The 58,850-nt window shown below is 39.7% G+C and overlaps 1 protein-coding gene and 1 pseudogene across 1 annotated transcript; both read left to right on the top strand.

Moving 5' to 3' along the window:
• The first annotated feature begins 15,367 nt into the window (after window positions 1–15,367).
• Window positions 15,368–28,914, top strand: LOC110342283 (zinc finger protein 120). The gene is made up of 3 exons (XM_021231435.2): window positions 15,368–15,470; window positions 28,542–28,668; window positions 28,850–28,914. Exons 1-3 carry the CDS (start codon window positions 15,468–15,470, stop codon window positions 28,912–28,914), a joined length of 195 nt encoding a protein of 64 aa, XP_021087094.1. The 5' UTR covers window positions 15,368–15,467.
• LOC121135094 lies at window positions 28,528–50,358 on the top strand (annotated as a pseudogene).
• The last annotated feature ends 8,492 nt before the right edge of the window (window positions 50,359–58,850 follow it).

Below are 58,850 nucleotides of genomic sequence, written 5' to 3'. Positions count from 1 at the left end.
ATATAATTGTGTGGTATTGTATTAGTTTATAGATAATTAAGCATGGTGTATAATAAAGAGCTAAACACTAGAGAAAATGCAAGAAGTGTCACATTGGACCTGGTGCAACAAATGGTTGTGAGCATAAAAAGATAGATGCTGGAAAACTGTACTTGGGTCCCCTGGAATAGCCAAAGTGATTTTTAACTGCTAATTCATCTCTTTGATCCTCATTTCTTGTGAATTTTACGTTAGGTAGCCACACTGCTGTGGTTAAAGAAATGGTCAGAAGGAAAAGTGGGCTCAGGATTGAGGACCTATCAGGAAATGGAGATATTTTAGTAAAATGTTGCAAAATTTCAGCCCAATGGAAAAGTAAGCTTGAGACCTATTTTATAACATGCTTACTATAGTTAGTACTAGTGTACTCTATACTTGAAAACCTCTAAGAAAATAGATCTTAAATGTTCTTGATGCGCCAGGCGGTGGTGGCACACACTTTTAATCCCAGCACTCGGGAGCCAGAGGCAGGCGGATCTCTGTGAGTTTGAAGCTGGGCTGGACCGACAGCCTCCAAAACAATACAGAGAAACCCTGTCTCGTAAAAACCAAAACAAAAAGGAAGAAGAAATGTTCTTGCTGCAATAATTTATGTGTGGTAGTGAATATAATGACTGTCAGGAATAAATTGTTTTATGGCATACCCATATGCAAATATAGCCATCCAAAATTCATATAATTATGTTGACTATACCAAAAGTGTGGGAAAATTTAAGGAGTGATGGTGACATATTACATGTTTCAGATCATAAGGTTTGGACAGTACATAATTATTCAAAGATATTTAAGATGGTTTTAATTTAATATTCTTGCTATATTTGGCATAAGGTGCTGATACTAGATCAACGATAAAGAACGCTGTTTTGGAACATACTGTATAACTCTGATCAAACTCTACAAAGAAGAGTCAATTACAAACAGGACAAGGTAGTTTAACAGAAAGTCTTAGTGTAAATGGCATAGATGCAAAATGAGGAACAAATCAAGCAGGAGAGTATTTCTTGTATTCATTGAAATAAGAATGAAACAAATTTTCTAGCTTCTAAGTCATTTCCATTCTAGGATTAGCAGGGCGAATAGGCTTGGAGACAAATTAGACTGTTTGGTAGTGGATCTGTTTCATTAGAAATATAAACTCAGATGTATGAGAGCTTTCCAAAGATATTTTAGATATTCATATCTAAAGACTCAGATTTAACAACCATAAATAAGAGGAAATGTCTGACATTTTCTTTCTGAGTCTCTGTTACGTCACTCAGAATGACTGTTTCCAGCTCCATCATTTTATCTGCAAAATTTTTTAAAAAGTATTTTTCTTAACAGCTTAATAATTTTCCATTATGTTCATGTATAACATTTTTATTATCCATCCATCAGTCCCTTGATGGTCATCTATGATGTTTCCATTTCCTGGCTATTCTGAATATAATGCCGATGAACATGGATGAGTGTATTCCAAGATCATGTATATGGCCTTTTGAGGATTGTCTACAGTGATTTCCATAGTGGCTACACCAGTTTGCATTATTACCAACAGTTAATAAATGTTCCCCTTCCTCCATACCTATGCAATATTTGTCATCATGTTTTACCTTAACCATTTTGACTGGGGTAATATAAAAGTCACAAAGTCATTTCAATCTAGATTTCGTTGGTGGCTCATGGTGTTAAACATTTTAAAAACAAGTTCTTAGAGAATTTTTACAATGTATTTGGATCATATTCACCCCCCATACAATATCTTCTTCTTTCTTGCCTACCCAACATTCTCTCTTGTTTTATAAAGACCTAACACGTGCAGTTTGAGATACTCAATCACTGAATCTGTAAATGAGCCACCCAATTAATTGTTTTCTTTATAAGTGTTATGGTGGTCATGCTGTTTGTCCACAGCAATAAAAATCCTAATGAAGACAGGCAGATTCAGTGATTTTTTCTTAAATTCCCAGGACATATTAATTCATGTCATGTGAATGAAGACAGACCAGATTTATGGGTTCACATTTTGGGAAGGGTATATTGAGCTCAGGCATGCCCCCAGGCTATGTGTTTGAGAATTGCTTTGAACACAACTAATCCTGTCTCTGCTACCCAGTACTAGGAAGATACTACTGCAATTCCTTCAAGACAGGGCTTTGACTGGTCATTGGAAATGAAATATAGACCATCTCATGAGTGTTTTCCAATCCCTCCAACTTGTATCAGGGACTACAAATGAAGAGAGGCCTATGAGAGAATTGAGTTCATTTACCAACTTTGAAGCTGGTCTAGGCACAGTGCAGAAATGGGTGGGAGAAGGAAGGAACATGAGCAAATTCCTGCTCTTCAGCAGTGGAAATTATCAGTATGGAGTCTTGTAATCTATTTTAGATGAAGGATAAAATGCCTGACTGGCCATTTCTTGCGGTCCCACAGACAAGGAAAATCAAGAATCTGGATAAAGGACTGATGTTATCATGAAACCAAACTGCTGTAGTTATACTAGTTCAACCAAAATAGAAGATCAGAGTAAAATGGTGTAACCCTGCCTAATGGGACTGTTATTTTACTGGTTTAAGATGGAAAGCTTGAGAAAAGATATGGGTGATCCTTGGTGATCTCTCATTCAAATCCCTAGTCTCTGGAGCAGATGGCCATAAAGCCTGTTTCAGCTTTGCAAAAGAATTCTTCAGATTATAACTACTTCATATCCATGATATCTATAATCTTTTTGCTGCCTCCAAGTCCTACCATGACCCCTCACTGTTTTCTAGTTCATGGTCTATTTTTACTTAATATCAGTTACACAGTAACAATACTGTGTGACCTATGAACGTTTGAATGTAACCTGTATATGACTGTGGTTTTTCCCAGAATTAAACAAAGGGCTGGCTACCCTAGATAGATACTGAGTGTGTAATGGTATGTGCACATAAAAGACCCTGTGCCTTGGAAGAGAACAGGAAGTGCTCTGGAAGACTGGGAGAATGTCTACTAAAACACAGACTTTCCAGAATATAGACAGCCCTGTCTGCTGGGATAGAAGGGTAGAGCTAGGATTGCCTATACTGTCTGAGTTATTTGATCTCTACATACCCAAGTGGGGAGCTGCTGATGCTCTGTGGTCCAACTGTGTGGCCTCAGCTATTGAGGAACTCTAGGAAGGCTTAGCACTCAGGAGGACCAGTTGGAGGTAGCTAATAAGTTCACTCCAGGATTCTCTGCTGGCTCTTGTAGGAGCTATAATAAAGACCATGGTCACAGTATGGTGAGTATGGGGGCATCAGAGCAGAAGCAGCAGGTCTGCCTAGCTGTCATTGCTGCTGGGACTGGGAGGGACCATGAGCTAAGTGCTCTTCTGGGCAGGGGTCCTTTTCCTCTGAGTCTCCCTGAGTCTAGGTTCCCTGGAGAGAGAGAGAGAGAGAGAGAGAGAGAGAGAGAGAGAGAGAGAGAGAGAGAGAGAGAGAGAGAGAGAGAGGGAAGGAGGGAGGGAGGGAGGGAGGGAGGAAGGGAGGGAGGGAGAGAGGGAGGGAGGGAGATTTTGCAACCCTGACTGTGGGAAGCTGTGATACTTATAATATCAGTATCCAGTGTGCATCACAGGGATGCTTTGGTGTGTGGTAGGATCATACATTGGAAAACTGAAAGTTGGGCTTCTGGAATTTATGAAAATTGCATTCCACTCTCAGGTTTGTCTCTACAGTGTTGCCCACAGTTTAGAAACTGTTAGAAAGAGGTGATGGGGATCATCCTTCAGCAATACATGATTAGAATGCTTTTAACTTTCTGCTACCTCCAGCTACAATGGCGTGATTCAGGAACGTTGAGTTACAGGGTAAAAAAGGAATTTCTGATCCGCAGAAGTTTCTCAGGTGTGCATGGTGTTGGGTAGGTGGATAGGGCAGATCCCATATGTTGTGTCATGATGCATGTGCCAGGAAGCAAATGTTAAGTTATTCTTCTACTTTATTTACTGTGTGGGCATCAGTGGGGCTGGGTTTGCCTCAAACCATAAGGGAACATGGGAGTTTGCAGAACCATAGCAAGAGATTACCCCCGTTTGTGAAGAGACCTCTAGACCATTGGGCCTCTCTGTTTGGAAGAAATATTGACAGCTGGAGGGTCATGGATAGCTGGGTAACATTGGTCAAGATCAGTTTACCTGACTGAGTTTCCTTTGGTCTTTTTTTAAGATTTATTTGTTATATATACAGTGTTCTGCCTCCAGGCCCAAACAGGGCACAAGATCTCATTACAGATAGCTGTGAGCCACCATGTAGTTACTGGAAATTGAACTCAGGACCTCTGAAGAGCAGCCAGTGCTCTTAACCTCTAAGCCATCTCTCCAGCCCCCTCCTTTGGTCTTTTGATGAAAAATTTATTATATTTTCTTGGCTTTTTCTCTTCATCCCCTTCATTCTTTCCCAAATATTGTACACCTCAATTGCTGTAGATTTGTTCTAAGTATAGAAGACACTGTGTCAATGTGTATACTATTTTTTGTAATACTCTTGAAAATACTGTTTCCAATGTACATATAGCTTTGGAATCAGATACCCTGTTATATGGTGTTGAAAATTTTCTTTGGATTGTGTTCAATTCATGTTGAGAATTTACCTTATATGGAATCTTCATTTTGAGGCATGAAGTTCCCAATGATTATTTATTAACTTCTTTATTTAGGTAGGCTCTGTTATTCTTGTTGATTTTAATCTGTGAAAGACTTTTACTGTTTTGCCTAAAAAAGACTATAGGGCTTGGATGGTGGCTCAGCACATATTCTTCTAGGGGATGACCTGAGTTCAGATCCCAACACCCAAATTTAGAGAACTGCTACTCCATATCTTGGGTATCTGACTCCCTCTTCTCTGGTATGTCACATGTACACACATTGAAAACTTCTCTCACATACAAACTATATATACAAAAAAAAGGATAACCCTGTTTTTCAAAATTCTTGTTATTTATAGAGAAATGAGAGCAAAACCGGTCACTTTAGGTGCATAATACAAATCATACACTGTTTCTTTTTAAATTTATTTTAAAAATTTAGTTTTCATTTTCCATACCAACCACAGTTCACCTCACTCCCCATCTTCTGCTCCCTGCATCTCCCCCTTCCCATCTGCCTCCACTCCTCAGATGGGCTAAGTCCTTCTTGGAGGAGGCAACAAAGTCTGGCATACCAAGTTGAGGAAGGACCAAGCCTGTATCAAGACTAAACAAGTTATCCCACCATAGGGAGTGGACTCCAAAAATAAATTTCACCACCTGGGATGGGTCCTAGTTTCACTTCCAGGGGCTCCCAACAGATCAAGTCACATAACTGTCACCCACATTCAGAGGGTCTAGTTTGGTCCCATGAAGGTTCCCTAGTTGTCAATCTATAGTCTGTGAGCTCCCACTAGTGACTATAGTAGGAGGAGTGGCCTTGTTGGAGTGGCTTTTCTTTGTTAGAGGAATTATGTATGTCACTGTGGGGTCCGGCATTGAGGTTTCTTATACTCGGGATTCTGCCCAGTGTGTCAGTCAACATCTGCTGCCTCTGAGTAACGATGCAAGGACCCTAACCATCAGCACCACATCTGCCTGAAGGCTTCCATGCCCGCTACAAATGTTGATGATTAACTGAACCTATGAATTTTTAAGTGAACGCCTCAATTAAATGTTTTCTTTGTAAGAGTTGCCATGGTTCCAAAGAAATATACTTTTACAATGTACCACACTTCCTGTTTTACACATGTGTGGCTTATTTTAGAATGTGGTGACCCATGATGATGTGCCCATCAACTTCACTCAGAAAGAGTGGGCTTTGCTGAATCCTTCCCAGAAGAGTCTCTACAAAGATGTGATGCTTGGCACCTACGGGAACCTTACTGCTTTAGGTGAGACTGAGTTTTCCTTCATGATTTAAAATAAGGGAACAACTACTTCCTGCTTACTGATACTCTTCTGTAATTTTGATTGAGAAAAGGGAAAATTAGGTGAATAAGGCATAGTTCTAATGTTTTTGAAGATATTAACTTAAATTTTGTAACAATTTGAATTAATATACCATATATTTTCTGGTAAGGTATTTTAGGCTACAGTTGGGAAGACCATAATATTGAAGAACAGTGTCAAAGTTCTAGGAGGCATAGAAGGTAATTTTCATGTGCAAGTTTATACAAATTTGCTTCTGAATAAATTTTAATATGCCCTGGAAGGGCTAAAGAAAATTAACAGTGTAAATAAGCACAGCTTAGAGTATATTAATGATTATTAATTTCTCACATAAACATGTACCTCAGTGGCAGGCAGCCATTCTGTGTTTGCAAGGCATTTGTGTGAAAAAGAAGACAAGGAAGTAATGCCTTAACAGATACCACCATTTGCAATATAGCCCCATGAGAACTATGCTGTAGAAATGTCAATCTGTTTAGTTTCATACCAGTCAGATGTTTTAAATGGTATACATGTTGAATAGGTGATATGTATATGCCCAAGACCTTCTAAGAAAAAAGAGTCTATAGTGAACCTGTCATTACTCATATATTTGGAACTTTGCTAAGTATATTGAAAGGGTCAGTTTATGAGAGTCAAGAAGGTTGTTGTGGAGAAACCTTAATCCCTTCACCACATTTCTTTTAGGAAAAGAAAGTCAAACTGTGTGAATGCAATGTGGAAACATTTTATTTGTCATTCTTCCTCTAATAAGAATATCATGTAGACCCGGATGGTGGTGGCACACACCTTTAATTGCAGCATTTGGGAGGCAGAGGCTGGTGGATCTTTGTTAGTTTGGAAGCCAGCTTGGTCTATAGAGTGAGGGCCAGGACAGGCTCCAAAGATACACAGAGAAACTTGTCTCAAAAAAACGAAGAAAAAAGGAATATTATATGTCACTCTAAATACAAGCCATGTGAGCATAGAAAATAGAAAGAAACAATGTTATCCCCCCTCTGGGGCAATTAAAAGATATGAAAGATATTTAGTAGTCCCTACTTTGGGTAGATTTGTTGAATGTGATATAAGTTTACAATTAATTGATTTTCCAACCTTATTGGAAATATAGCAGCACATTCACACTGCAGAAAAACTATATGAGCATTGGAATGTATGGATACTTCTATTTTCCTGGTACATTTTGTCAATGTAGTATGACTCACAGTATAGGAAAACTTGTGAATGCAATAATTATGGTAAAGCTCTGAGTTCCTGCAGTTCTTTTCAAGTATGTGAAAACTCTCATATAAAAAAGATGCTGGCCGGACATTAGCAGTGCACACTTTTAATCCCAGCACTCGGGAGGCAGAGGCAGGTGGATCTCTGTGAGTTCGAGGCCATCCTGGTCTACAGACCAAGTTTCAGGACAGCATCCAAAAACAATACAGAGAAACCCTGCCCCCCCCCCCAAAAAAAAGGTGTCATAAATGTGGGCCATGAAATAAAGGCTCTTACTATCACAGGTATCCTCAAAAGCCACAAAACGACCCCACATGAAGGGAAGCATCATGAATATAAAACTTAAGATCTGATTCCTGTTTACAATTAGGCCATATTATCAAATTAACTTACATAGATACTAAGCTTCATCAGTATAATATATGTGGTAAAGCTTTTACATGTTCCAGTTATCTTTGCAGGAATGAAAGAAGCCATACAGGAGAGAAACCCTGTTAATATACTCAATGTGTTAAAAATCTTTGTGTGTTGCAGGCATTTTCAAAGGCATGAAAAAAAATTCATACTGGAGGGAAGCCATATGAAAGTCCTCAATATGGTGAAGTCTTTGCATGTCACAGTTGTCTCCGACTCCATAAAAGAACAGATACTGGAGAGAAATCCTATAAATGCAATCAATGTGGAAAAGCTTTTACAAGTCATGGTTAGCTTCAAGGACATAAAAGCACACATACTGGAGAGAAAACCCTATGTATGTAATCAATGTGGTAAAGCTTTTTCATGTGTTAGTAGTCCTGGAGTTAGAAGCAGTTCAAGCTTGAGCTACCAGACACCACTGATGGCCAAGCTTTTAAACTAAGTGTCACAGAGGATGTGACAGATGCCCTATTAACAGTTATTCTGCAGATTATTATTATTAATAATATCATTATTAGTTAGTACTACCTTTCCTGTGTAATATTATTTCCTTTGTTATTTACAAAATATTTGAGTTTTAAAAAGTTATAAAGGACACTAACTCTGAATGTGGTGGCACAGGCCTTTAGTCCCAGCACTCGGGAGGTAGAGGCAGTTCTGAGTTTGAGGCCAGTATATGTTCTTTTATGTGTTAGGAGACTACTGTCCTGTGAAAAGGTTTTACCACATTGGTACATTTATATAGTTTCTCTCCAATGTGGGTTCTATTATGAATTTGGAGAAGACTGTTGTGAAAACACTTTACCACACTGATTACTCCTATATGGGTTATTTTGTGCATTAGAAGACTTATAGTATATGCATAGGCTTTGCCACATTGATTACATTCATTGGGTTTCCCTCTAGTATGTGTTCTTTCATGTGTTTGGAGACTACTGTCCTGTGGAAAGACTTTACCACATTGATTATGTTCATAGGGTTTCTCTCCTGGATAGGTAATTTTATGCATTAGAAGACTTAGATTATATGCATAGACTTTCGCACATTGATTATGTTCATTGGGTTTCTCTCCAGTATGGATTCTTTCATGCCTTTAAAGATGATTATGAGATGCATAGGCTTTAACACTTTGAGAATATTCAGAAGGTTTATCTCCAGTATGATGTTTTTCATGCCTGCCTTGATATCTGACACAGTTAAAAAATATATTAACACATGCATTACACTGTTGAATATATCTGTATGAATTAATTTTACAATTTACTCTAATTGTAAATAGGAATCAGGTCTTAAGATTTTATCACTGTTCACACTCATGTTGTTCCCCTTCGTTAAGGGTGGTTTGGGATCTTTGAATATACCTGTGGTGGTTCACAATTACAGCATCTTTTTTCTATATGAGATTTTTCATGTATTTGAAGAGAACTGGAAAAACTCATACATTTTCCTGTAGCGTGACTCATACTACATTTTTAAATTGAACCATGAACAAACAGAAGTGCATACACATTCCTAGTATACATAGGGCTTTTCTGAAGTGTAATTTTGTTGCTATAATTCCAATGAATCTGGAAAAGCAATTACTTGTAAACTTGCATCACATTCAACAAATCTATTCAAAGTAGGGGCTGCTACATATCTTCTAATTGTTCTGAGAGGGGGGGTTGTTGCTTCTTTCAAAATCCCTATGTTCATATGGCTTGTATCAAGAGTAACATATGATATACCTAATAAAGGAAGAATAACAAATAAAAGGTGTCCACATTGCATTCACACCAATGAACTTTCTATTAGTCATAGACATATGGTATAGAGAATAAGGTTTCTCCACAACAGTTGCCCTTGCCTCTTGACTCTAATTACCTCTCCTCTCACAAAACTTAGCAAAGTCACAAGCATATGAACAACACAAGCTTTACTGTGAACTATTTGCTTATTAGAAAGATTTGGGCATGTATTTATCACATACACAATATGCACGCATTATGTAATATAAGTGGTATGAAATTAAATGGACTGGCAGTTCTACAGTAGAGCTATCATGAGGCTATGATTGAAATGGTGGTATCTACTAAGGCATGGTTTCCTTGTCTGCTCTCTTAAAATTATGCCTTGCAAACACCTACTAGACACTGAGGTATACGGTCTTGTGAGAATTTACTAATCATCAGTGCACTTTAAGCTGTGCTTATTATTATTATTACTATTATTGGGTTTTTTCGAGACAGGGTTTCTCTGTGGCTTTGGAGGCTGTCCTGAAACTAGCTATTGTAGACCAGGCTGGTCTCGAACTCACAGAGATCCGCCTGCCTCTGCCTCCCGAGTGCTAGGATTAAAGGCGTGCACCACCAATGCCTGGATGTTGTGCTTAATTATCCTGTTGCATTATTTAAAACTTCCAGATACCTTAAATTTCTTCTGAGGCATATGTGTATTAGCTTGTACGTTAAAATTGCCTAATGTAGCCTAAAATATAGTACCAGAAAATGTCTGATATACTATTGGAAATTGTGCAACATTTAAGTTATTACCTTCAGTGAACCTTAGAACCATGCCTGATTCATTCACACCATCCTTCCTCAGTTTCAATTGTAATTACAGAAGAGCATCAATAACCAAGAAACAGTTGCTCCTTTATTTTGAAATGTGAAGGAAAATTCATAGTCTTATCTGTAGCTGTGAGTTTCGTATAGATCTCCATCATCACATCTTTGCAGAGATTCTTCTGAGAAGGATCCAGCAAAGCCCCCTTCTTCCTGAATGAAGTCAGCATATACATCATCATAGGTCACTACATTCTAAACGTATAAAAGAAAGTGAGCCTGACAACACTGTAAATGTATACTTCTTTGAAGATACAGTAATATAATTCTTATGCTTCCCACACTTATTCCACGAAGAAGTTCTAATGTAATCAAAATCACTTAAAAAGAAAGCTGAATAGGAGGGTCACCTCTGTCATTTCAGCACCCTTTGAATGGGATATCGTCGTGTTAAAGAAATGCCTATTAACAACTATAGAGAGACAAGCAAACAGATCAATAGCACTCAGTTCACATCAGAGAAATTGCATGAACAATTACTAACTGCAAGAAAGATGAGCAAACTGGGTGGACCAAATTAACAAAATCAGAAATGAAAAGGGGGTTGTAACAGACACTGAGGAATTCCAAGCAATCTTTAGGTCATGCTTCAAAAACCTGTACTCCACAAAATGGGAAAATCTAAAAGAAATGGACAATTATCTCGATAGGTACCACATACCAAAATTAAATCAAGACTAGATAAACAATTTAAATAGACCTATAATCCCTAAAGAAATAGGAGAAATCATTAAAAGTCTCCCAAACAAAAAAAAAACCTAGGGACAAATGGTTTCAGTGCAGAATTCTACCAGAATTTCAAAGAAGAGCTAATGCCAATACTCCTCAAATTGTTCTACACAATAGAAACAGAAGGAACATTGCCAAATTCTTTTTATGAGGCAGCAGTTACCATGATACCCAAACCACACAAAGACTCTACTTGGAAAGAGAATTACAGATCAATCTCCATCATGAACATTGATTAAAAAATACTCAATAAAATATTGACAAATCAAATCCAAGAACTCATGAAAAAAATCATCCACCCTGATAAAGTAGGCTTCATCACAGAGATGCAGGGATGATTCAACATAGGAAAACCTCTCATATAAACAAAATGAAAGAAAAAAACCCACATGACCATCTCATTAGATCCTGAAAAGCACATTTTAGACATGTAAAAACAGCTTAGTCATAAACACCACTACACCTAAGGCTGTATCCGATAACCAGACCTCAGTGATATATCTCACCCCAGATACCCAGACACAGTCCTAGAACCACATGACATCCACTTGGCAGTACATAAACAGAAACCAAGAGCAATGCTCTACTATAGACACGTGAAGCGATATCACCTTGATAAGCCCTGGGCATAGAGCATCTCCCTCAGGATCATGACCCATGAATCAGAGACTTCTGTTAGAGACTGGACCTGAATATCAGCTAAGATACTTTGCATAGATGAGCAGCCCTGATGGGATAGGCTTAGGACCATAATAGGGAACTCAGAGTGTGAATCTTGTGTGATGAAAAATGGCCTACTAAAATGTTATAATAACTATACATATATGCCTTCTTGCTCACAAAAGTTAGGATCACCTTCCTGTGACTGTTGATTGCCTTGTCTGCCTCAGAATGAGGAAAGGAAAACTTTTCCAAACCAAATGCAAGAGAACAGATTTATAAAGAAACAATGTGTGATTTCTATTATACACCTAAAATGACTTGTTTTGCTCTAATTAATTGCTTTATAAGTAAAAAGAACTTTTGAAAACAAATTTATCTGTGTTTTGTATGTGTATGTTTGTATGTTTGAGAAAATGACTTCCATTTGTGTATAGGTGACACACCAGAAAAGTGTCTATCAGATCCCCTGAACCTGGAGTAGCAGGTAGTTATGAGCCTCCTGATTTGCGTGCTGGGATCTGAACTCAGGTCATCACCAAGAAGAATATGTGCTGAGCCACCTGCCAAGCCCAATAATACTTTTTATCCAAAAATCTAAAAGTCTTCACAGATTAACAACAACACACAAATAAAGTATATAAATGATCCTAGGGAACATGATACATCAATGTTAAGATGTTGTCTATGGTTAATTTGCACCATGAATAGAATATAATCCAAAGACAATGCCCAAATATTTATAAGAATAAAGCTGATTCCAAAACTACATGCAAAGCAGAAACATTCAGAATGCTCAATGCAATTATTAAAAAAACAGTACACACACTGATATAATATGTCTTCTATATTTACCACGAAAAACTACAATAATCAAGAATGTATACAATATTTGTACAAGAAGAGAGGATGGAGAGAAAAAGCCAAGAAAAAAAGCAGGAAAATCAACTTTTAACCAAAAGACCAAAGGAAACTCAGCCAAACACAGCTACCTATGATTCTATGTGTACAGAAATTAAGTAAATACAGATTTTACAACTCTAACAAAATTCATTAAAATTGACCTTTAAACTGTTAATTTTCTGACTCTTTAGCTACTGATATTTCTTCCAGAGAGATTCCATGCTCGGGAGCCCTCCCAGCAAATGGAAGCGATCTCCTCCAGAGCCTACTATGATGTCGTGACCCCAACCATAACATTGTGTTCAGTGCTACTTCATAACTATAATTTTGCTGTTATGAATTATAAGTATCTGTGTTTTACAGTGGTTAGGCCAGTCCTGTGATAGGGTAATTTGATTTCCCCCAAAGGCAGCTATAACCCATAGGTTGAAAACCACTGCTCTAAATGGATACATATAATAAATAAATAAATACTAGCACTTAAAAAATAGAATGAAATTCTTAAACAAGGAAACAAAGGGATTATGGCAGTAATGCATTGAAACAAAGTGAAATTTTAAAAATGTTATCAGTAATTGATTCTTTTATTATTTATTTATTTATTATTTAGGTTAGAAACAATCTTGTTTCACATGTCAATCCCAACTCCGTCTCCCTCCCCTCTTCCTCTCCCTCCCCACCAGGTCCCCCAGTCCCCCACTCAATCTCCAGTCCAATCCCCAAAGAGGGTGAAGCACTCCATGGTGGATCTCCAGTAACTGTTATTTCATCCAGGGCAGGGCCTAGGCCCTCCCACAAGAGTCCCGGCTGAGAGAGCCTCCCATACTGTGGCATGGGCACTCAAAGTCTATTTGTACACCAGGGATAAATACTACCCAAGGCCCCATAGATTACCTAGGCCTCCTTACTGACACCTACATTCAGGGGGTCTGGGTCAGTCCCATGCTTTCCACACAGCCATCAATCTGGAGTCCAAGAGATCCCCCTTGTTCAGATAAGCTGTTTCTGTGGGTTAAACCAACCCACTCTTAACTCCTTTGCCCATCAGTTCTCTCTTTCTGACATTGGATTCCAGGAGTTCAGTTCAGTGTTTGTCTGTGGGTATCTGCCTCTGCTTTCATCAGTTGCTGGATGAAGGTTCTGTTTCCTAGACTCTCTGGCAGTGGGATTGTATGCTGGTACTCCCCTGATTCATGTCTAAAATCCATAAATGAGTGAGTATATACCATGTTTCTCTTTTTGTGACTGGGTTACCTCACTCAGGATGGTTTCTTCTAGTGCCATCCATTTGCCTGCAAATTTCAAGATTCCATTGGTTTTTTTTTCTGCTGAATAGTACTCCATTGTGTAAATGTACCACATTTTCTCTATCAACTCTTCAGTTAAGAGGCATCTAGGTTGCTTCCAGGTTCTGGCTATTACAAATAATGCTGCTATGAATGTAGTGGAATAGACAGGCCTTGTTGTATGAAATAACTGATTCTTTAAGGAGATAAATATAATTGAAAGAACACTTAGCTATCCTGACTTTTGAAATAGAGTAGGCTCTTCTCTGGTAGGGAGAATGCCATTAATAAGACATTATATGACTTTCTCCCATGTAAAATGTTAGCTACTGAGTGCTGTAAGCAGACACGTAGAGTTACAGCCAATAGCCTGTGCCTCAAACCTCTGAGATGACTTAATTGTGTCAACCAGGATTGCACATACATATCTGCAAGGGAAAGTTGCCTAATTGCAAATTCAACATTCATTGGCTCAAGATAACCTTTTCCAAGCTGTACACCCACACCAGTCTGTGTTCATTCACATAACATGAATTAAAACATGCTTGGAAATTACAAAAACATCACCGATACCATAATTAGGTCCTTTTTCATAATGGTGACTCCAGCAACTGATTGCCTACCCTGTTTCCCTTGCGATAAACACAATAAACTACTCCTCCTATTTTGGTCTGAAGGCAGAAACAAAGCTCCACATGCAAATCCTTTACCTGTGACTGCTTTGATAGTTGACTACATGACTCAAATGGTCAATTTTAAGTCTCTGAGATGGTACAGTCATTTAATTTAAGAATTTTGGAGATGTAATATAGAAGACAGCAAGGTCATTGCAATGGAGAGCAACAGACTGGAATCAAAGCTACCTGAGTCAACATAAGAGAGCTTGTCTCAGAAAGATTTTTTCTAATATGATGGAAATGCAGCTGTCCTAGAATTAATATGCTTTCCCAGGGAGAAATCACTTCATACACTTGGGAGATTAATAAAGAAAAATCTCTTTAATGATGGCATGCATCCCATCTCTAGATAATTCTCAAAGTGGAGCCAGCTTAGACACACTTGTATTCCACAAATGCCATCATCCTTAAGTATCTTTTAGGTTCATGCTCCAGGTTACACTTTGAACAAATTAAAGAGACAGGCAACTTGTAGGTCTAAAACCAGAAATAAGCTTGGGAGAGCTTGTAAAGCTCTAGGGCCAGGGTCTTTGGGAAGGGTTATTCAGATACTGATAATCCAGCTCCACACATTGGGCTGTGGTTATCAGTACCAATGTCATTGGGAACCTTGATGATAATGTTCTTGAGTTACCCTGTGTTCCTCTTGTGCAACATTATCTGATTAGCCTCCTTCTCGATTTGTATACTTCCTTTTAAAACGGTATCCATTGGTTTACTTTAGCCAGAGACTTGCTGTTGAATTTGGCACAAATCTCCAGTCAATCTAGACTAGGTCTGGGCTAGGGGGTGGAAGCCAGTGGAAAACCCTGCATTGTGGTCCTTCAGCTCACTGGGTCCTGTCATTCATACCTCAGTAGCCAATCAGAGCCTCCCACGGGCTCTCCTGTCAGCTGGGAGGATTTCTTCCGGGTGCCAGGCTCCGCTCCTTTACTGAGGAAGACGGAAGTTGCTGCTCCGACCTTGGCTGTCCTGTGGGGAAGAGTCTGGGCAAGCTCGGCAGCCGCACCATGGTGAGTGAGCGGCCGCTGTCCCCAGACTGGGTGGAGCGGTTGGCTGAGCCACGGGAGCAGGTGTGGTGGGTCCTCCCCCGCCTGGGTGGGAGCCAGCGGCCAGACGCAGAGTTCGGCATGTTCCTGCCTGATCCTGAGAAGTCCTCCGTGGTCCATCCCAGGGACTGGCCGGCAGCCTCTGAGTAACTTCGTTCCACAGGCTGCATCTGCGCAGGACATTAGGAGCAGAACTGTGCGTAAAAAATATCCTTGTTGACGTCACTGTGAAATGCCGGCGCCTGTGGTGCCTGTATTGTCACTATGGAAAGCAGATTTGCCAAACCCGGAGAGTCTTAGTCTCTAGTATCTTCCAGAAGTTCTGCACTTTTAACATTTAGGTTGGGGATCCGTTTGGAGTTAATTTCTGTGGAGCTTGTAAACGGTATCTCCGTGTAGAGTAGCACTCCACAGCTGAAGTGTGGAGTGGAAGAGTAGAATTGATGGTATAAGGATTGACCAATTCTTAGAAGACATTAAGTAAAAAAGTAGAATTAAGCTAAGGGAGGGCTGCCTCTTAAATACACCAAAGATAAGTAGTATGTTAAACTTTCCAGTTAGAGATTAGTATGATAAGGTGTAAATGTTCGCCAGGATTAATGGAGGCAAGCCTGATTTACAAACCAGCAGAGAGGCCCATCCATCCATTAAAAAACTGGCCTCTAACATGTTGCTCAAGGGCCATTGCAGGGTCACAACCAACATGAAGTCCTGGTGTGCATGAAGATATATTAACTCTAGAACAGCCGCATCTCCAGCCTTTTTGAAAAGTGGTTTTTGAGTCAAGGTCTCCTATATAGATTTAGGTGGACTTGAACCCTGTCTGTAGTACGGGCATTGCGCTTGTTATCCTCTTGACTAGGCATCTTACATTCTTGGATTACAGGTCTGCAGCACCACAGAGTTCTAAAATTACCAGTTTGAGTCACATAGTGGACTGTAGATTGCAGTAACAGGAAAAGGATTTGGGTGTGGAGCAAGACTTCTTTCAGACCAGAAGAGGAAGTGTATTGGGTCCACTGCAGGGAGAAACAGACCAGACTATAGCTAGATCAGAGACTGACGTTTAAGAGAGTGAGCTGCAGGGGTCTCCATCCCAAAGAAGGACCTGATGGGGCAGAGTGAGTGATTGTCTGTGCAATTTAACTCTTTGTATTAATTCCTTCCATGTGAAGACAGAATGGGTGGGTGCACAATTTAAGGAGGGCAACTTGAACTAGTCAGTTTTCAGTTAGGGAACTCTCCTATGCAGATGCATGCAATCCTGGTTGACAGAGTTAAGTCAGCTCAGAGGTTTGAGGCACAGGCCATTGGCTGTAACTCCATGTGTCAGTTTACAGCACTCAGTGGCTAACATTTTATATGGGACAAAGTCATATAATGTCTTGCTAATGGCATTCTCCCCACCAGGGAAGAGCCTACTCTGTTTCAAAGTCAGCATAGCTAAGTGTTCTTCCATTTATTTTTGTCATTTTAAAAAGTCAGTTATTGCTATTAGTTTTAACATTTCATTTTCTTTTGGTTTTTCAAGACAGCATTTCTTTGTGTAGCCCTGGCTATCTTGGAACCAGCTCTGTAAGGCAGGCTCCCCTCGAACTCACAGATCTGCTAGCCTCTGCCTCCCAAGTATTGGGATTAAAGGTGTGTGCCACCACTGTCCAGCCAGATTTCATTTTCTTTAAATGTATTACTGCTCTAAGATCTCTTTCTGTTTCCCAGTATTTTGCAGTCATTAAGAATTTCATTTCATGATGGGCAGTTCCAGGACAGCCTCCAAAGCCACAGAGAAACCCTGTCTATTTCATTCCATTTTTTTTCTTAAATGCTCTGTATGTCTGTATGCATTTATTTATTTATTTATTTATGTCAGTTTAAAGCAGTGTTTCTCAACCTGGGGAGTTGAGGCTGCATTTGGGGGATCTAATAATCCTATCAAAGGAATGACCTAAGGCCATTGGAAAACATAGATATTTATATAAAAGGTCATGGCATTAGGAAGGTTTCGATCTACTGGTTTAGATCAATGTCTCCTATAGCTCAGGCTTGCCTCACACTATGTCATTGAGAATTGCTTTGAACGCTTAATCCTGTCTCTGCTGTGCAGGGATGGGAAGACAGTTCTGCAGCTCCTTGCAGGCTGGGCCTTGACTGTTCTGTGAGAAGGAAAACTAGACCAGTGAATGTGTGTTCTCCAACTTACAAATGAAGAAGCACCTGTGTAAGAATTGAGTTCACTGAACAACTGTAAAGCAGTGTAGTTGCAGCACAGAAAGGCAGAGGCAGGGAGGAGGGGGGAATCTTTCCTGCTTTGACAGTAGTTGACATTAGAAATAAGATTTTAGATGATCAATAAATGTCCTTACTGGCCATTTCTCTGGTTCACAGACCACGCAATCAAGAATCTAGATAAAGAACTGAACGTTTGTGAATACAAATAAATGTAGTTACACTAGTTCCACCAAAATGGAACTGTGGCCCTGCCTAAAATGACTGTTTTCGAGGTTTAAGATGATAACCTGAGAGGAAATTGTGTGAGTAGTACTTGGTGTGCTCTACTACAAATCCCTAGTCTCTGGAGTACATGGCCATAAAGCCTGATTCAACTTTTTAACATGATTTTTTTGAATTATAATTATATCATTTCTACTACCTTTCTTGCATCCAAGCCCTCCCATAGACACTTCATTGTTTTCTAATCCATGGCTTATTTTTGCTTTAACAACAGTTACTGTTTGAATGTGACCTGTGTTTGGCTGCAGGACCTCTGAGCTATGAATGAAAGGGTTAGCTGCACTGGACATTGAATGTGCACACCAAGGACTCTGTGCCTTGGAAGAGGAACAGGAAGTGTTCTGGGAGAATAGAAGATTCTATCAAACCACACATTTCTCATACTAGGTCCCTGTGTGACCTTAAGGTAGAAGGGCAGAGCTGTGATTGCCTGTGTTGTCTGAGTCATTTGATCTCTGCTTACCCAGTGAGGTTACTGCTAATGTCTGGAGCCCCAGCTGGGAGGTCCTAACTCTGGGAAGGCTTAGCAATCGGGAGCACCATTGGGAGGTAGCTTACAGGTTCTTTCCAGGATCCTCCTCTGTTCTGCTGTAGGGAGCTTTAAGAAAGACCACAAGCCATGCCATGGTGAGTGTGGGGGTCACTGACTCCAAGCCAGCAGGAGCAATCTGCTGAGCTATCCTAGCTGCTGGGACTGGGATGGACCATGAGCCAGACTGTGGATCTCTTGGTCCATGTGATGACCTGGGCAGTGGTCTTTGGCCTCTGAGCCTCAATGAATGTAAATTCCCTGGGGGTGGTAGTGGCAAGAGAGTCTTGCTCTGGCATGGAAGGATAAGATGCTGGTAATATCACTTGTCCAGTGTGTACACCCAGGCACTGCTTTTGGTATGCAGTGGGAAGACCGATTGGAAAATTGAATGTCTGGTTTCTAGAAGTTTTGAACGTTGTATTCCACTTTCATTTGTCTTATAAATGTTACAGATAGTTTAGAAACTGGTAGTAAGGAGGTGATGGGGATCATACTTCAGCAATATATAATTAGAATGCTTTCAACTTTCTGCTACCACCAGCCACAATGATGTGATTTGGGGAAGTTCAGTTCCAGGACACAAAAGGGATTTCTGAGCAGCAGAGGTTTCTCAGGTTTGTGGTGTTGGGCAGGTGAATAGGGCAGATGCCATATTTTGTGCTATAATCCATGTAGCAGGAAGAAGACACTGGATTATCTTTTTACATTGTTTTGTGATTGGACATCATTAGTGCTGGGTTTGCATGAAACCACAGGGAGCACGAAGAGCTGTAGAGCCATAGTAGGTTCTAGAGAAAATCACCTACATTTGCAGAGAGAGCTCTAGAGCATGTGGCCTTTCTGTTTGGAAGAAATACCAATAGCTAGAGGGTAAGAAATATAACAGTTTAAGGATCACTTTGAGTTAATTTTGTGGGAGTTGTGAAGTCTGAGTCTATTAAATTTCTATACACATGGAATCATAGGTAGCTGGGTAGCATTGGTCAAGATCAGTTTTCCTGGATGAGTTTCCTTTGGTTTTGATTGAAAGTTGACTATATTTTCCTGATTTTGTTTTTGGCTTATTCTCTCCACCCCTTTATTATTTTGCAAATACTATATACATTCTTAATTATTGTAGCTTTTGTGGTAAATACAGAAATCACATTTTGTCAATGTGTGTGCTTTTTTTTTAAGCAATCCCCTTGAGCGTTATGAATGTTTCTGAATTATTCTCCTGGTCAGGATATATCTAGTTGTTGTTCTGTATCTAAGTCTGATTTAATAGCTTTCTCTAAGGGAGAAGCTCTATTTAAGCTTTGTCTGGTATTTAACTCATAACATTCAATTTCAATAGCTTTTTTCAAGGGGTGTCTTTGAGTTGTAATAACTTGGCTTTAAGCAGTCCATTCCATCTTTCTGTATTGCCTGCTGCAGCTGGATTATATGTTAAATGGAAGACCTACTGTATGTTCATAGTCTAGAACTACCTCTGGACTTTAGAACCTGTAAAATATGTTCCTTAATGTGATTCAGTAATTTTTGGGCAGCTGTATCTGGTTATCTAACACCAGAATGTGTATGTTGTTAGCTAGTCCTGGTCTATGACTTTCTCTAGCTATCCAAGCCTTGTGCTTATTACATCTGCAAGGGCGCAGGCATATAGGGCCCCATAAGTATTTAGGGGTCCAGTGAAATCTATTTGTAGTTTATAATTACATTGTGTAGAAGACCATGTTATTATAATTACATTGTTTAGAAGACCATGTTACAGCTGGTACTTGATGTCTGAATCTAGTTTTAAGTACTGAACAAAGGTGGCAGTCTCTAATGGCTTGCTTACAGGCCTGCCAGTTTCCTTTTTTTTTTTTTTGGTTTTACAATACAGGGTTTCTCTGAATTGTTTTGGAGGCTGTCGGTCCAGCCCAGCCTCGAACTCACAGAGATCCGCCTGCCTCTGCCTCCCGAGTGCTGGGATTAAAGGCGTGCGCCACCACCGCCCGGCCGCCAGTTTCCTTTTATTAAACCATTAGAACAGAGCATGTGTGCCTATATGTCCCAATGTTTTATGTAGTCTTAGGATTTCTTCTTTACTAATTATGCTAACATTCTCAGGTTCTTAATTTTCCAGTCTGGGTTCCTTTTAATAGTCATTCTCATAAGGTTGCCCTGATTTAATCTGGTTCTCCATTTCACCTCATTTGTTAGTGTTACCAATTATGTGATCTGTCATCCTTGATAATTCATTCTGAATTTGTTCCCTAGCAACTTTTAATATTCTAGTCTTAACTGAATACAATGCCCATTTGTCTGTTATTTCATTATTTTTTAGATGTCTTGTCTGTTTTGCCAATCACTCCCCATTCTGTCCTTTTCCCCCAAACTGATTCCCAGGTCCTTTGAGTCAGGCTAAAAGAATGTCTGGAAGGGCATTTCCAGGGAGAGGGAAATGTCTGTGAGCATGTTGTATGGGTGGTCTGTGAGAGACTTTCCTGGGGTGTATCCGGAGATTGCCTTGCTTGTAAGGAGATGAGTGGAGGAATTTTTACTGGATTTGCTTCAGGGAGAGGGAGGGTGACAGGGAGGCAAGGAGGTGGGGCTGCACAAGCTCCCCACATGTGTACCAACCCAGCTCTTATCTTCCCTATCTGGAATATCTCTGGAGCAGAAGGAGGTATTTGTGGAGTGTCATCTTACCTGATCATGCGCAACCCTGGAATTATTCCCTGGAGATCCCCAGGACCTGAATCAAGGCAGGCAAGGAGTCAACCCGGGCTGATGATGAAACCCAGGGAGGTGGAGGTCATAGTGCTGCTGCTGTAGCTGATAGGGGTAGCAGGATTCTGGGAATAGCCCAGGAACAGCTTTACATGGTTATATAAGTGAGAACCTGATGCAGGGTTAGTGCAACAGGTGTCCACCTACCCTTTTTATGGACCTACCTGCAACCAGGTTGCCTTCTGATTTTTTTATTCTCTAAGACATTCTATAGACCTTTCTTTGAACCCTGATGCCTTCCAAATACTTACAGGTGCCCAGGTGTTTTTCAGGACTTTCTAAGGGACTTCCATTGCCTTCTGAGATTTCAGAATTCCTAGAGTCTTGGAATGTTCCTGAGACAGCATGGGTGATCCTCATAGGTGAGCATCTTGGTAAAACTGGAAATGTTACAAGGCAAACTCTTAACTATGGTTTTGAGGCATTTCCTATTTTTGCTATATTTAGCCGTGGGAGTCTGCCTCTGCTTCCATCAGCCACTGAATGAAGGTTCTGTTTCCAAGACTCTCTGGCCATGGGATTGTAGGCTGGCACTCCCCAGATCTATGTCTAAAATCCATATATGAGAGAGTGCATGCCATGTTTCTCTTTTTGTGACTGGGTTACCTCGCTCAGGATGGTTTCTTCTAGTGCCATCCAGACTCCCATGGCTAAGCACTGAGCTGAACTCAAGAAAACCAGTGACAGAGAGGGAGAACTGATGACCAAAGGGGTTAAGACTGGGTTGGTTTAACCCCCAGAAACAGCTGACCTGACAAGGGTTAGCTCTTGAATCCCAGACTGATGCCTGGGAATCCAGCATGGGACTGATCAAGACCCCCTGAATGTGGGTGTCAGTGAGGAGACCTAGGTAATCTATTGAGCCTTGGGTAGTAGATCAGTATTTATCCTGGGTATACAAATGGACGTTGGGCTCCCATCCAACAATGAGAGATGCACTCTCACCCTGAACTCTTGGGGGAGGGTCTAGGCCCTGCCCTGGATGAAATGACAGACTATGGACAGCCCATGGAGGGCCTCACCCTCCCTGGGGAACTGAGGGGATATTGGGGGGGGTTGGTGGGAGGGCGTGGGAGGAGGGGAGGGAAACAGAGAGGGGCCTGGAATTGACATGTGAAGCAACCTTGTTTCTAATTTAACTTTAAAAATAAATATATAAATAAAACTAGCTATATCTGGCTATTATCAGAATTATGGAGCTTGTCGATATTATAATTATTGTTGTGTCTACAGCTTGTGGTTCTGGTCTGTTAGTATGAATTGTGGTAATTGCAGTCAACATAGCAAAGATTCACCAAACAACTGACAGCAAATGCTGGAGAGGTGGTTGAGGAAAAGAGTAATGTCAATAGCAAAAAGGTAGATATGTGTAGTTAGTGTAACAAAAGTTATATTTTATTATGCTAGTGGTCATCACACAGGGTTCATAGTCTCAGTTCCTAACTGAGGTCTTAAGCCTCTTTCCTCAAGGTTGCTCACCTGTGCTAAGTATGTTACCTGAAGGTCAGGTCCAGTCTCTTACATACATCTGTTTTAGGGGTCAGGATCTTTAGGGAGACTTTCTAGATGCAGGGTAGATCAAGGTCGTGTCTCTCCAGATGTACAGAGCAGAGCATGGCTCTTGATTTTTGCTTATAGACTGTCCAGTGGCTATCCTGGGGTTCTAGGACTGTGTCTGCTTGTCTTGAGTGAGTGATGTCACTGAGTTCTGCTTATCAGGTACAGCCTTGTGTGTAGTGATGTTACAGATAAGACATTTTTTACTATGCTCATTACAATTAGGCTTCTGATTCACATATACATTTGACCATGGAAAACAAATAATACAGCAGGATGCCTTAAAATTAATAATGGTATGGCTTTTTATTAGGTACCTGAAAAAATGAGAAAAATAAGTTTAACCTGTACAAGTTTTTGGAATTAAAGTTATTAAACAGGCATCTCAAAGAACATAACTGGTATTAAAGAAGTACCTCACTAGCCTCCCTGCCCAATTCAACCTTGTCATTATTCCATGAAGCTGAATACTTCATATAATCTACCATAGGGCCTTCGATGGACCCCACCAAAAATTTCATGGCATAATAAATTATGGTGTGAAAACAAACATATTTTTTTAGTCTTCCTCAATAGTATGGGTTCATTGTTTCCTCATAGAGGAGGAAATGTCATACTTCCTTGTGAACATTAATACTTAGTACCTGTGGTAGTCTGAATATAATTGGCCCCCATAAGCTCATAGGTTGTGGCACTATTAGACAGTGTGGCTTTGTTGCAACAAGTATGGACTTTCTGGGTCACTGTGGGGGTGGGCTTTTAGGTCTTATATATGCTCAAGCCATGTACAGTCTCCCAGACCACTTCCTGTTGCCTGTGGGTCAAGATATACAGTGCCCAGCTCCTTCTCCAGCACCATGTCTGCTTGAATGCCACCATGTTGCACCATGATAATAATGGACTAAACTTCTGAAAATGTAAGCTACCCAAACGAAAAGTTTTCCTTTATAAGAGTTGCCATGGTCGTGGTGTCTCTTCACAGCAATAGAAACCCAAACTAAGGTAGTATATGATTTATTACCCTTTGGAGAGGAAGCGTTATGAGAAACACTGCTAAATTTACTTTTGATTGAATCATATGATGTATAGGCTTATTGTAGTTGCTCCTCAAGTGTTAATAATAGGAAGCCTAGTATTCCACTATAGTCATTACTTCATAAAACATGCAATAACCGCTATTTAAGTCAAAGTGTTGATTTCACGACAAATAATACTGTAATTGTGTATCAACAAACACCTATAAAAGTAAAATTAAATACAATTCTTGGAAATTTCCTAACTTTTAGAAAAACATTCTTTAGAAAAACATCCATCTTATTTGGGTGTACAGACATAGCTTTGGGGGTCACAGATGTAGGGTTGGTGGAGGATTATGTCTGTGGATATGTAAGGAAGGTGAAAGTTTCGTGGACTGGCGTCCTGCCTTCCTGTTCCTCTGGTTGGTGTGACATGAACATGAGCAGGGAATGTCTGCCTGAGTTGAGGGCTGGAACACAGCCATAATCCTCTTTTTTTTTTTCTGAATGGGAATGTATCCTGTGCCATTGTATGCTGAAAATCCTTAATTGGTTTCTTGATTTTACAAGATGTGACAGTCAAGAGATTGTCTTGAGTGTCAGAAGAAACTTTGGACATTTGCACTGTTTGGGCTGTTACAGATTATGAGGATCATTAAAGTTAAACTAAATGCATTTTCATTTTTTCTTTTTTCTTTATATTTATTCCTCTCTCGTACTATATATCCTGACTGCAGCCTCTCCTTCCTCCATTCCTTCCAGTCCCCCCTCTCCAAATCCTCATTTCCCCAGATCCCTGCTACTCCGTTTCCCTTCAAAAAAGAGAGCTTGCCTCCCAGACATATCAACCAAACATCATAACAAAGTACAAACCTTCATATCAAGGCTGGACAAGGTAACCCAGTAGGAGGAAAAGGGTATCAAGAGTAGGCAAAAGAGTCAGAGACACCATGACTCCTGTAGTTAGGCGTCCCACAAACACCCCAAGGTAAACAGCCATAGCATGTATGCAGAGAACCTGGCACACAGACATCCATGTTCTATGATTCCTTCAGTTTCTCTGAGTCTCTATGAGCCCTGCTTAGTTGATACTGTGGGTCATGTTTTCCTGGTTTGCTCAACCTCTCTGGCTCCTACAGACATCACCCTTCCTTCCATAAGATTCCTAGAGCTCAAGCTCATGTTTGGATAGGGATCTCTGCATGTGCCCCCATCAGCTGCTGGAAGAAACCTCTCTGATGACAATTGGGCTAGGCACTAATCTATGATTATAGCAGAATATAGATGAATCATTTCATTGTTTGTTTTTTTCTTCTTCTTGATCAGTTTTATTTGGTTCTACCCTAGTTCTCAGAGCCATCCAAGTTTTAGTTCCTGGCCATTCAGGCGGTGTCAGGCATGGAATTCCTCTCACAGCTTGGGCTTCAACTTAGCCATTGGTTGGCCATTACATAATCTCTGAGCCACCATTGCCCCAGCATATCTTGCAGGCAGGACAAGTGTGAGTTGGATGTTTTGTGGCTGGCTTGGTATCCCAGTCCCATCACTGGGAGGCTTATGTGATTACAGAAGATTACTGGTTCAGCCTCCCTTATTCTTGATTACTGGGAGTCCTCATTAGGGTCACCCTTATAGGTTCTAGGAAGTTTGCACTGCACTGTTTCTATATCCCCCACTAAAAGCTCCCCTATTCCAGTCATCTCTCCCTGTATTCTTCTCCTTTGTCCCTTTCTTATTTACCTGATCTCTCCTGTTCCCATCCCTACCTGCCTCTGGTACATGCACAAAATCTATTTCCTCTCCCAAGGAAGATATATGCATCTCCCCTAGATTAGCGTCTCTGCATCTATGAATTGTACTGTGATTAACTATTATTACTGTGATTGTACTTTACTTAATTGCTAATATCCACTTATAAGTTAGTGAATACCATGTTTGTCATTGTGCTTCTGAGTTGCCTAACTCAGGATAATAAAGACCTCAAACTAGACAACAACAAACCAAATAATCCAATTATAATGGAGTACACTTCTAAACAGAATTCTTAGTAGGAATCTAAAATGGCTGAGAAACACTTAAAGAAATGTTCAACATCCTTAGCCATCATGATTATCAAAACTACCTGTCAGAATGGTTAAGATCAATAACACAAGTGACAGCTAATATTGTCTTTTTTTTATTTTCCAATTTAAATTTAGATAAGAAACGAGGTTGCTACACAAGTCAGTTCCAGGTCCCTCTCCCATTCCCTCCCCTCCTCCCGTGCCGACAGCTAATATTGTCAAGGACATGGAGCAAGGGGATTCATTGCTGTTGCGAGTGCAAACGTGTACAGCCAAGGTGGAAATCAATATGCAATTGTAAGAAAATTGACAGTCAGTTTACCTCAAAACACATCATTACCACTCTTGGGTACATACCCAAAAGATGCTCTTCCATCCTACCACAAGAGCACTTGCTCAGCTACATTCATAGCAGCCTTATTCTTTTTTTTTTTTTTTTTTTTTACGAGACAGGGTTTCTCTGTATTGTTTCGGAGGCTATCGGTCCAGCCTGGCCTCGAACGCACAGAGATCCGCCTGCCTCTGCCTCCCGAGTGCTGGGATTAAAGGCGTGCACCACTACCGCCCGGCCATAGTAGCCTTATTCTTGATAGCTGGAAACTGCTATGTCTGTGAGAGACCGTGTTGGTTGATGGTTGATATGGGGAGGCTCCTCCACTGAGGGTACCAACATCCCTGGGATGGAAAAGGGAGCTATCTGAGCATGAGACAGTGACTAGGCAAGCGAGAAAGCCGGGAAACGCTCTTTGCCCATTACCTTTGCCTTCAGTTTGCTAGTTTGAGTTTCTATCCTAAACTCTCAAAATGGTGGATTGTAACCTGACAGAATCAGTCAAAAAATCCTGTTTTTTACCTGAGAATCTTTTGGATAATGGATTAAATCACAGCAATAGAGAAGCATGTTAGAACAAAAACAGAACACCAGAGATTATTTTGTTGCTAGGTAGAACCTGGGAATGTTGTCTTTTGAAAGAATGTGGAAGGTATCAAGTCTTTAGGTGGCAAAAACCATAGAAAGTTATACGCAGAACTTAATTGGTTGTCCTTGTAGGACCAAGAAGATGGGGATGTTGAGAGTAATGGCAGAAAGTGGAGACTGAGATCATAGGATTTCAGTTATAAATAGACTTCATAAAAAAAATTGATGCTGGCCCACAAGTGCTAGGATTAAGATAGACAAATTCCTGACTTTTTTTTTTATGTTATTGTGCAATGGACCTGGAACGTAGGTTTTATCCATGTCTGGCATATGCTGTTGTACTGATCTTCACTGATATCTTAAATTTTAAAATTTGGCAGAGGATGTCATTCTGTTTGCCAGGATGGCATGTATTCATGGCATTAATACTGCTTGAGCTTTCTGAACCATTGGATTACAAGCATATCACCTTCTTCCTGTTGTGCATGCTTTGAATTTTTTTTTTGGTTTTTTATGAGACAGGGTTTCTCTGTATTGTTTTGGAGGCTGTCGGTCCAGCCCGGCCTCGAACTCAAAAGATATCCGCCTGCCTCTGGCTCCCGAGTGCTGGGATTAAAGGCGTACGCCACCACCACCCGGCATGCTTTGATTTTTTTCAGTGAAAATGTGTATTTTACCTGTTTGCATGGATGTGTACCATGTGGATACCTGGTCCTCACAGTGATCAAAAGATGGTCTCAGAATCCCTGAACTTGGAATAATGGATAGTTGTGATCCCCCATGTAAGTACTGGCAATGAGCCCACCTATATGCAATACCAGCAAGAGCTCATTACTACTGAGCCATCTCTCTGCTCTGCATTGATTATTTATGATCAGCATTTATATTGCCAATATTTTCATCTGTCCATTTGTAACTGTCTAAACATGCAGTGCCTTTTAGTAAAATCTTATTGATGTTACAGTTTAAATTGAAGCACTTCAGGTCTCTGGAAGATTAATACAGAACTGGAGTGAATGCATAGCTCTGTAGAAATGTCAGTAAAAACCTCTGAGTTCTTTCTTTTTTATTTGTTTGATTTTTATACAGGAGACAGGGTTTTAATACGTACTTCTGGTTGTCATGGAACTGACTGCATAGATTAGGCTGGCATTCAATTCTGAGGTAGATAGGCCTGCCTCTGACTTCTAAGGGGTTAAACGTGTGAGCTAATACAACCAGCTTGTTCATCTTATTTTTCTTTTTTGTAGTTAGTAATTACCATACATTTTTTCTCATGTGTACTCTACATTATTGATTTATTTGCTTTTCTTTCTCAGGTTTTTAATAGGCATTTCTCTTGCGAAGTGATATCCCATTCACAAGGTACATAAATAGCAGAGGTGAACCTCCTATTCAGTTTCCTTCTAAAGTGCCTTGATGATTACATTATAATATCTATGTCATGGAATAAATGTGGGAGCACCAGAATTATATGGCTGTATTATCAAAAGAAGTATACATTTACAATGTTGTCAGTATCATGTTTTCTCCTAAAGTGCCTTGGTGATTACATTATAATGTCTATGTTATGGAATAAGTGTGGGAGAACCAGAATTATATGACTGTATTGTCAAAGTATACATTTACAATGTTGTCAGTATCATGCTTTCTGTTATATACATGTATGGGATATTTTAGAATGCAGTGACCTATGACGATGTGCATGTTGACTTAAGTGGGGAAGAGTGGGCTTTGCTGGATCCTTCCCAGAAGAGTCTCTACAAAAATGTGATGCTGGAGACCTACATGAACCTCACTGCTATAGGTAAGACTGAATTTTCCTTCATATTTTAACATAAGGGGGCAACTGTTTCTTGGTTATTGATGCTCTTCTGTAATCATGACTGGGACTGAGGAAAGATGGTGTGACTAAATCAGGCATGGTTCTAAGGTTCACTGAAGATAGTAACTTAAACTTTGCACCATTTTCTGGTACTATATTTTAGGATACTGTTGGGAAGACCATAATATTGAAGAACATTTTCAGAATTCTAGAAGACATGAAAGGTAATTTTCATGTGCAAGCCAATATAAATGTCCCTCTGAAAAAATTATAATGTGTCCTGGAAGTTTGAAACAAAAGCAACAATGTAAATAAGCACAGCTTTGTGTGTATGTACTGGTGATTACTAAATTCTCACAAAACCATATACCTCAATTTCAGGTAGGTGAATTGTATTTTAAACATGTTCTTTCAAGAAAGAAGACAAGGAAACAATGTCTTAACGGATATCACCATTTGAATCATAACACCATCAGAACTGTGCTGTAAAACTGGGAATCTTTTTATTTTTATATCATTCATATTACAGAAGATATACACATTGAAGAGGTAATAAGTATATTTCAAAAACATTCTAGTAAACAAATAGACCATAGCAACACTAGTGTTGCTCGTATACTTGTTGTGACTGTGCTAAGTTTAGTGAGAGGGGCAGAGTAAAGAGTCAAGGGGCAGTTGTTATGAAGAAACCTTAATCCCTATACCATGTCTTTGAGGAAAGTCAAACTGTGTGAATTGGTATGGAAACTTTTTATTTGTTATTCTTCCTTTACTAGGTATATCACATGTCACTCTGGATAAAAGCCATATAAGCAGAAATATGGAAAAATGTAATATACTTCTCTCTAAGAACAATTAGAAGATCTGGAGCAGTCTCCACATTGAGTTTACTTATTGAATTTGATGCAAGTGTAGAAGTAATTGGTATTCCAGCTTCAACTCACACTGCAGAACACCCCTGTATACTAGGACTGTGTAAATATTTCTGTTTGTCCTAGTTCATTTGACAAATGTAGTATGAGTCAAAGTATAAAAAAATTTATAAATGCAATAAAAGTGATAAAGCTCTTAATTTTTCCAGTTCTCTTCAAATACATGAAAAATCTCATAGAAAATAGATTATATAAATGTGAACCATGTAATAAAGGATCTTACCATCACAGGTGTCTTCAAAGATGCAAAACAACCCTTAATGAAGAGGAACAACATGAGTATAAACACAGTGATAAAGCCTTAAGATCTGATTTCTCTTTATAATTGGACCAATTGGTAAAATTAATTCATACAGATATAAAAAGACAACAGTGTATTGAGTGTGGTAATGGTTTTACATGTGCCAATTATCCTTGCAGGCATGAAAGAAGTCATACTGGCGAGGAACCTATATATATTCAACATGTTAAAGCCTTTGCATGTGACAGCCATCTTCAAAGACATGAAAGAACACATACTGGAGAGAAACCCCATGAATATAATCATTATGGTACAGCCTTTGTAAATCACAGTCATCCTCAAAATCATGAAAGAACACATACTGGAGAGAAACCCTATGAATGTAATCAGTGTGGTAAAGCCTTTGCATGTCACAGTCATCTTCAAGTGCATAAAAGAATGCATACTGGAGAGAAACCCTATGTATGTAATCAGTGTGGTAAAGCCTTTGCATATATCAATAGCCTTCAAAGGCATGAAAGAACACATACTGGAGACAAACCCTATGAATGTATTCAGTGTGGTAAAACCTATGCTCGTCAGAGTGCTCTTCATATACATAAAAGAACACACACTGGAGAGAAACCTTATGAATGTAATCAATGTGATAAAGCCTTTGGATATATCAGTAGTCTTCAAAGGCATGAAAGAACACACACTGGAGAGAAACCCTATGAATGTATTCAGTGTGGTAAAGCCTTTGCACGTCAGAGCGTTCTTCAAATACATAAAAGAACACACACTGGAGAGAAACCCTATGAATGTAATCAATGTGATAAATCCTTTGCATGTCATAGTCATCTTCAAAGGCATAAAAGAACACATACTGGAGAGAAACCTTGTGAATGTAATCATTGTGGTAAAGCCTTTACACAACATAGTTATCTTCAAATGCATAAAAGAATGCATACTGGAGAGAAACCCTATGAATGTAATCAGTGTGGTAAAGCCTTTGCACATATCAATAGTCTTCAAAGACATGAACGAACACATACTGGAGAGAAACCCTATGAATGTAATCAGTGTGATAAAGCCTTTGCTTGTCATTATACTCTTCAAATACATAAAAGAACACATACTGGAGAGAGACCCTATGAATGTAACGACTGTGGTAAAGCCTTTGCATGTCACAGTCATCTTCAAAATCATGTAAGAACACATACTGGAGAAAAACCCTATGAATGTACTCAATGTGGTAGAGCCTTTGCACAACACAGTCATCTTCAAAGGCATAAAAGGACACATACGGGAGAAGAACCCTATGAATGTAATCAGTGTGATAAAGCCTTTGCACATATCATTAGTCTTTAAGGGCATGAAAGAAGATACACTGGAGAGAAACCCTGTGAATGTAATCAATGTGGTAAAGCCTTTGCAAGTCACAGTCATCTTAAAAGGCATAAAAGAACACATACTGGAGGGAAACTTTATGAATGTAATCAATGTGGTAAAACCTTTATACAATATATTAATCTTCAAATGCATAAAAGAACACATATGGGAAGGAAAGCCTTTGCATGTATCAGTAGTCTTCAAAATCATGAGAAAAGTCATAATGCAGAGAAACCCCATAATCCAGAGTTAAAAGGACAGTGAAAGAAACACACTTTGGTCCTGAAACCAGAGGCAAAGAAACACATTCTACCCCTCACCAGCTGAGCATGAAACTAACCAGTCCCTGAGCAGGAAAGCTGGATCTAGGCACCCAAATCCCTACAAATCTCAACTGAGAGCCCTATTTGACCTCACCACCAGCCAATCACCAAAACTCTTGACCATTCAGGCCAAATGTCAATAAAGGAAACAGACAATAAAGGAACAAAAGACCCATCCCACAGAGAAATCATAAGGAGCAACAACTGTACCTATAACTATCCCAAACACAGATGGATAAACAGTAATGTAGCAATACATTTAACAAGATAAAGAGCAATATGGCATCACCAGAACCTAGTGGTTCTACAACAGCAAGACCTTAACATCTCAACTTGGATGAAGCAGAAGAAAACAATCTTAAAAAATAACTTTATGAAGATAATGGAGGCCCTTAAAGAGGAAATGAAAAATTACCATAAAGAAATCAAGGAAAAGACATACAATTGGAAAGAATCAATAAATCCCTTAAAGATAGCTGAGAAAAAAATAAACAAACATGTGAAGAAAACAGTTCAAGACTTAAAAATAGAAGTAATAAAAAAATACAAACTGGGGGAATTCTAGAAATGGAAAATATGGGTAAACAAGTAGCAACTACGGATACAAGCATAATCAATAAAATACAAGAGATGGAAGAGAGAATCTCAGTTATTGAAGATAGAATAAAGGAAATAGATTCATTGGTCAAACAAAATGTAAGCTCCAACATTTCTTAACACAAAACATCCAGGAAATGTAGGACAGCATGAAAAGACCAAACCTAAGAATAATACGGATAGAAGAAGGAGAATTCCAACTCAAAAGCATAGAAAATGTATTCAACAACATCCTAGGACATGTCTATGGAGATACAAGAAGTTTACAGAACAACAAATAGACTGGACCAAAAAAGTTACCTCTCCACATAATCAAAACACCAAATAAAGATACAGATAAACATACAGAGCAGAAAAGGGAGAAGACCAAGTAACATTTTTTTTTTGGTTTTTCAAGACAGGGTTTCTCTGTATTGTTTTGGAGGCTGTCCTGGAACTCGCTCTGTAGAGTGGACTGTCCTCGAACTCACAGAGATCCGCTTGCCTCTACCTCCCGAGTGCTGGGATTAAAGGCATGCACCACCAACGCCACTTGACCAAGTAACATATTAAGGCAAACCTATCAGAATCACACACAACTGTAAAAGGAAGCTTTTCCTTGAGAGAAGCCTTCCCGCCAGCGTGGTTCTAGAGCCGCATCAATCCCAAATAAATGCACAGGAGGCTATATTAATTATGAAGCTGTTGGCCTTGCTTGTTTCTTACTGGCTAGCTCTGACTTAAGTAATTACCCCATAATTGTTAATCTAAGTATGTCTCTTACCGGAGAAGTTTCCGGGCTTCCTACCCCATGGCGTTACATCTCGACTCTTTCATGTTTCTCCTTCCCAGAGTCCTCCTGGACTCCTAGTCCCACCTATCTAGATTCCTATTGGCTCAACAGTGCTTTATTGACATAAGACTTCCCCAACACACAACTTCTCCATAGAGACTGTGAGAGCCAGAAGGTCCTGCACATTTTGCGGACATTAAGAAACCATGGATGCCAGCCTAGACTGTTATACCCAGCAAAACTTTCAGTCACTGTGGACAGAGAAAACAAAATATTCCGTGACAAAACCAGATTTAAACTACCTATCCCTGTCCATCCCTACAGAAAGTACTAGAAGGAAAACTCCATCCCAAGGAAGTTAGCTGCACCCACGAAAACAAGCAATAGATAATCTCACAGTAGGAGTTCCCAAGGAAGGGAAATGCACACACACTATACAAACAACAAAACCAAAAAAATAACAGGAATTAACCATCACTGGTCATAGTACCTCTTACTATCAATGGTCTTAATTCACCTATAAAAAGACACTAACAGAATGGATATGAAGACAGAATCCATCCTTGTACTGCATACAAAAAAATACACCTCAACTTCAAAGGCAGACATTGCCTCAGAGTAAAGGGTTGGGAAAAGACTTTCTAATCAAATGGACTCAAGAAACAAGCTGGTGTAGCTATCCTAATATCTAACAAAATAGACTTCAAACTAAAATTAATCAAAAGAGATGGAAAAGGATATTTCATATTTTTTCACAAGAAAGATCAATCAATATGACATCTCAATTCTGAACATTTATGCCCCAAATATAAGGGCCCCTGCATTTGTAAAAGAAACATTACTAACACTTAAATCACACATCAAATCCTACACACTAATAGTGCAAGACTTCAGCACCCTACTCTCACCAATGGACAGGTCTGCCAGACAGAAGCTCAACAGAGAAATAAGGAAACTAATAGATGTTGTGATTCAAGTGAACTTAATAGACTTCTATAGAACATTCCACCCAAACATAAAAGAATATACTTTCATCTCAGCATCTCATGAGCCTTCTCTAAAATTGACCACATACTTGGTCACAAAGCATTAAAAAAAAAATCGGGATAACCCCGTGTATCTTTTTTTTTTTTTTTTTTTTACTCAAACTGATAACAAAAGTTGGTTAAGATTTTTTTTTTTGAGGAACTACATGCTTTATTTTTTTTATTAATTTTTTTTATTTTCCATTTTAAATTTAGATAAGAAACAAGGTTGCTTCACAAGTCAGTACGAGGTCCCTCTCCCTTTCCCTCCCCTCCTCCCGTGCCCTCCCCCCATCACCCCCCCCGTTATCCCCTCATTCCCCCAGGGAGGGTGAGGCCCTCCATGGGGGTGTCCATAGTCTGTCATTTCATATAGGGCAGGGCCTAGACCCTTCCCCAAGAGTTCAGGGTGAGAGTGCACCTCACATTGTTCTATGGGAGTCCAGAGACCGTGTGTATACTTGGGATGGGTACTGATCTGCTGTCCAAGGCTCAATAGATTACCTAGGCCTCCTCACTGACACCCAGATTCAGGGGGTCTTGATCAGTCCCATGCTGGATTCCCAGGCTGATGCCTGGGATTCAAGAGTTAACCTTTGTCTGGCCAGCTGTTTCTGGGGGTTCAACCAGCCCAGTCTTAATCCCTTTGATCATCAGTCCTCCCTCTCTGATACTGGCTTTCTTGAGTTCAGCTCAGTACTTAACCAGCCAGTAAATGAAGTTTCTGTTTCCCAGACTCTCTGGCAATAGGATTGTAGGCTGGCACTCCCCAGATCTATGTCTAAAATCCATATATGAGAGAGTACATGCCATGTTTCTCTTTTTGTGACTGGGTTACCTCACTCAGGATGGTTTCTTCTAGTGTCATCCATTTGCCTGCGAATCTCATGATTCCATTATTTTTTTCTGCTGAATAGTACTCCATTGTGTAGATGTACCACATTTTCTCTATCCATTCTTCGGGTGAGGGACATCTAGGTTGCTTCCAAGTTCTGGCTATTACAAATAAAGCTGCTATGAACATAGTGGAACAGACATCTTTGTTATATGAATGGGCATCTTTTGGATATATGCCTAAGAGTGCAGTTGCTGGGTCTTGTGGTAGGTTTATTCCCATTTTTCTGAGGAATCTCCATACTGCTTTCCAAAGTGGCTGAACCAGTTGGCACTCCCACCAGCAATGGAGGAGTGTCCCCCTTTCACCACATCCTCTCCAGCATAAATTGTCATTGGTGTTTTTGATTTTAGCCATTCTGACAGGAGTGAGATGGTATCTCAGAGTTGCTTTGATTTGCATTTCCCGGATGGCTAAGGATGTTGAGCACTTTCTCAAGTGCCTCTCAGCCATTTTAGACTCCTCTATTGAAAACTCTCTATTTAGTTCTGCAGCCCACTTCTTAATTGGGTCCTTTGCTGTTTTGGAGACTTGCTTCTTGAGTTCTTTGTAAATTTTGGAGATCAACCCTCTGTCAGATGTGGGATTAGTGAATATTTTTTCCCATTCTGTGGGCTGCCTTTTTGTCTTGCTGACTGTGTCCTTTGCCCTACAGAAGCTTCTCAGTTTCAGTAGGTCCCATTTATTAATTGTTGATCTCACTGTCTGTGCTACTGGTGTTATGTTCAGGAAGCTGTCTCCTGTACCAATTTGTTCAAGGGTACCACCCACTTTCTCTTCTAAGAGGTTCAGTGTGGCTGGATTTATGTTGAGGTCTTTGATCCATTTGGACTTAAGTTTTGTGCATGGCGATAAACATGGATCGATCCGCATTTTTCTACATGCCAGTCTCCAATTATGCCAGCACCATTTGTTGAAGATGCTTTCTTTATTCCATTGTATATTTTTAGCTTCTTTGTCAAAGATCAGATGTTCGTACGTGTGTGGGTTAATACCCGGATTTTCAATTCGATTCCATTGGTCTGCCTGTCTATTTTTGTGCCAATACCAAGCTGTTTTCAGGACTATAGCTCTATAATAGAGCTTGAGGTCAGGGATGGTGATGCCTCCGGACGTTGCCTTGTTGAACAGGGTTGTTTTGGCTATCCTGGGTCTTTTGTTTTTCCATACAAAATTGATTATTGTTCTTTCAAGGTCTGTGAAGAATTGTGCTGGGATTTTAATGGGGATAGCATTGAATCTGTAGATTGCTTTTGGCAGGATTGCCATTTTTACTACATTGATCCTACCTATCCAAGAGCATGGGAGATCTTTCCATTTTCTGAGGGCTTCTTTAATTTCTTTCTTTAAAGATTCAAAGTTCTTACGATACAGGTCTTTCACTTGTTTGGTTAGCGTTACCCCAAGGTATTTTATGTTGTTTGTGGCAATTGTAAAGGGTGATGTTTCTCTGATTTCTCTTTCAGCCCTTTTATCATCTGTATATAGTAGGGCTACTGACTTTCTTGAGTTGATCTTGTAACCTGCCACTTTGCTGAAGGTGTTAATCAGCTGTAAGAGTTCCCTGGTAGAGTTCTTTGGGTCATTGATGTAAACTATCATATCGTCTGCAAACAGTGAAAGTTTGACTTCTTCCTTCCCAATTTGTATCCCCTTGATCCCCCTTTGTTGTCGTATGGCAATAGCTAGAACTTCAAGTACCATGTTGAAAAGGTATGGAGAGAGTGGACAGCCTTGTTTTGTTCCTGATTTTAGAGGAATTGCATTGAGTTTCTGTCCATTTAGTTTGATGTTGGCTGTTGGTTTACTGTATATGGCTTTTATTATGTTTAAGTATGTCCCTGTTATCCCAGATCTCTCCAAGACCTTTATCATGAAGGGGTGTTGGATTTTGTCAAAGGCTTTTTCAGCATCTAGTGAGATGATCATGTGATTTTTGTTTTTCAGCTTGTTTATATGGTGGATTACGTTGATGGATTTTCGTATGTTGAACCATCCCTGCATCCCTGGGATGAAACCTACTTGATCGTGGTGAATGATTGTTTTGATGTGTTCTTGGATCCGATTTGCCAGTATTTTATTGAGTATTTTTGCATCAATGTTCATGAGGGATATTGGTCTGAAGTTCTCTTTCTTGGTTGTATCTTTGTGTGGCTTGGGGATCAAGGTTATTGAAGCCTCATAGAAAGAGTTTGGCAAAGACCCTTCTGCTTCTATTGTGTGGAACACTTTGAGAAGAATTGGTATAAGCTGTTCTTTGAATTTGTGGTAGAATTCTGCACTGAGGCCATCTGGACCTGGACTTTTTTTGGTTGGGAGACTTTTGATGACAGCTTCTATTTCCATAGGGGTTATAGGTCTATTTAAGTTGCTTATCTGTTCTTGATTTAGTTTTGGCAAATGATAGCTGTCCAGGAAGTCATCCATTTCCTTTAAATTTTCGAATTTTGTGGAGTACAGGTTTTCAAAGTATGACCTAATGATTCTCTGGATTTCCTCAGAGTCTGTTGTTATGTCCCCCTTTTCATTTCTGATTTTGTTAATTTGCGTGTTCACTCTCTGCTGTTTGGTAAGTTTGGACAAAGGTTTGTCTATCTTGTTGATTTTCTCAAAGAACGAGCTCTTCGTTGCATTGATTCTTTGTATTGTTTTCCTGGTTTCTACTTTGTTGATTTCAGCCCTCAATTTGATTATTTCCTGGCGTCTACTCCTCCTGGGGGAGTTTGCTTCTTTGTGTTCTAGAGCTTTTAGCTGTGATGTTAATTCTCTGGTATAACTGTTTTCCTGTTTCTTCATGTGAGCACTTAGTGCTATGAACTTCCCCCGTAGCACTGCTTTCAAAGTGTCCCATAGGTTTGGGTATGTTGTGTCTTCATTCTCATTGAATTCGAGGAAGTCTTTAATTTCTTTTTTTATTTCCTCTTTGACCCAGGGATGGTGCAGTTGAGCATTATTCAATTTCCATGAGTTTGTAGGTTTTCTGCAATTTGTGTTGTTGTTGAATTCTAATTTTAAGGCATGGTGGTCTGATAAGATGCATGGAGTTATTCCAATTTTTTTGTAGCTGCTGAGGTTTGATATGTTGCCAAGTATGTGGTCGATTTTTGAGAAGGTTCCATGTGGTGGTGAGAAGAAGGTATATTCTTTTTTATGTGGATGAAATGTTCTATAGATATCTGTTAATCCCAGTTGGGTCATTACTTCTATTAGACCCTTTGCTTCTTTGTTGAGTTTCTGTCTGGTATTCTTGTCTAGTGGTGAGAGTGGTGTGTTGAAATCTCCCACTATAACTGTGTGGGGCTTTAGATGAGATTTAAGTTCTAATAATGTTTCTTTAACGAATGTGGATGCCTTTGTATTGGGGGCATAGATGTTCAGGATAGACACTTCATCTTGGTGGGTTTCACCTGTGATGAGTATGTAATGACCTCCTTCATCTCTTTTGATTGATTTTATTTTAAAGTCTAGTTTGTTAGATATTAGGATTGCTACCCCTGCTTGTTTCTTGGGTCCATTTGATTGAAAAATTTTTTCCCAACCTTTAACTCTCAAGTAATGTCTGTCTTTGAGGGTGAGGTGTGTTTCTTGTATGCAGCAGAAGGAAGGGTTCTGTCTTCGAATCCATTCTGCTAGTCTGTGTCTTTTTATGGGTGAGTTAAGGCCGTTAATATTGAGGGATATTAATGACCATTGATTGCTCATCCTTCTTCGATTTGCGATGGTTGTTGTTGGTGGAATTATGGGTGGAATTTCACCCCTTTGTTCTTTTGGCTGTTGGTAGAGAGGGATTCTCTAATGCTTATGTTTTTCTGGTTGTAGTTAGCTTCCTTGGGTTGGAGTTTTCCTTCCAAAATTTTCTGTAGGGCTGGGTTAGTGGACACATATTGGTTGAATCTAGTTTTGTCATGGAATATCTTGTTTTCTCCGTCTATAGTGATTGAGAGCTTTGCCGGGTATAGTAGTCTGGGCTGGCATCCATGGTCTCTTAGTGTAGGTAGAATATCTATCCAGGACCTTCTGGCTTTCAGAGTTTCCATGGAGAAATCAGGTGTAATTCTGATAGGTCTGCCTTTATATGTTACTTGACCTTTTTCCTTAGCTGCTCTTAATATTCTTTCTTTATTCTGTATGTTTGGGGTCTTGATTATTATGTGGCGAGGGATTTTTTTGTGGTCCACTCTATTTGGTGTTCTGTAGGCTTCTTGTACCTTCATTGGCATGTCTTTCTTAAGGTTGGGAAAGTTTTCTTCTATGATTTTGTTGAATATGCCTTCTGCCCCTTTGAGGTGGATTTCTTCTCCTTCTTCTATACCTATTATTCTTAGGTTTGGTCTTTTCATGGTGTCCCATAATTCCTGGATGTTTTGTGTTAAGGATTTGTTGGATTTAAGGTTTTCTTTGGTTGATAAATCCATTTCTCCTAATGTATCTTCAACACTTGAGATTCTCTCTTCCATCTCTTCTATTCTGTTGGTAATGCTTGTATTGGTAGTGCCTGACTGTTTGTCCAGCTTTTCTATTTTCTGCCTTTCTTCAGATTGTGTTTTTTTAGTGACTCTATTTCAGTTTTCAACCCTTGCAGCGTTTGCATTGCTTCTTGCAATTTTCTGTTTATCTGTTCGTCCGTTTGTTGCCTTTTATGAATTTTTTGGTTTGTTCTTTCTTCCATTTCTTGCATTTTTTGGTTTGCTTTTTGTTCCATTTCATGGATTTTGTGCTTTGTTTCTTCTTCCATTTCCTGCCTTTTTTGGTTTGTTTCTTCCTCCATTTTTTTCATGTTTTGCTTTGTTTTTTCTACTATTTCTTGCATTTTTTGCTTTGTTTCTTCTTCCATTTCCTGCCTTATTTGGTATGTTTCTTCTTCTAATTCTTGCATTTTTTGCTTTGCTTTTTCTTCCATTTCTTGCATTTTTTGCTTCATTTCTTCTTCCATTTCGTGCCTTTTTTGGTTTGTTTTTTCTTCCAATTCTTGCATTTTTTGGTTTGTTTTTTCTTCCATTTCTTGCATTTTTTGGTTTGTTTTTTCTTCCATTTCTTTGAGGGATTTTCCAATATCCTCTTTTAGGGCCTCTATCATTTTCATGAAAGTGCTTTTAAGGTCGTTCTCTTCTGCTTCCTTCGCGTTGGAATATTGGGGTCTTGCTGGTGTGGAGTCTCTAGAATCTGGCGGTGTCATATTTGTTTTTCTGTTGCTGACTGTGTTTTTGTATTGTCTCTTTCCCATCTCTTCTTCTAGTGGGTGCAGAAAGAGCCCCTTCCTGGTCTGGGGACCAGAGTTCCCTTTGGTGGGTGCTAGTAAGTCCAGTAATCTGGTGGTTCTTCTATGCCTTGTCCAAATGCTGGTCCGTGGGTAGAGAAGAAGAACAGGAATCTGGGGCACTTAGCCTCCTACCTGGTCCCCTGGACCCTATGCTGGGTCCTGTTGTACCTGATCCGGAACTGCTACTCCCCTGGTCTCCCTGGCTCCTGTAGTTTCCTGGTCTCTTTGGTGGGAGAGAAGATCTGGAGTCTGGGGTGCTTGGCTCCCGCCGGGATTGGGAGCTCTGTGCAGTTCCCAGGCGATCTGCAGGCTCTGGAACACAGGCCGGGAAGCTGGCCTGTTTACCTGATGCTCCCGCCGGGATTGGGAGCTCTGTGCAGTTCCCAGGCGATCTGCAGGCTCTGGAACACAGGCCGGGAAGCTGGCCTGTTTACCTGATGATGCCAGAGGGAGAGCTACTTCCCTGTACTCCCAGCCTCCTCTCCTTTCCTGGAATCGTTGGTGGGAGAGAAGATCTGGAGTCTGGGATGCTTGGCTCCCGCCAGGATTGGGAGCTCTGTGCAGTTCCCAGGCGATCTGCAGGCTCTGGAACACAGGCCGGGAAGCTGGCCTGTTTACCTGATGCTCCCGCCGGGATTGGGAGCTCTGTGCAGTTCCCAGGCGATCTGCAGGCTCTGGAACACAGGCCGGGAAGCTGGCCTGCTTACCTGATGATGCCAGAGGGACAGCTACTTCAACCCCGTGTATCTTATGGGATAAAGTTACAATTCAACAACAACATGAACTACAGAAAGCCTACAAACTCATAGAAACTGAACAACTCTCAACTCAGTTACCACTGGGTCAAGGAAGAAATAAGGAAATTAAAGACTTCCCTAGGATTCAATGAAAATGAATACACAACATACCCATACTTATGAGACACAAAGAAAGCACTGCTAAGAGGAAAGTTCATAGCACTAAGTGCCTGTATAAATAAATTTGAAAAATATCACACTAACTTAACAGCACACCTGAAAGCTCTAGAGCAAAAAGAAGCAGACAGATCTAAGAGGAGTAGGTGGGAGGAAATAATCAAACAGGGCTGAAATAAAAATAAAAACAAAAAACAATGCAAAGAATGAAACAAAGAATTGGCTCTTTGATAAAATCAACAAGATAGACAAACCTTTATTCAAGCTAACCAAAAATCAGAGAGAATATCAAAATTAACAAAATCACAAATGAAAAGAGTGATATAACAACAGACATCGAGGAAATCTAGAAATTCTTCAGGTCATACTTCAAAAACCTATGTTCCACAAAATTGGAAAATCTAAAAGAAATGGGCAATTTTCTTGATAGGTACCACATACAAAAAAAATAAATCAAAATGGATAAATAATATGAATAGACCTATTACCCCTAAGGATATAGAAGTAGTCATTAAAAGTGTCCAACCAAAAGAGACCAGGGCCAGATGGTTTCAGCACAGAATTCTACCACAATTTCCAAGAAGAGCTAATACCAATTCTCTTTAAATTGTTCTGCACAATAGAAACAGAAGGAACACTGCCAAATTATTTTGATGAGGCTACAGTTACCCTGCTACCCAAACCACATAAAAGATGAAACAAAGACAATTACAAATCAATCTCCCTTCTGAACATTGATGCAAAAATAATAAAGTACTGGCAAACTGAATTCAAGAAAACATTAAAAACATCATCCACCATGACCAAGTAGGCTTCATCCCAGAAAGACTGGGATGGTTGAACATGCAAAAATCAGCCAATGTAATTTAGCATATAAACAAACTGAAAGAAAAGAACCATGTAACCATATCGTATGTTGAACAGGCCTTTGAGAAAATCCAACACTCCTTCATGATAAAGGTCTTGGAGAGATCAGGGTTACAAGGAACATATCTAAACATAATGAAAGCAATATACAGTAAGCTGACAGCCACCATCAAATTAAATGGAGATAAACTCAAAGGAATTCCACTAAAAGCAGGAACAAGACAAGGCTGTTCACTCTCTCCATACCTATTCACTAGAGTACTCCAGAGCAGGAAGACAACTAAAGGAGAACAAGGAGATTCAAATTGGAAAGGAGGAAGTCAAACTTTTGCTGTTTGCAAATAATATGATAGTATAAATAAGTGACCCCAAAACCTGTATCAGGGAACTCCTGGGAAGGGGAAATGGATGAGATCTCCTGGATAAGCTGGGGTGAGGGTTGAGGGGAGGGGATTGGGGATGGGAGCATGATGGAATTGTGATGGCCGAGTTGGGTGAGGGGAGAGCAATGAAAGAGATATTTTGATAGAGGAAGTCATGGGGTTAGAGAGAAACCTGATGCCAAGGAACCTCCCAGTGATCCACAAGGATGACCTTAGCTAAGGCTCCTAGCAGTAGTGGAGAGGGTGTCTGAACTAGCTTTTCCCTGTAATCAGATTGTTGACTACCATAATTGTTATTATAGAACCGTCATCCATTAACTGATTGAAGCAGATGCAGAGATCCACAGCCAAGCTCTGGACTGAACCCCTGGTGTCAAGTCAAAGAGAGGGAGGAGGGATTATTATATGAGCAAGAGGGCTCAAAGTCATGATAGGGAAACAGAGTAGACCCAAACTTGTGGGAGCTCACAGACTCTAGACAGCTAGGGTGCCTGCATGGAACCAACCTAAGCCCTCTGCACATAGGTGATAATTGTGTAGCTTGGTCTGTTTGAGGCCCCTATCAGTAGGACCAAGATCTGTCCCTCGTGAATGAGCTTGCTTTTTGGAACCTATTCCTTATGGTGGGATGCCTTGCTCAGACTTGATGCAGAGGTGAGGAGCTTGGTCCTGCCTCAACTTGGTATGTTGTGCTTTGTTGACTCCCGTGGGAGGTCTTACCCTTTAGGAGGAGTGGATGGGGGTATATAAAGGAGGTGGGGGAGGCACGGGATGAGAGGAGGGAGGGGAAAATGGTTGTTTTGTAAAATAATTTTAAAAATTTTATTAAAAAACATTTAAACTGAAACACTTCTCATAGTTTCAAAATATATTTATGCTGGAGGAAGAAAAAAGTGAAGGTGGAGATCACTGCACTGTGGTTTCTATTTTGAAACATTTGAGGTAGATTCTAAAGTGTACTGCGTGCGTGGCAAATCGATTAAGTGAAGTTTATCTTGTTGGTCCTTCTATTTCTTCTGTGACTTTTGTTCATCTTCTGTTTTGCTTATACTTAGTGATACATAATTTTTCTGCTGTAATATATAGAGTGGGATTCCTATCATCTAAGTGGTCCATTGTTTATTTAAATATCAGGCAGTATGTTATTATACTTTTCAAGTAAGGTTGCCTGTGAAAGAGTGGTGGGCTGTTGTTCCTGATTTTGGTTTTCATATTTTCACAAGTTCCCTTGAGATTTTGTTGTTTGTTATTCAGCCCAGCTTGGATATCAGTGATGATTCAGGGATACATTTGAACTTATGATCCTCATGTGTCCACTTCCTGAAAATAAGTCCAAGGGTAGATGATGTACTTCTAATGTGTGCTGTTTTGTCAATACTGTTTAATAAAGTTGATATTAAAATGCTTAATAGAAGAGAATACAGGAAACATTAAATACTTCACGTATTATTCAAAGCAGCATTTTCATTTATTTGGTAGAGATGTAATAATGTGGGATAATCAGCAATCAACTGTGTCTCTCATATAATAGCTTGATGTTCTGTGGGGAATATACATATATACTTTATCCATGCTTCTCCTTCTCCCCATTAGTTAACCATTTGGAATTTCATCTTGAAGCACTGCCTGATTATATAATGGCACTAAGATTTATTTTATTACAAACATTTATGGTGTGTGTGTGTGTGTGTGTGTGTGTGTGTGTGTGTGTGTGTGTGATTATGGGTTTGTAGACCATGGCAGATATGTGGAGACTAGGAGACAGCTTTGTGGTGATCAAGGTCAGGTTTCTATTCTTGCTCATCACCGACCTTTCTCACTGAGCCATCTCACTGGTGCTCAAATAGGATTAGTAGAAACATTACATTGTAAACTATTGTCTTCTTTTGAGCTTGTAATCATAATTTCATACAAGGCTAGAGGAACACAGGACAATTTGAATAATAAATCCTCTTTGCTTATCTAAATATTCTCCTATTCATTTTTCTAAATTTCTTTATTCTGAGGACTAAACTTATTTATAACATGTTCTCAGAACCATAATTGAATGCCAGGGAATTGCTTCCTTCAGTAAAGATGGGTGCTGCTAAGCCTGATGACCTGAATTCTATCTTTGGGTAACCCATAATATTCCTAGAAGTTTTTCTCTTACTTCTACTTTGGGCATTAGCATATGCACATGCCTACATCATCACATACATAAATAATTTTAAAATCTAAATAAGTAACATTGAGGTCATTTACAGCCAGTAGATTCCCTAGGTTTCATCACTAGAGCAAACATAGGGGAAGTAGATAATAGACACCTGTAAGTTGTCTGCTAAGTGCTACATACACGTCATGGCACAGGTGTATACACACAGTCACAGTGGGTGACTCATGGCACCACTGAAAAGTCCTGCTCTGGTTAATATTTCACCTTACATAAGTTAGTATATCTAAGGTTGAGGGAGCATTGGATGGAATCTCAGGGTATGGATAAACAAGGTATTAGGGAAATCTTGTAATCCTCCTCCTCTATAAGATAGAATGTTGAGTCTCATTACCATAGACCTAATATCTGTTGTATAGTTCTGTTTGTTTATTTGCTGTGACTGTGGCCCAAGATCTCATATAGGTAACCACAGCTGTTCTGCTCCATGATAGCAGTGGTGAAGTCAATCTCAGAGTGAAGAGATATTCTATATTCCACCCTTTCCTTCAGATCTTACATTTTGTCTGCTTCTCTTCCATTATGTTACTTAAGAGTTGGAGAGGGTGTTATATACATAAATATTTTCTTCTACTTAGGGCTGGAAATTTAGCAATTATTGCCACAGCAAAAATGTAGATCATAGCAACAGACACTTAGTCCTAGACACAAGCTCATTTAAAGTGCCTGACTCTAGTCATGAAATAATCCAGGGGAGTAAGCTAAGGTATTATAGATTCTAAGTTGTCTGTGTCCAATTTTAAATTGCTGAGAACTCCATTATTTAACATATCATATATACATACACAGAATGCTTTCCCAAGGAATGCATGTGTAACATTTCAGTAGTTGTAGTCCAATACATTCTATTTTGTAGCTCTGCCTTCTTCATTCATGAAGTTGCACAATTTAGAAAAGAATACTCTAATGGTAAATTAGTCAAAGCCTTGTCTGCAGAATGGTATCTAAAGCTCCAGCTTCAGGAAAGAAGACACTAAATAGCTTCTTTAGCCATGTGGTAGTGATGTGCACCTTTAATCCCAGCACTTAGAAGGCAGAGGCAGGTGAATCTCTGTGTGTTGCAGTACAGCCTGATATACAGAGAGACTTACAGGATAGCCAGGGCTACAAAGACAAACTGTCATAAAAATTTTTTAAAAAGAAACTAAGAAGAAAAGGGAAAAAAGACTTCTATGGATAAGCACTTTTTATTACATTACATTCTCCACATCTATCTATCCATCATATATCTATCATCTGTCTGTCTGTCTTTTTATCATATTAAAACAGCTTTCTAGTGGCTGCCAATCCATATACTATGTGCCAGTAAGAGGATGAATGTTAGCTTCATTTTGTCTTTCTAGATATAACGGGCACAGTGTGTGTGTGTGTGTGTGTGTGTGTGTGTGTGTGTGTGTGTGTGTGTGCATGAATGTATAGACATCCATCCATGGTTTGATACCATCCATATTAATCCATCCTAGACAATAGTGTGCATAGGCTGGGATTTACTTATATATTCTTTTAAAATAGTCAAAGGCTTCCTTGTAGACTAGGCCTACAAATTAGTATATTGTTCATCAATTATTTAGAGACCTCATTGTACTTCAGGTGGTTTCACAAAACCATCTCACTTCTGAAAAAGATAGGAACAATATGTTCTAGATCACACCTGCTTGAATATCAATATATTCAGCAGTTGGATCAGTTATGGGTCTCTAAAGAAAACAACAGCCATTGCCAAAAGATACTGGTTTTTATTATGGCCAACAGCAGCAGTAATCTATAGGCACAGCCACACATGTTTAGAGGGCAGTTTGACGGACTCATGTTGGTGTATCGCCACCTCCTAGCTTCTGGCTGCTGGGATTAAAGGTGTGTGCCTGTCTTCTATGGCTTGTGACTGACTTTGCTTTTCTGAATCCTCAATCAAGCTTTAGTAAGTCATAAATAATATATCACTACAATTCTCTTTTTTGTCTAATACAAAAAGAAGGCTACAACTAACATAAACTATACAATAAGTATATACAATATATACAGGCAACAAGTGCATCAACAATGTCTAGTGCATTTGCATTTGATAAGTTCAGAGAAAATATCCAGTCCATTTGCATTTGGCAATTCAGAGAAAATACTTCATCCTATCTTGGTGAGTCAAAAGTCTTGTATATAATTTATTTTCTATTCTAATTTGTATTATCAAAATACCTTTGAATACCTCTCAAGCCATTTACACTTTACACATCTTTAGTGAATTTCTTTTGAGTCTGATAAACAATGAAAACTGTACTATAGTCTTCAACTCCCTCAAGACCCAAGAAGGAAATAATATTAACTGAGTAAACAGGAAGTACATGCAAGCTACTTCCAGAAAATGTGAAAAATGGCAAAAACAGCTGGCTGCCTGGACAGTCATCCAAGATACCTCTGCCACATTGGAGCATCCATCTTCGGCCTATAGGCCTAACATATCTGACAAACTTTTATGTGAAGCAGGATTTTCTGGAGGACTGTCCTGCCTTGTCTTGGCAAGGTTTTGCAGTCACTCTCTTTTGTGTCTTGTTTGTCCATTTTAGACAACATACTGTCAGCAGTCAAGGCAAGAGTACTTTCTTGTCCAGTGGCTTACTTTTGCCACAAAGAAAGTAAACTCCATGTGAGTTTCCTCAATGCCTATCATCTTCTCTTAAGTAGATTGGTACTTCCAGGAGCAAACATGCCTCATTGTCATAAAAAATAAGCTATGCTATTAAGACATTTTAAATGTCATATTCTGTAGATCTCTGCATTGTTTGAAGACAACCTCTCACTCTAAAATAAACCTCTGTTTGTCTTTGAAAAACATAACTAATGTGATTACAAGTTCAATTGTAATAGGTGACTAATTACCTACATTTCCTTATTATCTTATATAGCTGGTAATATTAACTTTCAAGAACTAGAAATTTGCATTACATTGATGAATAAGCTTTATAGGTACAGTACCTTGAACTAAACTGGAAACACAGTGTACTTTAAAAAATGATTCTCAAATTTGTATTAATGTACAATACTTGTATGCAATATACAAAAGCATAATTAAGTGTAAAATATTTAAAAGTAGTTAGTTGTTTTTTAAACATAGATTCAATAATTTATCTTTTATCTCATCATTATGTCCTCTCTTTTTTCTTTTCATAGTAGATTCAATAATCTACCCTTTTATCCTATCATATCTGTATCCTTTTTTTAAAAAACAAAAACCTTTAATCTAATCCCTTGTTCAACTTTCTTCCTGACTGTAACCAACATTTTGTAACCAATCTCCCTAAACAATGACAAATATCCATAACACTTTGAATGACAAAAAAACACCCACCCCCTCTTGGGAATGTGGGCATCAAGTTCTTAAAGTTACTTCCTGCTTTCTGGGGGAAACAGCATCTTTAGGGGATCCTGAAAATAAATTTTTGGGTTAACTATCAAGCTGTATTAATTTTGTTCAGTCTCTGCATAATGGAAAAGTACAGGGCTTGTACTTGGCTAGAGTAGTATGTAAGGCTGAATCATCTCAGCTAGCCTCCTCAAAAATTGTTCTGAACAGTTTGTAGTCCAGTGCCAATCTTTAGTTGGTATTGTTCACTTTAAATGGTGTTATCATAGTCCTGGTGAAATTGTTGTGGGTTTCCTTCTTTGACAGGATTTCTGTGTGTTAACAGGCCTAGCTATCTTGAAATTCACTTTGTATATCAGGCTGACCTCAAACTCACTGAGATCTACATGCTTCCGCCTCCCAAGTGGTAGTATTAAAGGTGTACGTGATCTCCACCCAGCTTGGATTCAATTTTTTTTTTGAGACTTCAGAGATCACACTATTTCTTTCTTGATAATTTTTCCAGGTAATTTTTCTCTTCTTCTTTGGATACTTATTTATCCAAAGGTCTCAAATTCTTAAAGATCTTTGTCTTTATTTTCCTGAAAAGACAAAAAAACAAAACCCTTCCCTAACCCTAACTTCAGGGAAGTTCCTAATCTAATCTTTATTAATTTTGATCTATGGGTTCTCCTGAATTTTTTTATTTGAGCTTCTAAAGCTCTCCTATCATCCAGAACAGTATGTTTTCTTTCAGTAGGCATTAGGTTATTTAATTGTTCTGGGAAAGAGCTTCATCCATGGTGGCAGGAAATTAATGAACCGGTTTTGGTATAGGGATTTTGGTATGTAGACCTTGATAATCCCTTGCCAACCTACATTTCTTTGTCCAATGCCTGCCTTTGCCACACACCTTTTGCATAATCTGGAAGGGATGGGCATTCTGTTTGGATTATATTTATAAAAAGAATTGTTTCTAGAAATGCTTTGTTTACAATCCCTTTTCAAGTCACCTTGTCTGCCTCAAATAAAACATTTGACATTTTGATTTTTCTTTAAACCTCTTCAATTTAATCCCAGCACTCAGGAGGCAGAGGCAGGTGGATCTCTGTGAGTTTGAGAACAGCCTGGTCTACAGAGCAAGTTCCAGGATACACTCCAAAGCTACACAGAGAAACCCTGTCTCGAAAAACAAACAAATCCTCTTCAAATCACCTCCCCTCTCCATGTATCATCAATATGGTTGTGTGCTTAAATATTAACTATATCTCAAATCCAATCCCCTGAGGGTGCTGACTTTGCCTTTAAAGGCCTAAGTATCCTGCATTTTCAAAAGCCATTGTTTCAATGATTATTTTTCTAGCATCTGAGTCTGATCATTCGATTGACTGCTAATGACAGTCTTTGTAAGAAGTCTGTGAATGCTTCCTTTGGGCCCTGTATAACTTTTGTAAATGATTCAATTTTCTTTCCTGCTTCTCCAATTCTGTCCCAAGCACTCAAAGCTGCTGCACATATTAAACCCAAGAGATTATCATCATATTGACATTGCCTTTCTAAAGTAGCATAATCTCCTTCTCCAAGAATTTGATCTTGGGAGATACCTCTACCTCTACCTTTAGCCTTTTGTTCAATATTCTTATCCTCTTCTCTGAACCAGGAAGTCCATTGTAATTGTGGTCCAGGCTCTAGGACAGCTTTAATCAAATCTATTCAATCTACAGGGATAACCCTATTAAATATGTGTTCCACCACCTCCTAGCTTCTGGCGCTGGGATTAAAAGTGTGTATCTCCACTGCCTAATCTCTATAGTTTAGGGCTGATTTTGTTTTTCTAAATCTTCAGTCAAGCTGCAGAGTTAGGCTGTAGAGGCTTGTCCTGATTACATTATTATATGGTATAACTATTTGTTTCTGTCCAGCCTTCATCCCTCACATTGAAGTTTGGTTAGTGAAATAGTTGTTGCTCTGGAAACAAGCATTATTGAGTCTATGCAGCCTGTCAAACTGGAGAGTATGTTTCTTCCTAGCAGCTGTGTTACCTGATGCTAAATCTGTGAGATGGTTTGGAGTCTAGTTTTTGGTTTCCTCCTCAAGGGCGGAAGTGTCCTGTCTCACAACACCTTGAAACTATTACCATTCTTGATATTAATGGCCAGAGAAAACATTGTAGAAACTTAGGGTAAGTGCAGAACACTCTTTAGAAATGAAATTTAAAGACATAATTGAAAAGAAAGAATAGTTGAATGAGAAGAAAGGTGATTTGTTTGAGCTAGAGGCCTCAAAATGCCCTCTAACTTCTTATACCTCAACTCATAAAACTTGGAATGTTCCTCCTAAGTATGTAAAAAACATAATCTGGCAGGGGGCCATGTTGATGTGAGTGGCCTGTGCAGCACCTGAAGCCTTGGTGTCTGTGGTCCATGCTGCCACCAAGGGCCATGTTTGGGTCCATGTCCCTTCTGCAGGCAGGGGCTCTATTGATGTCTGTGACCTGTGTTACCACGAAGGCCATGCAGATGTCCATGGTCTGTGCTGCCACCTGAAGTCATGTTGATGTGAGTGGCCAGCAACTGTCATCTGAGGCCATGTTGGTGTCATTGACCTGTGCTGCCACCAGGGGCTTTGGTGGTGTCTGTGCTGAGGCAAAGGGTGGTGTTGACTTCCATGGTCCATGTTTTTACCAGAGGCCATGTGGGATCCTTGCAGTTTACTCTCCCCAGTCAGAATGGTTACCATTAAGAATACTAATAACTTTGTTAACTTTAAAGAGAAGCTAGGTAACAAGGAGACCTCTAAGAGAGAAGCATGGATCACCCTGGGAAAGGGAAATAGATGAGATCTCCTAGGTAAACTAGGACCAGAGAGTGAGGTGGGGGAGGGGGGAGTAGAGGGGATTGGAGGATGAGAAAATGAGGGAATAGGATGGTTGAGTTGGGGAGGGATGGAGTGGGAGGGCAATGAAATAGATACCTTGATAGAGGGAGCCATTATAGGGCTAGGAAGAAACCTGGTGCTAAGGAAATTCCCAGGAATCCACAAGGATGACACCAGCTAAGACTCATAGAGATAGTGGAGAGGGTGCCTGAACTGGCCTTCCCCTGTACTCTGTCATCATAGAACTATCCCGTAACTGATGGAAGCTGATGCAGAGATCCATAGCCAAGCAACTGGCCAAGCTCTGGGAGTTGAAGAGAGGGAGGATGGATTATATAAGCAAAGGGGTCAAGACCATGACAGGGAAATCCACAGAGACAGCTGACCCAAGTTCATGGGAGCTCAGACTGACAACTGGGGAGCCTGCATGGGACTGAACTGGGCCCTCTACATGTGGGTGAAAGTTGTGTAGCTTGGTATATTTGAGGGTCCACTGGAAGTGGGACCAGGACCTATACCTGATGCATGAGCTGCCTGTTTGGAGCCCATTCTCCTTGGTGGGATGCCTTGCTCAACCATGATGCAGGGGGGAGGTGCTTGGTCTTGCCTCAACTTAGTGTGCCAGGTTTTGTTGATTCCCCAAGGGAGGTCTTAGCCTTTCTGAGGAGTGGGTAGGGGGTAGGTTGGGGAAGGTGTGGGTAGCAGGAGAAGGGGAGGAACGGGGAACTGTGGTTGGCTTGTAAAATGAATAAAAAATTTAAAATTTAAAAAAGGTACTAATAATATTGACAAACATCATTCCCATGTTGAACTCTGAATTGGATTGAGTTGTGTGGAATATTCCTTTACACTGTGTAAATATATGACTGTGGTGATATCTTACTTGTACAAATAAAATCTGTCTGAAGATTAGAGAATGGAGCTTGCCACTAGCTAACTATAGAAGTCTGGAGGTCTGTACAGACAGACAGGAAGTGAGATAGCTGGGCAGAAACAGGATATAGGAAGGAAGAAATAGGAATTTGCTCTCTTGTCTGCTAAGACTCGAAGGAGGTCTACAAAGTGAATTCTATGACAGCCAGGGGTGTTATACAGAGAAACTCTGTCTCAAAAAACAAAACACAGACTAGAGAGATGGCTCAGAGGGTAAGAGCACTGACTGCTCTTCCAGAGGTCCTGAGTTCAATTCCCAGCAACCACATGGTGGTTTACAACCATCTATAATGAGATACAGTGCCCTCTTTTGGTGTGCAGGAATACATGCAGTCAAAAAGGCTGTGCACATAATAAATAGATAAATAAATCTTAAAAAAAAACCACACACACAGACAAGAGAGCAAATTCCTATTTCTTCCTTCCTATATCCTGTTTCTGCCCAGCTATCTCACTTCCTGTCTGTCTGTACAGACCTCCAGACTTCTATAGTTAGCTAGTGGCAAGCTCCATTCTCTAATCTTCAGACAGATTTTATTTGTACAAGTAAGATATCACCACAGTCATATAGAACTACAACTAGCCCAGCATAAGAACTCAGTGCCTAAAAACTCCTATGAATGATACATCCTGAGTATTTGATGTTGCTTATCTTAGTTTACTTACCGATGCCCCTTAACAATAAATTACAGAGTTCTGTATGAAAAGGTGAAGACATCGTTGATGATACATATGGGTATTTACTGGGGGTGTGGGGGTGAGATAAGAGGAACAGAGCAGGGAAACCGGATCTGCTTTTCCTGTGGCCTAGTAAGCTTGGAGATCTTTTCTCACTTCTTTTTCCTTTGTTGTTTTTCATTCTCTGTGTATGTTGTGGGGAGGGGGGGTAGGGGTAGATGCACATGACTGTGGTTCCCTTCTGAGGCCAGAAGAAGTTATCAGACCTTAGAAACTGCAGTCACAGGCAGTTGTAAGCTCTCTGATATAGGTGCTGAAAACTAAACTCCTTTACTCATGGTACTCTGGAAGAGCAAGCAAGAGCTCTTAACCCCTGAGGCTTCTCTCTAGTCTCTTTCTTTTCATTCTTCCTTTCATTTTCAGAAAATGGGGCAGCTGGTCCCTTATAACAAGGAAAGACCAGGAGACAAGAAGACATGTTGGGAAGACTAGTGATCATACTGTGAAACAGAGTACTAAAGAAAGAAATACTGCTGGACATGGAGAACACCTGGATACTCACTTCCTTTGAAAGGGGTTATGATAGGATCCTATCCCTCTGTATAAGTACAACTAGCTAGGCTTTTAAGTACAAGTCGTATTGCAGACCAAAATTGGAGAAGAGTGGCATATTAAATAGATAATATCCAACTCCAGTAGGACAAACCCCATTCAGGCCTCTGTCAGAGATCCCAATGCCCCCAGAAGCACCCTGAGTTGGGAGCTCTCTAATCAGCTCCTAATTCAATGATTCAAATATTAGTGTTTTGTTGAGGAAACGCTCCCAGAAGGAAAGGGAGATGCTGAGGAGCAAATTCAGATTCAATAAGACCCACGCTGAGTTCTGAGAGAGCAAAGGAACATGCAGTAACTATTGACATATGATCTAGAGATTCCACTCCTATAACCCAGAGAATTGAAAGCAATGCCCTAATATGAACCTTAGGTGCCACTGTTTGTAGCAGCTTTCAATAACCTAATAGAAGATATGGAAATGCATGAACAAAATGAATAAAAATATGAAGAATTTTAACTATTTGAATCTTAGAAAAACATACATAATGTATGAATGTGTGTGTGTGTGTGTGTGTGTGTGTGTGTGTGTGTGTGTGTGTGTGTGTGTGTGTGTGTGTACTGGGAAATACAATGTCTGAAACTAGGAACTCATGGAATGGATTCCATAGAAGACAGCAAGAAGAGATTAGTAAAAGAGACTGTATTAACAAAGTACAATAGGCCTCAACAGACAAGGAATGAAAGACCAGAAAAATGTGTTTGGAAGCCCTTGCTGAGCTGTGAGCATAGCAGCAAAGCACCTTGTGTTAGAGGTGAAGGTGTGTGGAAAGTCTGTCCCAGGAATGCTCCCTCAGGCTGCTCTGACCCCTCTGCTAGGCTTACTCTTCCCATTAGCAATGCTTCTCTTCTGACATCTGCTGGCCACACAGGACATGACACATCCCTTCGTTTTTCTGCCTGCCTGAAAGTGGAGTGGATTGGCATGTATTTAGGACTAGAGGAATTTGGCACAAAAACAAACGGAAATTACACTCCACTCATTCTGCTAATGCAATATTACTGAATACTGGCATTTTAATGGGAGGGTCAAGCTGGCATATGCTTTAGGAGACACTTTCATTCATTCCACAAATATTTCCTGGACCTCTACCATGTAGCTAAACTTACACTATCTCTAGACCTATTTTCTTTAAAGAAATAGTCTCCTATTCTATAGAGCATCAAAGAAAGTAGATGAATGCATACTTTGTTCACAAAGGGCATGTTAAAAAAAAGATACTGACAAGAACAGCTCCATGTGTGCTGTTCTAGGAATCAAAATGAGAAAGTCCTATAAAAATAAGGTGCAGCCACTGAGAACAGCGGCACTCTAACTATCCAAACAAGTGGCAGCCAGAAAGAGTAAACTACATCAGGGGGGGTGACAGAAAAATGGAGACCCTGATTCTGTACACAGCAAAGCACTAGAACAGGCTCATCAGGAAGGATGCAGTGTGAACCAGAAGTTTCTGAGAATAACAAACAACAGATTTCTAGGTGGTCATGTATTTGGAAAGTTATCTTCCCCATTCACTGTGAGCTCTTTCCCAGGAGTATTCAACAGCTTCAGTTAAAATGCTTCTTCACCTTTAGGGATATGATGCCTAAATTGTCTAATGTTCCAATGTGTACTTGAAAAGTAATGTGTTCTGCCCTTGTCTCACACAGCGATCTCCAAATGTCAAGAGGGTCTGTTGCTGCTGTAGCTCAATGTCCTTGCTGACTCTCTGTCCAGCTATATGAAGTACGCAGAGGACCGTGAAAGTATCAATAACATTCCTTTTCCCCTGTTTCTGTCTCTTTCTTTTTGTCTTTTTTATTTTTAAATTTAAATTAAAAACAAGGTTGCTTCACATGTCAATCCCAGCTCCCTCCTCCCATGCCCTCCCACCAACCCCTACCCCGTTTTTGCAAGCTCTATCATTTGGTAAACTTGTGATAGTTATGTCTCTTCTACCTCTTTGTGATGTCTCTTAATCCTAATGACTTTTTTGCTCTAATATCCACTTAATCTGAGCCACTCAAGTTTTTATTAAGCATGCACTTCTTTTTTAACATAATATTTGTATTGATTCTTTGGGAATTTCACATTCTATACCCTGATCATACTTAATCCTTCCATGCCTGCTCCCCTGCCCTTGTGACCACTCCCCCCAACAAAATAAATTTTTAAAAGTCCAATTTTTGTTATCTGTATATTCGTGGAAGCATGTTCAAACTCTCAGTGGCCTGCCCCTTAAGCAGAGCTGAGTAGTTCCCCTACTGCATCCCTGGCAGGAGCCATCAATTATGGAGAGCTACTCTTCAGCATCCTTATCACACTTATCATCTCTTTGATGGCTTCCTGTTTATGCTGTACTTTTTGTGGGGGGAGGGGAGGTGTTGTCACACAAGCCTTCCATGTCCCTCTTCCTCAACTATGTGTCTGCAGTCCTCAAAATCTCTGCAAAAGAAGTAGCTTCCATGCTCCTTACTGTCAGCAGGAGTATGAATTATGAGTTTCCACATGGTTTCTGGTGAAAGTACAGACCAGGGACAAGGCCCCAGGCTGCAGTAGGACTTCAGACCCAGACACGGCACTCAGCAGCAGCACAGACAGGGACATCATCATGGCCTCAGGATGCCAGCGCAGGCCACTCACCCCAGGCATTAACACGGCTTGAGGCTGCAGCACAGACCACAGATATCCACACGGCCACAGATACCAACACGGCCCCCCTCTTATAAAAACCACTCACCCACTCCTGGCACTCAGTGGCAGCACAGATCACCAGCCTCAACGTAGCCTCTAGTGGCTACACAGGCTCCTCACATCAACACGCACAGCCCCCAAAGACAACAAAAGCCCAAGGTCTTGGCCAAGGCTTCAGTCAGTGACACAGATCTCATGTGTCTGCGTGGATCTCTGCCTTCATCTAGGCCTGGGGCAGCAGCATGGACCACAGGCACCAGTGTGACCTCTGATGGCATCATGGACCACGGTGGTCCTTCAAGGAGGTCCAATCCAGAGAGTGAACTGGTCCTCATCTGAGGCCTCATCATCGCCCAGAGCCAGGGCGATCCCATGGGCCTGCATCCAAGTCAGCCCTCTCTCACCTGTCACCGCCATCACATCCCCAGTTCTGCTTCTCCCCACAGCACACTCACTGGTCACTCCTCCATCCTCACATCTCTCCTTCACACACTCGTCCAACAGAGTGGTGCCTGCCTGCTGCCCACCTGCCTGACACACTCAAAGCCAGGCAAGGGTCCTGCCGGGCCAGCTCCCCTACTTTTTACTCCTTAACCTACCAATAACACTGTGCTCAAAATTATTTTCCCATAAACTGCATTATATTTGGATTTTTAAAGTCCATCCCTACCATCTTTTTTTAGTGTTTAGACTATTTTAAATACCATGTAATTATTAATAGAAGTTTTGATTGCCATTTTGTTACTTTTACATTCTTTTTTTTTGTCTCCTGCTTCCATTTCCTGTCTACCTGTGGGTTTCTTGAACATTTTATGCTTTACTTTGATTTATCTACAGTGTTTTTTCACTATGTCTTTCTATAGTTCTATTACTTATTAACATCTCCTATCTTACCATTTTAAGAGAAACATAAAGACCTCAGCTCTACCATTTGTAATTTTCTTATATTATCTTCATATACACTGAACGGCACAGAAATGTTGATTTATGTATTTATTTATTTATTTATTTTTGTTTTCAAGTGTCAGCCACTTTCAAACTGTCACTTTAAAGAGTAGAGAATGGCAGATGGCCCAGCCCCATCACTCAGAAGGCAGATCTCTGTGAGGATGCCCTAGTGTGTTCAAGGCTACCCAAAGATACATAGTGAGGTCACGGGATTAATGCCATAACCTACCACGTCTGGGCCAGAGTTCTTTTAACTCGATTTTGACTTCCTTAATCTTAAATTTCCATTGATCTAAGACTATCTTCGGAGATTATTTGTTACACGCATTGTGATTAGCATTATTTCAGGGTTGAAGCATGTAACACCACTTGCTGGTGTCTTTGCTCCTGTTAGTCATGAACCTTCTCTCCCACTATTTCCCAGATTTTTTTTCTGATCCTTAAATTTTGGAAATTGATTGTGAAGATGGATTTTGTTTTTAGAGGTATATCCTGTTGAGGTATGCCAAGCTTCTTGAATCTGTAAGTTATGTCACAAAATTTGAGGAGTTTTTAGTCATTATTTTCTCCATTTTTTTCTGCCCTTTCTTTTTCTTTCCCCCTGGAATTGGAGTTCAGGGTTAGACCTTTGATTTTAGACCTTTGATCATTGTTTTGTAGTATGGGAAACTCTATTAAAATGTCATTCTTCTCCATTATTCATGCTTGATTGTTTTTATTAATCTAGTTTTGCCTCACTAATTCTTTCCAATCATCTTTGCTCCTTTATTGAGTCTACTCGGCAAGGTCGAGTTTTTCCAAATTTAAATACTGTATTTTTTCCTGTTTGAATATGTTCATCTTGTTCTGTTCATAACTTGTATTTTTTAATTTATTTTATGAGTGTTCATACTGCTGTTTAAAGAAATTTTATGACAAATGCTTTAACGTTTTTGTCAGATCATTGTAACAACTGTGTCATCTTGGTACTGGTGTTAGGTAAATGTCATCTCTCATTCCAGTTGAAGTTTTCCTGGTTCTTCACAGAGCAAGAAACTCTGAATTATATTTTGGACACCTTAAGCATTATGCTATCACACTGGTTCCTATTTAACAATTTAGAGTCAAAATATGCATCCTATTTTAATGTATGGACTATTTTAATGTATGACCATGACCTAACACCCAGATTGGATCTTTTCCTCCAGCTCTCTCCTCTTTGGACTCCTAGTTCTGTGAATATCCAGGAAAGGTGTTCTATGTTGCTTATTCAGTGTGGGGTAAATACCTTGCTAGAGCTCCATCCCATCCTCTCCATAGTTGAAGCATCCAGTGCAAGGAATGCAATTTCCTTCAGATGATTCTTCTTGACTAGGACATGTAGCATCAAAGGGCTTCACTCTCCGAAGATACACCCCCTTGCCTCCCACCTTATAAATTACACATTTTTCTTATGTATGGACTAGGATATGTAAGATGAAGGAAAGCAAATGGGTCATCACCTGTTGATGTGCTGAGTCCTGAGGTCCTGAGCCAGTTTACTACTTCTCATCACCAACTCCCAGTGATATCATCTAAAAAATCAGGATAATGCATGGTAATTTGACAGTCAAGTGTGTAGCATGGAGTCCAGTATAAAGATTTAAAGATGAAAATCTATCACTGTTGAGTAATACTCATTTTGCCTGATGGTAAAAAACATATAAAGTAGAAGATAAAGTAGATTGGTGTCTTACACTTGGCTAAATAATAAATTACAACTTAGAAAATGATATTCAACTTTTTATATTAACTAGGTAATATTAAATATCAAGAACACATACAGCAACCCTCCCCCCTCAAAATCACACAGAAAGCACTTTAAACTAAAGCTGTTTCTTTTCTGAATAGGACTGTGTGTAAATTTTCTGTATGACCAGTGAAGATACAAATAGAAATGTTTTGTGGTGGGCTTTTGCACAAATATTAATCTTTTTCTCAGTTTGGAATTTTTCAGATGAAGCATAGTAAACATTTCTCCATAGCTAATAAGCTTGCTTAAAATATTATAAGTGAAAGCAAATAATTTGTACAATGTTTGAATTAATAAACCAAAATATATGTAATGTATAAATGTGTCTTTATTTTTTGCTTTACAAGATATCAAAGGTTGAAGTTAATATTACAGACTGGCATTCCTGGTCAAAATGTTACTTTAATAATGTTATAAAATAGCACATCATTTTATTTTAAGTTTGACATAAATTAGCAACAACCAATGAGCTATAGATGCAATTTTAAGTTATGTGATTTCACCTATTCAAACCGTCACAAAGACCTTATCTCACAAACAAGACA

This window comes from Mesocricetus auratus, unplaced genomic scaffold (genome assembly GCF_017639785.1).
Source record: "Mesocricetus auratus isolate SY011 unplaced genomic scaffold, BCM_Maur_2.0 Super-Scaffold_100031, whole genome shotgun sequence".
In the NCBI taxonomy this organism is placed as follows: domain Eukaryota; kingdom Metazoa; phylum Chordata; class Mammalia; order Rodentia; family Cricetidae; genus Mesocricetus; species Mesocricetus auratus.
The sequence above is the reverse complement of the archived record's forward strand: the minus strand, read 5'-3'. Positions and strand labels throughout refer to the sequence as shown.

Coding starts and splice junctions, on each gene's coding strand:
- LOC110342283 (XM_021231435.2), top strand. Junction 28,669..28,849: donor CATGAACCTCACTGCTATAG/GTAAGACTGAAT, acceptor ACTATATTTTAG/GATACTGTTGGGAAGACCAT.